Source organism: Leopardus geoffroyi, chromosome B1, assembly GCF_018350155.1.
Source record: "Leopardus geoffroyi isolate Oge1 chromosome B1, O.geoffroyi_Oge1_pat1.0, whole genome shotgun sequence".
Taxonomy (NCBI): Eukaryota; Metazoa; Chordata; class Mammalia; order Carnivora; family Felidae; genus Leopardus; species Leopardus geoffroyi.
Window position 1 is genome coordinate 73,614,476 of NC_059327.1, and position 60,302 is coordinate 73,674,777.

Here is a 60,302-nt window from a genome sequence, read left to right on the forward strand (position 1 = left end):
TTGTATGTAGAAAGTCCTAAGGAATCCACTAAAAAACTATTAGAACTAATAAATGAGTTCAGCAAGACTACAGGATCCAAGCTCAACATACAAAATAAACTATATGTCTATACTCTAGTATTGAACAATTCAAAAATAAAATTAAGAAAACGATTCCAGCGGTGCCTGGAGCGTTGAGTCTCCGACTTCGGCTCAGGTCACGATCTTACAGCTCGTGAGTTCAAGCCCCACATTGGGCTCTGTGCTGACAGCTCAGAGCCTGAAGCCTGCTTCGGATTCTGTGTCTCCCTCTCTCTCTACCCCTCTTCCACTAGCGCTCTGTTTCACTCTCTCTCTCTCTCTCTCAAATATAATAAACATTAAAAAAATTAATAAAAAAAGAAAGAAAACAATTCCATTTACCATAGAATTAAAAACAATAAAGCACTTTGGAATAAATGTAACAAAATGCAAAATTTGTACACTGAAAATTACAAAACATCATTGAAATAAATTAAAGAACTAAATAAAAAGATCCCGTGTTCATGAATTGGAAGACTTAATATTGCTAATACAGCAATATTACCCCCAAATTGGTTTATAGATTCAATACAATCCTTATCAATATTCCAGATGCTTTTTTTTTTTTGCAAAAGTTGACAAGCTGACTCTAAAACTCTTATGAAAATGTAAGGCATCAAAAATAGCTAAGACAGCCTTAGACAACAAAAATAAAATGGGAAGACTTTCAAAACTTAATACAAAGCTACAGTAATCAAGACAGTGTAGTACTAGTACAAGGACAGACAGACACATAGATCAAAGGAACAGAATTGAGAGTCTAGAAATAAACCATTATATTTATGCAAATGATTTATGACAAGTGCGACCAAGGTAATAATTCAAAGGGGAAAGAGTAGTCTTTTCAGCAAATGAAGAAAGGACAACTGGGTATCAGCATGCAAAAGAATGAAGTTGGACCTCTATCTCACACCACATACAAAAATTAACTCAAAATAGATCAAAGATCTCCCAGTAAGAACAAAAACTATAAAACTCTTAGAAAAAAAACACATGGGAATAAATCTCTACTGCCTAAGATTAGGTGATGATTTGTTTCAGACATGATACCAAAAGCAGACATATAAAAGAAAAAATAGATACTTTTAGAACTTTTGTGCTTCCAAGCATGTTTCATAATTAATTGAAAAAATTAATAAAAAGAAAGTAGACAGAATGGGAGGAAATCTTTGCAAATCATACAGCTGGTAAGTTAACTGGTATCCAGAATATACAAATAACTCTTAAAACTCAACAATAAGAAGACTTGTGACCCAATCTTAAAATGGGCAAAGGATCTAGACATTTCTTCAAAGATATACAAATGGCCAATAGTCACATGAAAAAGATGTTCAACGTTATCAGTCATTAGGGAATATAAATCAAAGTCACAGTGAGATACACTCCATACCAACTAGAATGGCTACAATCTATTAGTCAGATAATGACAACTGTTGGTGAAGATATGGAAAACTCAGAACCCTCATACATTGCTGGTGGGTTGTAAATAGTACAGCTGACTTGGAAAACAGCTTGACAGTTCCTCAAAATCTTAAACATAGGGTTACTATATGACCCAGCAACAGCACTCCTAAACATATACTCAAAGAGAACTGAGAACATATATCCACAAAACTACTTTTATATTATATATATATAGTATATATATTATATACAAATATATATAATTTATATATTTATATACATAAATTTATATATAATTTATAAATATAAAATATAATATAATAAATAATATATAATATAATATATTATATATTATATTAATAATAATATATAGACAATATATAGACAAAACATAGTATAACCATCTAAAGGAGTATTATTCAGTCATAATAAGGAATGAAGTACTGATACATACTACAACATAGATCAACCTCAAAAATGTCATGCTAACTGAAAGAAGCCAGACACACAAAGGCCACATATTGTATGATTTCATTTATATGAAGCATCAACAACAGTAAAATCTACACAGACAGATCAGTGGTTGCTAGGGGATGGAGGAAGCGGGAAATGGAGAGTGTCTGCTAATGAATGAGTTTCTTTTGGGGTGATGAAATGTTCTGGAATTAGATAGCAGTGGCAATTGCTTATTTTGTGAATATACTAAAAATCACTGATTCATACACTTTGATTCATGGCAAATTGTATGGTATGTGAATTATATCCCAAGCCTGTTAGCGAAAAATGTCAGATGTCCCAGGGCACCTGGGTGGCTCAGTTGGTCAAGCATCTGACTTTGCCTCAGGTCGTGATCTCACAGTTCATGGGCTTGAGTCCCGTCGGGCTCTGTGCTGACAGCTCAGAGCCTAGAGCCTGCTTTGAATCCTGTGTCTCCCCCTCTCTCTCTGCCCCTCCCCTGCTTGTACTCTGTCTCTGTCTCTCAAAAATGAGTAACCGTCAAAAAAAATTTAAAAAGTCAGATGCCTCAAGGCTTAAAGGTCATACACGAATGAGTTATAGTTGAGTCTTGAAACCAAATTTGTTTGATTATAAATCCTGTTGTCATGTCAACTATACTCCTGGACCTCCTTCTTTTCTCACGATACAGGCTTTCTGGACACCCTTACTCACTCCAGTTCACCACTGTCAAGCACCAAATCTCTCTCTCTATCCCTAATTTTCTTCTCGAGTGAGTTTGTCTCTGTGAACAACTCTGCCTGCATGGCCTAGAGATGCTTCAAAAGCAACCATGTTAAACCAAATTTAACTTCACCTTCCACAAACTTTTCCCCCATTCATGAATATCTCTTACTGGCGGTATTTTTCATGGGCTGGTGTTCCCTCCAGTCATCAGGCCATTTAAAAACCAAAGATGATCAACCTACCCCAAGCCCAGTAAATGATCAGGATTTTCATGCTTCTGTTACCAGCTCCGACTATTCTCTTTGATGATTCTTCACTCAGATGACATATTAGCAAAAGATTTTTCACTCTCATTTCACTATTAATAAAGCCGTAAATGTATACTTTGAATATGAACATAATAGCAACTAAGAGGAGGGGCGCCTGGTTGGCTCAGTCGGTTAAGCGTCCAACTTCAGCTCAGGTCATAATCTCACAGCTCTGGGTTTGAGCCCCGTGTCAGGTTCTGTGCTAACAGCTCAGAGCCTGGAGCCTGCTTTAGATTCTGTGTCTCCCTCTCTCTCTGCCTCTTCCCTACTCATGCTCTGTCTCTGTCTCTCTCTGTATCTCTCTCAAAAATAAATAAACATTAAAGAAAAATTTTTTTAGGGGAGCCTGGGTGGCTCAGTCAGGTAAGCGTCTGACTTCAGCTCAGGTCATGATCTCACAGTCTGTGAGCTCGAGTGCCGCATCGGGCTCTGTGCTGACAGCTCAGAGCCTGGAGCGTGCTTCAGATTTGTGTCTCCCTCTCTCTCTGCCCCTCCCCTGCTCATGCTCTGTCTTGCTCTGTCTCAAAAATAAATAAAAACATTAAAAAAAATTTTTTTTTAATTTTTTTACAATAGTAACTAAGGTGAAAAAATAAAGACCCTCTCTCCAAAAAACTCTAGAGAGCCACTAGTATAGGCAGGACCCAATTCAAGTATTACAGTGCATTGAGACCACACAATGTCCTTCTCCACATTTCTAATAGGGTAAAACTTCCTTTGAGTTGTTCACCTAAAGTTGTGCCCCAAACTATGACCACCTTTATGGATATTTGTAAGATTCAGAAAATCTTAAACTAGTAAAGTCTAACTTCCCTAAATTACCCTCTAACTATTGTATCCAGGATGGCTTCTAAAATTTTCCTTCTTTTGAGACCAGAGCAAAATGTGTTTAGTGTAAAAATTAAACATATACAATCTTATGCCAAAATATTAAATTTCAAAAGGCATTAGACAACATGCCCAGCACGAAATTTCTGTTTATAACCATTTGGTAACTTAGAATAATTGAAATCCTTCCCAAAGAAAAATTGACATCAACAACAAACATCAAAAACACTGATATTCCATTTTTCTGATATTCTAAAATAAAGTAAAAAAAATAAATAGATAGGTGTTTTATTTCCATGCGTGCACTATTTCAGCTATTTATATAGTGTGCCAGGATTACTGCATTTATAGAATACATTAGAAAAGCAACTCATCGCCAACACTCATGGATGCCACATATTTTTAGAGTTACGTGGCTAAACACCAAAATTTATGCTCATTCATTATAAGAAGCAATAACAGGTAGAATGGAACAGACTCAGGCCTTACCCAATACACTGCTTTCCTTCTCCTAACCACATCTCAGCATCTCTAAGAGTTGGTAAAATGTGTCCCCCTTCTGATTAACAACGACACATTATAAAATAAATAGTAGTTGGGGTGCCTGGGTGGATCAGTCAGTTAAGTGTCCAACTCTTGATTTCAGCTCAGGTCATCATCCCATAGTTCATGGGTTCAAGCCCTGTGTTGGGCTCTGTGCTGACAGCTGCAGAGCCTGCCTGGGATTCTCTGTCTCTCTCTGACCCTCCTCTGCTCTCTAAATAAATAAATAAATAAATAAATAAATAAATAAATATTAAAACAAAACAAAAGAAAATATAGTAGTATATGCACTGCATGGAATTATGTTAAGGGCACAATTTAAGCCTCTTTTTGCATTTTAAGTTTGTATCCAAATCAACGTACAGAGATCTCAATGGTCCTGTTATGGGTAGATGGCAAAAGTCTGTGGCCACAGTGACAGCAGCCCCTTCTTCCTGGACCAATGGATGTCTGCAGGTAATGGGCTAACTCCTGTCCTCACTCTCCCTCCATAAGCCAGGAAGAGGCCTGGGGCACAAGCACAATCACTGGAAATGGGAGTGTAAGGCCAGGAGGGTTTATACTCACTGGAAGGCTTTATACTCCAGCAAAACAAATCTGTGTCTACTTGTTATTGCTTCTATAACTGATCTGTTTCAAGCCCCCAAGTAGGACAAATATCTGAAGTCAAGGGAAAAGAGGAACATTAGTATTTTTCTGCTGTGAGAATGTGACTTTTGCAGAACAGAGGTGCAATGTGATCTTGGCAATTAACCTGAGGTGTAGGAATTGGGAAGGCAAGGCCCTGGTCGCACCTGGAGATGACAAATACAGCTTCCACTCTAGAACCAAGTTTTCTGCCCTGCTCCCCTACCCCCCAAGCAGTGGCCTCCCACACAACCCAGGGGTCAGGGAGCCAACGGAGCAGTGGTTGCTGCTATACGTTCTTAGATAAAGCAATTCATTTCTTTAACTTAAATGTCTTCACCTGTAAAATGCGGGCAGTAACACCTGTCACTGGGGCTCATTCTGAGGATTAAATGATATCAGATACATAACATGCTCAGCCCCGTGTCTGGCACACTGTGGGTGTTTGATAAATGTTAACTCCTTTTACAGTTAGGACAGTGGAGACGGGTTTGCCTGGCCCGACTGTCTGGCTTCTAACTTACTAAAGATGAGACTTCTGAAAGCAGGCACCGGGAAAGGAAAACAAGGAGAGGGGAAGGCAAGGAGCCCCATCAAGGATTTAAATGTGGTTTTCCCTCCTACTGAGAGGGCCCCTGAACTCAATAAATGAGAATGACCCTAGCTGAACTTCTGAGCTTGAAAGCCTAGTTGGTTTTTAAAAGGAGTTCTTCTTTTTAAGATCAATTGTTCAACAGAACTAAAAAGCTTGCCTTCAGAAGAGGCTCAGTCCTAAAACCTACAGGGTAAACCACGGAAAAGCAGGAATGTGCCATGCCTCTATAGAGAGCGGGGAGCCCCACACAAGCTGTTGTCTGAACACTGTGACTCTGCTGCCCCCCCTATTCCGAATGAACCAGAAACCTGAGAATCTGAATTAAGCTCCAGCTAACATTACTTAAATGAACTGGCTGTGACAGGAACCTTAAACCACATGTCGTTTGGTTGTGGGGCTGCCCTGGGCCAACAGACATTGGGAACAGGGCTCCCAGCTCACACACGGATTGTGTTCCAAATGTGCATTTGGAAGGCCGTAGTTTGAAAGGCAGAATGCACTTTCCCAAAGAAGCGATGTTATAAATGGTGATGCGGGCCCAAGCCAGCTCACAAAACTCCACATAATCATAATATAGCTAGACTCTGTACATTTCAGCCAAAAAAAAGAATAGTGGTCAATAATATTAGAATACTAATAATTAAAGAATGAGATAAGCAATAATGTTGAGGCTCTTTCATTTATCTTGAGGGGTAGTGTTTAAGCAAAGGAAGATTTAATTAAAGGATGAAAAGGTCTATCCAGGAAGGCCGAGAGGCCAGGGCAACTGGGGCTGTAGTCAGGAACCCTAGCAATTGGGAATCAGACTAGCTTGCAAGATTTCTACCAATTCTAAGAGGCTAGTGTCTGCACCTGAAGGCCAACCTAGCACCCAAGAGGGGTTAGCTGGTGGGGGTGACTGAAAAAGAGTTAGCCGGAGTGTCTCTATGCAGCCATTTCAGCAACCAAGGTAGGACCTAGCTTCAGTGTCCCTCTCCTTTTAGAAACGATTACCCCCATTTATGACCCAGTCTGCCCCGACCCCAGGGATCACAGAAGTGGAGAGTTTTGGTGCCTCTTTCACACTGATTTCTGAGATCAAACTCTCTCAGATACTCCCATCGCCTGGATGGTTTGAATTTGACATCCTACCCCCGGTTAGACTGACTGTAAGACTGCCACCTCCTTCATGGCAGGGAGGCCCCACAGTTGTTCGGACTGTCTCCCTCTACCACCCTACCCCATGTGACCAGTACCACACCTGGTTACAGACATTTGAGATCACTCATTCTAGCTGGGAGGCTAAGGATCAACTATATATTTTTATCTGTAAATATGAAAAAAGACATGAGAAAAGAGGAAAGGAGAAAATCAAAAAAGAAAGTTCCTTGAAAAAGACCCCTTTGTAAGACAATAGAGCAGACTTCTGTAAGATCTAACCATTAGGTGGCACCATCAGCCTAGGGCAGTTCAGTTGTCCAGGGAAGGACAGCAGAAAGGGAAAAAATCAATGAGTGCTGGTCAGAAAGTGGGTAGGAAGGCTGAAGGCAGCCACTTTGCAATAAGTAATTTAAAATATACAAGGCGTTCCTGTGAAGTATGCATTTTAGATTAACTCACATATACATAAATGTAAATATTAATTCCCTTAAAGTTACAAAAACATCTCATAATGTTATTTCTTAAAATTGGTTTGCACTCCTTGCCCACATTCTATTGATTTACACTTTTTAAAAATTAATTTCTAACAGTTCTATCTTTTCCTGAGCACTAATTCTTTGACAGCTAGATATATGCAAATACATTCCCTCAGTCCATGGCTTGCTGCTTTTTAATGTCAACTTTTGATTGTACAGAAATTAAAAAATTTTAACATAGACTAATTGACTAACCTTTTCCTTTATGATTTGTTGTTTCTGAGTTTTGTTTAATATATTTTTACCACCTTGGGGTGACAAAGATATTTTTTTTAATTGTCTTCTTAACTTTTGCTTTTTAAACCACCTGTCTTGGAATAGCAAGCTAATTACTAATTGTCCATCCTTTCCCTGCTGATTTGTCAACTCCTGTCATAAAAGGAGCTTCCTGTAAACGCATGTGTCTATTTGGGGGCTCTCTATTCTGTTCCATGGGTCTATTTCTCTATTCCTGCACCAGACACCATACCTAATTTTCTAACTCTTCTTGAATCCACCTTGTTTTTGAAACACCTTTATGACATCAGCTTATTTTCTTCAGGACATCATTACAATCACCTCAGGGCTCTAGGTCAAGAGATGACAGAAGGATGTGCGAACTACGGCTCATATGCTGAAGAGATTAGCACTAAGCGACAGGAATGCTGTTCGTCTATTCCAGGATTTATGAGAGTCAGTTGCCAAGCATTTGCTTTGGAAAACAGAGTTGCAAAGTAATTAACTTTGGTTAGGTGCACCATTCCAGAAAGCAGTGGTTACCTTTCTGGGAAACAAGATATTGGTCCTATATCTGGAAATGGGTTACTAAAGGAACCAGGCATGATAGAGTGGAGTAGAGTAAGTCCATTACCACCAGTGGAGAAGAAATGAACTTTTTGACTTTTAGTCTCTGATGGCTGTTGAGCTGAAATCAGAAGGAAGAGAATTCCCTTTGTGCTTACCTGTGTCTCCAGCGAAATATGTAGACATTTCTGGTGTCAATCAACCAAGGAAGAGAATCTCATATCAGGGAGCCAAAACTTAGGTAATGATAATGGGCCAGAGTTTATAGGATAGGGAAATTCTATTTCCATCTGGACCTTTTACAGGGGCTTGGGGAGGGCAGATGGCTGACTTAGAGGAATCCAGATGAATTCGAGGACATCCTGGACTGGAGAGAAAAATGGCCTTTGCCACATGAAGACAGGCCAAGAGCTAGGCAGGAAGGCAACATGTCTAAATGAACTCATTATCTTTATACCCAGAAATCTCCTGCTCTTTGAGTATTCCCATTCTCAGCACCCTCTGCCCAAATGCCAGGCAGGATCCTAGAGGATCAGTAAGTCTTATAGATTCTGTTAACTAAATCCCCTGGTTCCATCCACATCTCTCCATCTCCTTTCCATCCCACCCCGACACACACTCACACACACCACCAAGGCCATTGCTGTCTTTCACTGGAACTATAGCAATAGATTTCTGACTGGTCCCCAGGTCCTGAATCATAGTTGAGCCCTCCTATCCACCCTTGAATCCAAAAGGCAAATTCCCACTGTACCTAACCTACTAGTTTTGGAACTTGGGCCAACTTCTGCACCTCTCATGTTTCAATGTTCTCATGTAAAATGGAGATAATAACACCACCCACCTTGTGACCTTGTTGTGAAAACTGAATGCGTTACCACAGAGCACAGTACTTGGAACAGGAAACACAACTAATTGTCCTGCATGTTTGTGTCTACACTCTGCTAGGTGGCAGGGCCACCATGGCAGAGATGTGTCCAGCAGCCTCCACGGGTACCTCCGTGTAGGTGTTTAAAACTATGAGCCATCACAAACTGGAATGGAGTAAGCCATATTTTGTAAGTCAGACTGCCTACTTACCTGTTCCCTTTTTGTCTATTGCCCTCCATTAACACCAATGCATTCCTAAAAGCTTCCCCAAATGTTCCAGCCTTTTCTGGGCCGTAAGTGCAGGCTCAGGCCTACTGCTGAGGTCAAGGAGAACACCCCTGAAGGGGGGGGGGGGGGGGGGGGGGACAAAGGCAAGCTGGGAATGATTTCCCAGGGGGAAGTGCACCCCGGCCTAGAGGCTTCATCTTCTCTCTTCCCGCCCCCCCGCCCCCGCCATCATCTTTGGAGGTGCTAGGTGTGACTTCACCAGGGACCTGTCCTTATTATTAAAACTGCAGCTAAGAGGAAAGAAGGGGCTATGGGCCCTGGGACAGGAACGCCACTGGAGATGCAACAGAGGTTGAGGAGTCTCGGGAACACATAGGGTGTAGCTGGCTCCTGGTCTCCCAGGATTTGGACAGCCACCTGAACTCCCGCCTTCGGATGAAGGCTTCTGAGGAAAGGGGCGGAGGAGAAAACGACCCCTCGCTCCCTCTCTCACCTCCATTTCTCACTCTCCGTACGCCCCACATCTCTTCCTACCTACTTCCGAGCCGGCCTCCAGCCCTGCGTCCTGGTGATAAAACCGCCGGCCCCTATCCAGCCCACAGGGCCGGGCGCAGGATGTTGTACGAGCCGCGATGGCCGACCACTGCTTGTCTGCAGAGGGGAAGATCCCCAAAGGGTCTCCTCAGCGAGGAGGAGGGTGGGACGCGGGCGCAGGGCGGAGGGGAGGCGCACGGCCCGGGGCGGGGCCGCCGCAGGCTCAGATGGCACCCGGCGCTCGCGCCGGAAAGGGCGTCCCCCAGCGGCCTCCCGGAGACCCTCCCCGGCCCGCGGGGCGCTGGAGCCGCCGCTGCGGAGGCATGGCCGCGGGGGCCGCGGGGGCCGCGGGGGCCGCGGTGAGCGAGGCGGCGCCGGGGCCGGAGGCGCCTCCCCAGCACAAGCAGGTACCGGGCGCCGGGCGCAGGCGGGGGGACACGGGGCCAGGGTGCCTAGGCTCACGCGGGGGCTGGGTGGCCGCACGGACTGGTCTCCGAGTCCCCCGCCGCGGCACGGATGACCTTTCTGGAAGGTGCTCGTGGCGTCGCCTCTCCCTACCCCACCCCACGGGAGCCGAACTCCTCTCCATTTCTCTCTCCCTCTCCCGCTCCTCTCCCTTCTCATCCCCTACTCCTCATTTTCCCCTCCCTTACCCCGCCTCCCCCACTCCGTCTCCTCCAGAATGAGCTTTATCCGACTCATCCCTGTCCATTCCCTGCTTTCAGTATTGGTTGCCCCTCTCTCCTTCCAGCTCCCCGACAGAAGCCCCAGGGCCCAGGTGAAGGAAGAGGACAGCCGAAGGGTGCTGGGTGTACGTCAGGCTTGACTGTATGGTTCTCAAACTGCAGCGAGCATCAGAATCACTCTGAAAGCTAGGTAAAAAGCAGATGGTTGGACTCTGCCCCCAGGGTTTTTAATTCTTGACCTCTGGGATAATGCCTCATCATTTTGCAAGTCAGACTATTTCCCAGGAGGTGCTGATGCTCAAGCTTTGAGAATCTGTAGGCTAGCTATCCCCTGTAGGTTTCCCATGGTGATTTCAAACCCCATCATTACTATTTTTCATTTATAGATGATTCTTAGGCCATGATCACATAGCAGGAACTGTGCTCCTCCTGGGATACGGGGGATACAGTTAGAGGTAGACCTTTCCTCTGGGAACTCACATCCCAGTATAACAAGGACAAAATAACTCATAGAGGGTAGGAAGAAATTACTGTCCCCAAAGAAATTACTGTTCAAGTGAAGTTTTGTAGGATTTCTAGGAAGCGAGGAATTGCTTCTGGTAGGGAGGGTGGGCAAGGCTGACTGGGCGGATGGGGGTGGCTGGGCTTTTGAGCTGGGCCTCAGGGGGATGGGTGAGATTCCATGTGGCCATGAGAGGAAATGAGAATTCTCCATGCAGGAAATGGGAATACCAAATTACTTGGAGGTGAAAAAAATTTGGGGGGGGGGGGGTGGGAAATGACCATGGAGAAAGGTGGGGGGTGAGAGTGGATATTCACTATGACCCTGGCAGAAATCCAGGGTTCATGAAGGCTTGTAGGAAGAGAAAGCTGGGTTATGGCAAGTTTTGTATCATGCTATGCATTGGAGATTTATTCTCTAACATGGGGAAGCTATAAGGGAACTCCATGACTTACTTGCTGGTTTCAAACCCAGATCAGATCGTTCACAGAGCGTTATGGATGAAGAAGTCTGCGTGCTGGGAAGGGCAGAAGACTGGCAGTCACTTCTGCGGCTGATGTTTGCTCTCCCTTAAGGGTGTCATAGCTGCCTTGCCCACTGCCCTCAGGAGGTGTGGTCCCCTGTTAACTCTGTCGTGGGAGCAACTCAGAGCTTGTCCCTTAATCCCGCCTTGTTCTGCTTTGCTGGCTACTCTATTTCCAGAACGAAGCACAGAGTCTGGCAAATGGCAGGGCCTCGGGAAATGTTTATTGGACAAATAAGTGAATAAATAATAAACATATAACCTCATGATCTGGGACTCTAGTCTGCCCAGCTCCCTGTGTACCTCTTTGTGCCAAACACCCCCTCCCTATTCCCCATCCTCCTTCTCCCTGTGGCCTAGGAAGCCAGCTACACCCTATTTGCTCCTGAGACTCCTCAAAGTTAGGGTGCAAGAGAGTAGACAGCATGGACTCGGCAGTTCTCTTTTCTGCTTGTCTGAGGCCTGCTTTGCAGGCTTTGATTTCCCCAGAGGACCCATCTCTGCCTCAACACTGTTCTCTACCTTGGAGTAGGCCAGACACAGCCCCTCCCTACCGCTCCATCCATGGAAGTTTTGTCCTTGCCCAGTGATATGGATTCCATATCACTGAACACAGCTCTCCAAGCCTAACATCCTTAGCTCCTGCTCACATACGTCCCAGGGATAGCAGTAGTTTGAGTTTACTGTTCTGGTTTTGCCACTCATTTTAGCGATATTTTTCTAACAGATGGATTTTTGTGAAGAGTTGAAAGTGGGGAAACTAATTTGGAGGCAGCAGCTGGGGTAAGAAATGATGAGGGCTGGCACTAAGAGGGAGGCAGTTTTCAAATACAGTTAGCCCTTTAACAGCACAGGATTGAACTGCACAGATCCACTTACACACAGGTTATTTACAGTGCAGTACTCCAAATGCATTTTTCCTTACGATTTTCTTAATAACATGTTTTTCTCTACCTTACTTTCTTGTGAGAATACAGTATACAATACATATAACATCCAGAATATGTGTTGATCAGCTATTTATGTTATTGCTAAAGCTTCTAGTCAACAGTAGGCTGTTAGTAGTAAAGTCCCAGGGAGTCAAAAGTTTTACACAGATTTTTGACTGTGGGGGGATTGGTGCTCCTAACCCCTGCATTGTTCAAAAGTCAACTGTGTATTGATTGAGTGTGCGATGTTACCAGACAGGGAGTATTCAGTGGTGGAGTAAGACAAGGAATAAATCACCGATGACCATGCCATGGGGTAACAATGTTCAGTGGACAGTGGACCCACTGGAGAGGCCTAACCCAAAAGGCTCTTGGAGGAAGCAGAGTCCAGGGCATCCCCAAAGGGGGTTTGAAAAGCAAAAAAAAAAAAAAAAAAAAAGGTGGAGGAAAAGCATTCAGGGGACAGAAAAGTTCTGCTTGGCTGGAGCAGAGGCTATGCAGGGGCAGTGGAAAGAAAAGAAGCTGGAAAGGGCCACAGGAGCTGTGTTAATGACAAGGGCAGCCACTTGTGTTTTGAGCGGGGGAACAAATGTGATCAGTTTGCTTTTCATTGGATCACCCTCACTGTTTGAAGGGAGAAAAGGAGTGGAGGTAGGAGCCCCCCTGGAAGAAGAGAACCCTCTGCGCACCAGGTTGGATCCGTCCTCAGGCCCAGGGAGGCCTTGCCAACCAGTCTAACGAGTAACAGCCTCTCCCCATGCTGGTTATTCTTTATCACACATTCTGTTTAGCTTCTTCATAGAATTTACCACGTTAGGTCATTGTTTTCTTTACTTGTTTATTGTCCACACTTTCTCTAGAGCACAAGGCCCAATTCATGAGGACAGGAAACTTGTATGTCTTATTCACCTTTATGGTATGGCAGCTCTTACCCCAGTGCCTGGTATCCAGGATGTAATCAATAGATGTTTGTTGAATGAAGGAATAATGGTAGGCGTAGAGGCCATTGAGGTGGAAAGAAGTGGTTCGCCAAGTATTTGGGTAAGGTCTGCAGGAGGGTACTGGGTTGGAAGTGGAGGATTAAGGTCAAGAATGGCATCCCATATTTCTGTTCTGAACAACTGGATAGGTGGGATGTAGGGCTACTGAGTGAGAGGGGGGCACTGGGATGGAACCAGGTTGGAGGGAAATTACTATGCTCAGTTTGGGGCAGCTTGAGCTTGTGTGTCTGAGGGACATCCAAGTGGAGATACGTAGAAGGCATTTGGATACAAGAATCTGAAGCTCAGAAGGGAGTTAAAGGGGAAGAGAGGTAAACAGGAATGTCCTGCAGGGGAAAAAAGACTTGGCAATTGATAGACAAGGAGGGAGGGGAAAGGAGAAGCAGAATCAAAATGACATCTTCAATTCTTTTTTAAGTGACATATATTCAGGGACACATGGGTGGCTCAGTCGTTTAAGCATCCGACTTTGGCTCAGGTCATTATCTCTGGAGTCATGGGTTCAAGACCTGTGTTGGGCTCTATGCTGACAGCTTGGAGCCTGGAGCCTGCTTTGGGTTCTGTGTCTCCCTCCCTCTCTTTGCCACTCCCCTGCTTGTGCTCTCTCTCTCAAAAATAAACATCAAAAAAAAAAAAATTTAAATGACATATGTTCATGCAGAATATATTCAATATGGACAAATATAAAAAAGGAGTAAATATTCCAATACACACCAGCACCCATGGATCATTCCTGTTAGCATTTTGGTGACTGCTCTGGATATCTCTTTCTTCTGGATGTTTCTTTATTCTATGTAACTGTATATTTACATTAATAGGCTTATATTTTATACAACTGTTTTCAAAGCATGCTTTTTCTCTTAAAATATGTCATGGAAATATTTCTATGTCAATAAATATGGATCTACATGATCATTTTAAAGAGCCAATTGATTTCCTTTGTTATAGATATATCATAACTCATTAACCAATCCCCCATGGGTTGACACATAGATTGTTGCCAATTTCTCAATATTATAAATAAAACTATGTAAACACCTGTGTCATCTTTCCCTGTGTATTTGTCTCTTCATTTTGTGAGAGATTATTCTTACACTATTCTACATAGAATAAACAAACACTTTAGATTTTGACATGCCTTGCCAAATTTCTTTCTGGAGAAACTGTTTTAATGTACACAACACACCTGAAGGGCATGAGAAGGCCAGTTTCCTCATCAGCACTAGTTAACATATAGTGCAGTAGTGGTAGAATTTAGTTATTCATCACTTACATATAACACCCAATGGTCATCCCAAGATATGCCCTCCTTAATGCCCATCACCCACTTAAGCCCATCCCCCCACTCACCTCCCCTCCAGCAACCCTGTTCGTTCTCTATATTAAGAGTCTCTTATGGTTTGCCTCTCTGTTTTTATCTTATTTTATTTTTCCTTCCCTTCCCCTATGTTCATCTGTTTTGTTTCTTAAGTCCCACATTTGAGTGAAATCATATGATATTTGTCTTTCTCTGACTAACTTATGTCACTTAGCATCATACACTCTAGTTCATCCACGTGGTTGCAAATGGCAAGGTTTCATTCTTTTTCATCACCAAGGGATATTCCATTGTATACATATACCACATCTTTTTCCATTCATCAGTCAATGGACATTTGGGCTCTTTCCATAATTTGGCAATTGTTAATAGCGCTGCTATAAACATTGGGGTGCATATGCCCCTTCAAATCAGCATTTTTGTATCCTTTGGATAAATAGTAGTACAATTGTTGGGTCATAGGGTAGCTCTATTTTTAACTTTTAGAGGAACCTCCATACTGTTTTCCAGAGTGGTTGCACCAGTTTGCATTTCCACCAACAGTGCCAAAGGGTTCCCCTTTCTCTGCATCTTCACCAACATCTGTTGTTGCCTGAGTTGTTAATTTTAGCCATTCTGACATGTGAGATGTAGTATTTCATTGTGGTTTTTTTTTTTTTTTTTTTGTATTTCCATGATGATGAGTGATGTTGAGCATCTTTTCATGTGTCTATTAGCCAGCTAGATGTTTTCTTTGAAAAAGTGTCTATTCATGTCTTTCCATTTTTTCACTGGATTATTTGTTTTTTGGGTGTTGAGTTTGGTAAGTTCTCTATAGATTTTGGATACTAACCTTTTATCAGATACGTCATTTGCAAATATCTTCTCCCATTCTGTTGGTTGCCTTTTAGTTTTGTTGATTGTTTCCTTCACTGTGCAGAAGCTTTTATCTTGATAAGGTCCCAGTAGTTCATTTTTACTTTTATCTCCCTTGCCTCCAAAGACATGTCTAGTAAGAAGTTGCTGCAACCAAGGTCAAAGAAGTTGCTGCCTGTGTTCTCCTCTAGGATTTTGATGGTTTCCTGTCTTACATTAAGGTCTTTCATCCATTTTGAATTTATTGTATAGTGTAAGAAAAATGAATCTTTTGCATGTTGCTGTCCAGTTTTCCCAGAACCATTTGCTGAAGAGACTGTCTTTTTTCCATTGGATGTTCTTTCCTGCTTTGTCAAAGATTAGTTGGCCATATAGTTGTGGGTCCATTTCTGAGTTCTCTATTCTGTTCCATTGATCTATGTGTTTGTTCTTGTGCCAGTACCATACTATCTTGATGATTACAGCTTTGTAATACAGCTTGAAGTCCGGGATAGTGATTGCTTCCAGCTTTGGTTTTCTTTTTCAACATTACTTTGGCTATTCAAAGTCTTTTCTGGTTCCATACAAATTTCAGAGTACTTTTTTCTACCTCTATAAAGAATGATGGTGTTATTTTGATAGGGATTGCGTTGAATGTGTAGATTGCTTTGGGTGGTATGGACATTTTAACAGTGTTTGTTCTTGGGACACCTACCTGTATGGCTCAGTCAGTTAGGCGTCCGACTCTTGATTTCGGCTCAGGTCATGATCTCACAGTCGTGGGATTGAGCCCTGTGTCTGGCTCTGCGCTGAGCATGGAGCCTGCTTAAGATCCACTCCCTCTCTCTCTCTGTGCCCCTCCCCCCCATAAATAAGTAAATATTAAAAAAAAAAGTTTCTTCCTCCCATCCGTGAGCATGAAATGTTTTTCCATTTTTTTGTGTCTTCTTCAATTTCTTTCATAAGCTTTCTATAGTTTTTAGCATACAGATCGTTTACCTCTTTGGTTAGGTTTATTTCTAGGTATCATATGGTTTTTGGTACAGTTATAAATGGATCAATTCCTCGATTTCTCTTTCTGCTGCTTCATTATTGGTATATATAGAAATGCAACAGATTTCTAGACATTGATTTTATATACTGTGACTTTGCTGAATTCATGGATCAATTCTAGCAATTTTTTGGTGGTCTTTTGGGTTTTCCACATAGAGTATCGTATCATCTCCACTAGGAAAAATCAGCCTGAGAAGCAGAGCAGCAGGTCTCTCCCCCAGAAGACAAGCACAGATCTCTTCCACCCACTTAGTATATGGATCATTTTGTGCTGCAGAGTTTCAGTTCTGTGGGAAACTGGATTGAGCTTCATTTGGGTTTCTTTTTGTTTGTTCATTTGTTTATTCATTTTCTTTGCTTCTGTTTTTGTTTATGTTGGTTTTTTTTATTTTCTTTTTTTTTCTTAAATACAGAAAGAGCAAATTTTTAATTTTATTCTTTTATTTTATTCTATTTAATTATTTAATTTTTTTAATTTTTAATTTCTTTTAATTTTTTTTCTTTTCTCTTTTTTCTCTCTTCTATCAAGCTTCTCTTAACTATCAAACCAAAACATAGTGAGGATCTAGCTTCCTTTATTTAATGTTTGTTTTCTTTTTTATTTTTATTTTATTTCATTATTTTTTCTTCCTCCAAAATTACAAGACAGAGGAATTCACCCCAAAAGAAAGAACAGGAAGAAATGATGGCAAGGGATTTAATCAACACAGATATAATTAAGATGTCTCAACTAGAATTTAAAACCACGATTATATGAATTCTAACTGGGGTTGAAAAAAGCATAGAAGACACCAGAGAGTCCTTTTCTGCAGAGATAAAAGAACTAAAATCTAGTCAGGCTGAAATTAAAAATGCTATAACCAAGATGCAATCTCAAATGGATGCCATGATGGTGAGGATGAATGAAGCAGAGCAGCAAATCAGTGATATAGAAGATAAAATTATGGAAAATAATGAAGCTGAAAAGAAGAGAGAAACAAAGGCAAAAGATCAGGATACAAGATGTAGGGAACTCAGCAACTTAATTAAGAGTAATAACATTTGTATCATCAGAGTTCCTTGTCATACTTTTAAGTGAAAACTATCTTATGGAAATGTTTTCTTTTTTTTTTTTTTTTTTTTAAATTTTTTTTTTGAACGTTTATTTATTTTTGGGACAGAGAGAGACAGAGCATGAACGGGGGAGGGGCAGAGAGAGAGGGAGACACAGAATCGGAAACAGGCTCCAGGCTCTGAGCCATCAGCCCAGAGCCCGACGCGGGGCTCGAACTCACGGACCGCGAGATCGTGACCTGGCTGAAGTCGGACGCTTAACCGACTGCGCCACCCAGGCGCCCCGGAAATGTTTTCTTTTTAATGTTAATTTTTATTAAAGTTCTGTATATCCACAATTTAAAGAGTCAAAGAGTTCTACAAGACTTAAGTGGGACCCCATCACCACTCCATCTTCCCCATTCTTGATTTTCACTCCCCAGAGGCAACAACTTTCAGCTGTTCTCAGAAACCAATGGTGGACTCTCCTGGCAGGTGGTAGGCAGGAGCTCAGCAACGAGCAGTAATGTCCTCATGCTCCTGGAAGATCCCAGTGCTCTGAGGGCCTTATTCTCCCCAACCCCAGGGATACTGCTTCTTGCCCTCAGCCCTGCAATGGGGGGATAGCCAGAAGCAGGAGAGTGCAAGGGCCACCTCCCAACCCACCCCATGTGTCCCAACCCCCAACCCCAGCCCATAGGCACCCAGGGTCCTCTGCCCACAGTAATAAAATGATTGTGCCCCATTGACTCCCTGTTGACCCCAGATGTGGGGTGAAGGGTTGTGGGAGAGGCACAGTAAATGGACACATCCAGAGCTGGAGTGAATGCACAAGCACTGTGCCTTTTCCCCCTCCTGTCTCTGCCTGCCCCAGCCCAGCCCCAAGCCAGATACCTCACTGTGCCTAAGAGAAGATGGGGCTGGGGAAACCCTGGGGTCTAAAGATTCAACTAGCCCTCTCAGTGGAACCTCCTGAGGCTCTCCAGTTGTTTTGACCACCATTTGAATATCAGGGACCACCTGATGGGATCACCCAGAAGCAGGGAACCATAGAGAAGCTGCCAGCATCACCTGCTGCTTCACCCATTTCCTCTTTCCTGGCATTATCCTCCTTCCTGGCATTATCTGTCAAGTCCTGGCATTGTGCAAATACTGCCTAAGCCTCTACTTAGCTGTGTTATTCTCTCTTCTAAGGGAACCCCTCAATCTTATGGCAGAAGCACAGATTTTATTATGAAATCTGTTTACCCCAAGTCGGAGAAATCCTAGATTGAATGGATGGCATTATTTTTTTTATTCCATGTGTCAGATTTGCTGGTGCCATTTGAATAAAACATATAGAAAAAACACCTACTTAATATCAGATTTGTGTAACAAATGTCTTATTTGCATTCCCTTCTTTGCTGTCATTGGGGATTTTAGCTTTTAACATATAGGACTAGGGATTAAGCTGTCTGTGCTCTTCATGAAAGTTATAAGATTATGTCTTTCCAAGGATTGCCTTAAAGGTTTCAAATCACAGGGGCGCCTGGGTGGCGCAGTCGGTTAAGCGTCCGACTTCAGCCAGGTCACGATCTTGCGGTCCGTGGGTTCGAGCCCCGCGTCAGGCTCTGGGCTGATGGCTCGGAGCCTGGAGCCTGTTTCCGATTCTGTGTCTCCCTCTCTCTCTGCCCCTCCCCCGTTCATGCTCTGTCTCTCTCTGTCCCAAAAATAAATAAACGTTGAAAAAAAAAAAAAAATTTATAAAAAAAAAAAAAAAAAAAAAAGGTTTCAAATCACCAAATGTAATAGATTAGTAGTGATCAAGGGAAGGCAGCATGTGCCTACAATCTGTAGGTCATTCGAAAACACTTCCTGGTCTCTGTGTTCTCAAGCTCAGTCTGCAAGGGCAAGGCCAGATTACCCTCTTCCCTGGGGCCAGGCTTTAAATTAAATTAACAGGAGGACACAAAAGATGTCCCAAACAAGTCGAGCCTCTGGTCAGCTCAGTCTCTAAAACCTTGAACTTGGTGATATTTACTCATTGGCATCATTTAAGACACCAGCAACAGGATTTACATCATATCCCAAAAGCCAAGGGGACACTGCTTATTGGGAGGCCACTCTCTACAACCTCGACTGAATTGCCAAATAAACTACAGGAATGGAGGCTCATCTGATTCTCTGACAGGAGCAGAATCAAATATTTATTAACAGTAACTTAATTACTCTTTTGGGGGGTGTGTGTGTGTGTGTGTGTCTTAGTTCCGTAAGCAAATATTCTATTAGGGTTTTCATCCTAAATTATTGTAGTACTAGGAAACATCACTGTTTTTCATGGCTTGAGTTTCCCATGTAATGCTGTAGAATACAAGCTGAAAAAATGAAGAAGTTTTGAGAAGGGCTCTTTTTGTTTTTTTCAGATCTCTCACACAAAGCTTTCTGCGGATGATGAATGGAAGTAAGTGATTAGAATTTTTTTAATTGTTTAAACTTACATTTTAACTAAAAATTACATTTCCACCTTAACAGTTTGAGAAATCAAACAAAGCCATCATTTATTTGTAAATTTCTCGGGGCACAGAAGGTGGGTTAGTTTAGCATGCATGCACAAAGATAGGATAAACCAAACCGCAAGGATTTCATCTGTTTCCTACAGTGTGATTCATGCAGTCCCACAAAGCTGGGTTTATATGTCCTTCAAAATAGGACAGTGTCAAGTTAGTATTTATTTTAGGCACAAGATACATCTGGTTTTCTTTATATGCTATTTCCCCTGTGTTCTGGTACTTACTATGGGGCCAGTAGGGCCCTGTGGGCACCAAAAAAAATGAAAAATGAAAAGTTCCTCCTTTTTTGCATTATGGTAATCAATTATGAATGTATTCCTAATCAAAATAGGAAATACTTATTACATTTGCATACTACTTGATACCTTCAAAGTACATCCACATAGGTTATTTTGAGATGTTTTCATTATCTATAATGAAATAATGAGTGTTTTCATTATATATAATTATATATATAATAGATGAATGTCACAAAGCATATTTTGTTTTATATCCATGCAAGTCTTATTTTAGGCTGATGATAAATTCACTCTGCTATCTACATGGCCTAAGTTGAAAGTCTTTTCATTAAATAGAATATTAAATAGTTATTTTGCTGTTGTGCCTGTAAAAACTATAAGCTCTTGTACCCCTTTATTTTTCTTCACTTCCCATTTCTTCAGAGGAGCAAGTGTGTTTTTCAATGAGCTTCTGGAAATCATTTGTTTCTTAAGTTCGCTTCCAACACAAAGACTATTAACAATGTAATTTTATTCAGGTTGTTTACCTGATAGGGACTTCATCTTCTTCATTTGATGAGTGTAGGGGTTTCAGTACGTCTAATGTACCTTCCAGCATTAACGTTCTAAGATTCCATCTCAAAGAAGCTGACCTCAGGCAAGAAGATTTACTAGGCTCTGCAGGGTCATTTCTACACGTTCTCCAGCAGGGGGCACCCTCAGTGCCCTTTTCTGAGGCACTTAGTACTTCTCTACTCGTTAGAGTAGCTGTAGAAGTTATGGTAAAGGGGCTCCTGGATGGCTCATTCCCATGAGGTTAAGCGTCCAACTCTTGATTTGGGCTCAGGTCATGATCTCATGTTTCGTGTGAGTTCAAGCCCTACATCAGGCTCTCTGCTGGCAGTATAGCCTGCTTGGGATTCTTTCTCTCTCTGCCCCTCCCCTGCTCTCTCTCTCTCTCTCAATATAAATAAATATTAAAAAATTAAAAAAAATAAATTATTAGTAAAGGGGGAAGAACCCAACCCACATACCCAAGGGGTGCCTTTAAAAGGCTACAATCTTATGGCACAGAGTATTACCCTGCAGTGTTTGTGGGGTTTTCTTTAAGTTTATTTATTTATTTTGAGAGAGCATGAGTGGGGGAGGGGGAGAAAGGGAAAGAGAGAGAATCCCAAGCAGGCTCCACACTGTCAGCACAGAGCCTGACTCGGGGTTCCAACTCACAAAACTGTGAGACCACGACCTGAGCCGAAATCAAGAGACGCTTAACGGAGCCACCCAGACACAGCTCTGCAGTGTTTTCTGATGTGCACACTAAATTCACACCATATCTAGTCATAAGTGGAAAGAAACTTCAAGAGATTTTGTGACTCATGGTGCCCCACTGGGGATGAAAGATAATGCTAACCACTAAAGTACTTGATTGGCAACATTCATAATTTTCCCTGTTGCCCTAATCTTGACCCTGGACTGCTCTCTCTTCCTCTAGCCCAGTGGTTCTCAATCTTGGCTGCATCTTAAAATCACATTGGGAACTTGAACTACCATAACAAGTACCACGACCAGGTGGTTTAAACAGAAATTTACTTCCTCACAGTTCTGGGGGCAAGAAGTCCCAGATCAAGGTGTCAGCACATTTGGGTTCTCCTGACACTTCTCCTTGGCTTGCAGATGGCCGCCTTCTCACTGCATCTTCATATGGTTTTCCCTCTGTGTGAGTTTATAACCGGATCTCCTTCTAAGGACACCAGTCAGATTGGATTAGGGCCCACCAGTGACAGCATTTAACCTTATTCCTTAAAGTTCCTATCTCCAAATACAGTCACCTTCTAAGGTAACTGGTGGGGAAGGGGGGGTAGGACTTTAACATATGAATGTGGGGAAGCCCACAGTTCAGCCCATAGCACACAGAAATGGTCATTTAATTGATCTGGCCACAGCTTGGACATTGAGACTTTTAAAACTCGCCAGTGATTTCCAATTTACAGCAACATCAAGATCCACTGCTCTAAGCTTTCTTTGAAGCCACTTCTGCTATAGGAAGTTAAACCAGATGACATACTGTTATAGTGTTTTCTCTACCGTTATGCAAAACCAAGAGTCCAACTAAAAACTGAAACATTCAGCCATCATCTAAATATGCCCACCTAAGATAATACTTAGGCTTCCTCTTTCTCCTTATAATGAAAAAAAAAAAAATTTATACGGCTCACTCAGGAGTTTTCTGGAGGCCTCTGGATAACATTCTCTCCATTAGCACCATCTGCAGGATATCCTTTTACTTCAAAATATTAAAAATTACTTGAAATTACCATATTTTACTATTTTGACTTTCGAAAATGGAAATTTCATATTATTTAATCTAATATAATGATCTATATATTATATGTTATATAATATATTACATAGTTTATTATAATCTAATAATAATTATTATTCCTTATTTAAGAACAAATAAAATAACATGGGGTTTGCAGTTCGAGAACGATCTTGTGAAGTACCGAGGGGCCATTATTTTAAGTTTGCAAGGAGGCAACTGAGCTGCAGAGAGGATGAGTCACTTTCACAAGTCTGTGTGGCGATGGGACTGGTATGCAGGTCTGTCCAGAGCCCATCAGTGATTTTTTCAGCCCCATCCCTTAACTTGAAAGGACAAGGCTGAGGCCAAAACCACACAGGCAAGCTAAGGGCTGAGAGGAATCGGTATCCCTGATGAACTCAGGTTCCTCCTCTCCATTGCCCCCTCCTCAAACCTGGGAGAAAAGGAAAAATTTAAAAAAATTTGTTTTTAATTAAAAAAAAACAACCAGGAAAACTATAATCAAAGCTTAAAACCCCCTACATTTGAAACCTCCAATTGCTTTCTATGAGCCCAAACTTTTTTTTTTTTTTCCTAAATATACTGTGCAAGGGTTGAGGCCTTTTTCAGATGACCTCATTTGCTGGTTCCAGCCTGCAGCAGGAAAGGATGTACAAGATGCACCGGGGCCATGAGTCCATGCACGTGGAGATGATCTTGATCTTCCTCTGCGCACTGGTCATCGCCCAGATAGTGCTGGTACAGTGGAGACAGAGGCATGGCCGGTCCTACAATGTGAGTTGCCCCAGGGGGACTTCTGGAATCCTGTTCTTCCTGCCACATCCCTCCCTTGAAGGAAATGCTTTGGTTTCAGTCAATGGTTCTCAACGAGGTGTAGTTTTGCCCCCAGGCGATACTTGGCAACATCTGGAAACATTTTTGATTGTCACGCCTTAGTGGGAAGGGAGAGGAGGATGGGAATTACTTCTGGCTTGTAGTGGGTAGAGGCCACGGAGGCCACTAAACGTGCACAGGACAGCTCTTTGCGATAAAATGTCAATAGTAACAAGACCAAGAATCCCTGGTTTAAGTAAACCAATTTTCCTTTAGCAATAGCAACTTCTGCCAATGCCCTAGGAAAAGGAGGATTAGGAATAGCAGAAACAGAAGATTGAGGCTAACTTTGAGCAATAAACTCTCTTGGCATTGATAATTTGCATATCTATGGAAATGTGTTGATGCCAACATTGCACTGACCTCATCAGTAGAGTTTGATCCCATTTTCGTACACCAATCCCACTCGAGCAAAGTCCCCTGGAACTTTGCCATCTCATGGGCTCAGAATCGTAGCTCAGGCCATGTTGGACCTGAGACCTTCCTACTGCAATGTTTAAGAGCAGTGGTTCTCAAATTTTAAGGTGCATCAGAATCACATGGAGAGGTGAATCAGTTTGTTAATCAGATTTCCTGGTCCCACCCACAAAGTCCTGGATTGAATAGGGGCCCAAGACTTTGCATGTCTAACAAGTTCCCCGGTGGTACTGATGCTACTGGTCTGAGACCACATTTGAGAACCAGTCATTTAGATTTGAGTATGTTGCACAGGAAGAAAGTCCTCAATTAACACTACATGGTTCTGGGTCTTGGACTTGTCATTGTATAAGAAGACTTATCTGTGACGTATGAAATGCTGGCTTAGACCAGTATTTTATTGTATTTCATTTTTAACCATCACAAAAATTATTCCCTTTTGAATTCTGCATACTGTTTAAGTTTAGACAATTTGAACATTTTATTTAGAAAGGGACATCCTGGGGCGCCTGGGTGGCTCAGTCGGTTAAGCGTCCGACTTCAGCTCAGGTCACCATCTCGCGGTCCGTGAGTTCGAGCCCCGCGTCAGGCTCTGGGCTGATGGCTCAGAGCCTGGAGCCTGCTTCCGATTCTGTGTCTCCCTCTCTCTCTGCCCCTCCCCAATTCATGCTCTGTCTCTCTCTGTCCCAAAAATAAATAAACATTAAAAAAAAAAATTAAAAAAAAAAAAAAAAGAAAGGGACATCCTTTTTTTTTTTTTTTTAAGCAAACACATTTGCTGCCATGCCAGTGCTGTCTTGTCAATTAAAATAAACATCCCTGGGGCGCCTGGGTGTTTCAGTCGGTTAAATGTCCGACTTTGGCTCAGGTCATGATCTAGAGGTTCAGGAGTTCAAGCCCCTCCTCAGGCTCTCTGCTGTCAGCGCAGAGCCCGCTTCAGATCCTCTGTCCCCGCTCTCTCTGTCCCTCCCCCACTCATTCATTCTCTCTCTTTCTCTCCCCTCTCTCTCTCAAAAATAAACGTTTAAAAAAAAATTTAATAAACATCCTCTATATTGCACTTGAACAAATTGTTTTTAAAAGAAAAAGACTAGAATAAAATTTCATTAGTTATTCACTTATACAAAAGAAAATCTCCATAATATATGTTAACCATGGTTTTCTTATCTGCAAAATGGAAATAACCTAATATACAGAATCTCTGGAGTCCTTAAGTAAGAAGAAACCTGAATTCTTAAGGAAACCATTCATAGCCCTGTTCCATAATTCCTTTATAACTGATAATTATCTCTGGATTAGATATTTTAAAACATGCCCAGTTTCCATGGCAACATAAGTACAGATTTTGCATAGAAAACCCCCTGCCCTTGAAAGGAAATGCCTTATGAGCCACCTGACCTGCATTATACCCCACTACTCCAACACCATTTTTATTTGATGACTTTCGAGGCGGCTTATCCCAAAAAAGACTATGTCCTTGTCTTGTATTTGAAGAAATTGCCCCTTTGTCAACTCTCTGAAGATGTGTATCACCACATCAGTCAATGTGGAGCTCACACAATGGCTCTACCTAGCCACAGATAGACCTGCCCATGGATCAGAGGCCACTTGAAGGACTTGTTGCCATTGGAGGTTCTAACCCTTAATGAATCAGGCTACACTGGTCCCAGGCAGACATCCTTGAGCTCAACAACTGTTGGTTAGCTGGAGGGTTCTTCCCAAATTGTTTCTTATTGCTCACTACATAAGCTGTGCTGCCTGGAATAACTTCCAGGCTTGTTACTTTCTTTTTTTTTTTTTTTTTTTTAACGTTTTATTTATTTTTGAGACAGAGAGAGACAGAGCATGAACAGGGGAGGGTGAGAGAGAGAGGGAGACACAGAATCTGAAACAGGCTCCAGGCTCTGAGCTGTCAGCACAGAGCCCGAAGCGGGGCTCAAACTCACAGACCGCGAGATCGTGACCTGGCTGAAGTCGGACGCCTAACCGACTGAGCCACCCAGGCGCCCCCAGGCTTGTTACTTTCACTTGCACCCCATCCTTCACCAACAACTGGACTCCCTTAGTCACCCCACTTCTCCCCAAAGTTGCTGCTTCTGTGTTCTTCTATCACACAGGTCCTCTATTTTATGGCTACCAAGAAGGGTTCTGTGGTCCTAAGGATCCCCTTGGAGGTGACCAGATGACTGTGATAGTGGCCTCTCTTTTTTTAATTTTTTTTTTTTAACATTCATATTTTAAGAGACAGAGAGAGACAGAGTGTGAGTGGGAGAGGGGCAGAGAGAGAGGGAGACACAGAATCCGAAGCAGGCTCCAGGCTCTGAGCTGTCAGCACAGAGCCCAACACAGGGATCAAACTCATGAACTGTGAGATCATGACATGAGCCCAAGTCAGATGCCTAACCAACTAAGCCACTCAGGCACCCCAGTGGCTTCTGTTAGAGTGATCCTGCCTGGCACTTTAACAAAGCCGGGAACCCAAATGAAGATAGCCCACAGTGGTCAAGGACAGATTTTGGTCTCATAGTAGCTCTATTGGGACTCTGCTAGATTAGCTCATAATCACGGTTACCCTCTAGAATATTTCCTACTTCTTTGCCCACTGGTCAATCTATATTATGCATTGTCCCAAAGGAATGGGTGGAGTAGCCCCTTTTCCTGCATGTCTCTGTTGACAATCTTTGGCTCAAGTTGAGAGCCAGCATGTGAGGCTGATCTTTCCCATACTGCTGCCTCAAATTTGCCCCATACTTTGCATTTCTTCTAAAGAGTTCACTGCCAGAGCCAGTCATCAGAACACAGCCATTTCAGGAACTCGTGGTGAAATCTGTAACCACTGAATTTGGAAATGGTTTCCAGAGCAATAATAGGTGATTCCAGCACTAGTTTCCAGCTTTCTTATTGTACTCTGCATGAACTGTATCAAAAAAAACCCTGCACCTGACATACTCTTCAATTTAACATCTTTTGTTTTGAAAGTTTATTTTTATTTATTTTGACAGAGACAGAGAGAATGGGGGAGGGGCAGAGAGAAAGAGGGAGAGTCCCAGGCAGGCCTCTGAGCTGCCAGTGCAGAGCCCGATGTGGGGCTCCAACTCACGAAACTATGAGATCATGACGTGAGCTGAAATCAAGAAGAGTTGGACACTCAACCGACTGAGTCATCCAGGCACCCCTCAATTTAACATCTTTGGGATGGAATTTGATAAGGACATGTTTCCACAAATGTTGAATTGAACAGCCTTATCATCCAGGGAAAACCTAACTTTTACATTGTTTCTCTTGGCATCTAAGATCATGTGACATCTAGCAGAACTACAGAGAGTTTTGAACATGTTTATAAGATTCATGAAGTTCTTGCCTCTTTTCTACAAGGGGCCATATAATACAGTTTATTTCTATTATTCAGTTTTATAATCTCTCTCAGTTTATTAGTAACATTATTATTTATAAAATTTTAATTATAATTCCTATAGTAACAGATTTGTATATAAATTACTATATATAAATATTTACATATAAATTAGTTATTAAGTTGTGATAAGTGTTTTTTTATACATTATCTAAATTACTCCAGAAGATAATTATTTTTTATCCCCTTTGTTAAATACAGTTCAGAGGGATTAAAAAACTCAGTCAGGGTTATATAACTAACTAGTTGCAGAGTGGAGACTAGAATCCAACCTCACTAGTTTTTTGGGGTTTTTTTTCATGTCAAGGATAAGCTCCTTAAATATTCTCTGTACCATGCTTTCCTAATCTGCAAAATGGAAACACTGAAGGTGGGAACCTATCTCCAAAGTTACTAGAATTCAAAAACATTTCCCTGTGAGAACTTCTAGCACGGTGACTGATACGTAGTGAATGTTCAGTACCATGAGTTGAACTCTGAATGCATTCAAATGATATTGATATAATACATAATAGTTTAAAATTTTCAATCACACACAGTGAAAGCAGTTTATTAATAAAAGAATCCTTTTCTGAACCCTTTTGTAAACCTAAAGCCAATACTCAGCTGTTAATGTGCACTCTCTTTTACAAGATCTCAATGTATTGTTTTTTTTCTCAAAGCAGTGCACCTGCTTCTCCTGCCACACCCTCTGCTCTGCCATATGCTTTGCCCACACACTGTTCCCCAGGCTGATTTTGTGAGATGTGTTAATAGCAACCAGAGGCAGGATGGTAAAGGGAAGAGTACCTGCTTAGGAGTTAGTTACAAGAATTCAGCCACGCATTTAACCACAGTGAGCCTCCATTTCCTGATATTTCAAGTGATGGAATTTTTAAAAATAGGAATGAGTTTTGGTTGTAGCTCTGACAGGTAAAAAGCTTGAAAGTCATCACCCCCATCTTACCACAAGAAAAACCTAGACAGACTGAACGTCAATAAGTTTTCTCGGATCTATCAGAGAATTAAGGTTAGTGGGAAAACCACCAGCCAAAATCTGGAAAGACAGGGGAATGCAGGGAATCACAGCGGAGATCTCCTGACTGGCAGCAGAAGCTGCAAGAGCCGCACAATGGTTACAAAAACGTAAGGAGTAACTTCAAAGAATTGCTGGAAGTGGAGTTTAGACTAACTAGTGTGAGAGGGAAACTGTTGGCGGCCACAGTCTTAGGGGCTTCCTCATATTATTTTAGGTTTCCAGCTCCAGGAACGCCACCAGATTCCCATGGTGTAGAGCCAAGGGGAAAAAAAAACAAAAACAAAAACAACAAAACAAAAAAACCTTTGTGCTTCTGGCAGAGGGAGGGGAAAAGTAATCGTTCTGAACTACACCTAGAGTGTTCTCCATCACAGAGACACGGCAATGGAAATCAGAGCCTTCTCCAATGTGGGGGAAGAGAAATTACCCACTCCAGTCCCCTCTAGCCTTCCTGTCTCATCCAAAGGGAAAACTAAAAGTTTAAAGATCTTTACACTTGTAAAGATCATGGCACAGAGACAGAGGCCCACAAAAGGACTGAGACTTAATCACAGAATAGAATACCTGCACTGTCCGCCTGCCTTACCACCACATCGCAGGTGTCCAGTATAACAGTGGATTATAGCTGAAAGAGCTGCAAGCCTCAGAGGCTATACAAGAAGGAGTTTTGATGGAAGCTCAAAGACAGAGAGAGAGATAGAAACAAGTATACTAGTGGAAATCGAAGCCTCTGATACCTACAGCAAACATTAATCACAGCCCAACCCCCAGGCAAATTAACACAAAAGATTTATTTATCTCAGTTCTTTTACCCCACACATTATGTTTGCCTTTCAACCAAAATTTAAAAGTCATGCTAAAAGGAGAATAAAACAGTCTGAAGAGACAAAGCAAGCATCAGAACCGGACCTGGACATTGCAGTGATTTGGGAATCATCACACTAGGAATTTAAAGTAACTATGGTTAAGATGCTAAGAGCGCTAATGGAAAAAGTAGATAACATGCAAGAACAGATAAGTGATGCAAGCAAAGAGGTGGAAAGTCCATGAAAAAAATAAATTCTTAAAGTAAAAAGAAAACTGAAACAGAAATGAAAAATGCCTTTAGTAGGCTTATCAATAAAGTACATGTGGTTGAGAAAAGAATCAGTGAGCTTGAAGATAATATTATTGAATATAATAATAATATTCAATAATTCAATATTCAGTAAATTCAATAATATTGTTGAAATGCAAAGAGAAAAAAGGAATTTTAAAAAACAAGAATATTCAAGAACCGTAGAACAATTTCAAAAAACATAATATACACATGTTGGAATACCAAAATGAAGAAAGAAATAAAGCTGCTGAAGAAATATTTGAAGTGTTAATGGTCAAGAATTTTTGTTTAATTAATGACAGACACCAAACCACAAACCTAAGACACTCAGAGAAGAAGCAGAACAAATACCAAGAAATCTATACCTGGACATATCAAATTCATACTGCAGAAAGACAAAGGGAAAATTCAAAAACAGCCAGAGGGAGAAAAACACCCTACCTACTGAGGAACAAGAATTTCATCAGATTCTTCTTCTTAAACCACATATGCAAGAAAAAAATAGAGTGAAATATTTAAAGCATTCAAAGAAAAATCCGCCAATCTAGAATTCTAAATCCAGAGAAATTATCCTTCAAAAGTGAAAGTGAAATACTTTCTCTCTCAAACAAAAAGATTAGGGAATTCATCACCAGGAGACATGACCTACAAGAAATGTTAAAAGAAGTTCTTCAGAAAGAAGGAAAATTGTATAGGTCAGAAACTCAAGTCTACATAGATAATGGAAGAGTGTCAGAGAAGGAGTAAATGAAGATAAAATAAATCCTTTTCTTTCTGATTCTTAACCTAATAGATAACTCTTCATTCAAAGCAGTAATAGTAACAATCTACAGTTGACCCTTGAACAACAGGAGGGTTAGGGATGCTGCCCACCCCCACCCCCACCCCCCCCCACACACACACACAGTTGAAAACCTGCATATAACTTTTGACTTTCCAAGACCCTAACTACTAATAGCCTACTATTGACCAGAAGCCTTACCAAAAACATAAAAAAATGAAAAAATATATAATTAATATACTAATAGAGTAGAGAAAATAGAATCATAAAATTCTCACTTAAAGCCAAAGAGTCTAAAAAAGGAAGAAGGCAGAGAGGAAAAGAAACAAACACTATGCAACAAACAGAGAAGTTACAAATATGGTAGATATTAATCCAACTATATCAGTAATCAAATGTGAATGGTCTAAATACACCAATTAAAAGACAGAGATTGTCACCATGAATAAAAAACAAAACAAAACAAAAAACAAGACGCAATTATATGTTGTTGACAAAAAACTCACTTATAAGAATAAAGATGTAATTATCAGGGAGAAAAAGAGGCATTACATAATGATCAAAGATTCAGTTATTTAAATTTTTTTTTTGATGTTTATTTTTGAGAGAGAGGAAGAGAGCGCAAGTGGAAGAGGGGCAGAGAGAGGGGGACAGAATCTTAAGCAGGCTCTAGGCTCTGAGCTGTGAGCACAGAGCCCAACATGGAGCTCGAACTCACAAACAATGACATCATGACCTGAGTCGAAGTCAGAGGCTCAACCAACTGAGCCACCCATGCGCCCCAAGATTCAGTTATTTAAAAGGACATAACAACTCTTTTTTTTTTTTTCAAGAGAGAGAGAGTATAAGTAGGGGAGGGGCAGAGAGAGAACCTTAAGGAGGCTTCACACCCATAGTGGAGCCTGAATTGGGGCTCAATGTGGGGCTCAATCTCACAAGCATGAGTTCATGACCATGAGATCGTGCCCTGAGCTAAAACTGGGACTCTGATGCTAACTGACTGAGCCACCAAGACCCCCCTAAAAGGACATAACGATTCTTAACATGTATATGCCTAACAAGAAGCATCAACATATACAAGGCAAAAATTGATTGAACACAAGGAGAAATGGACAAATCCATTGTTTAGTTAGAGATTTCAACACCCTCCTTCAGTAGTTGATAGATCAAGAAAGCAGAATATTAGTAAGGATAGAGTTGACCTGAACAGCACCATTCATCAACCTGCACTAATTGATGTTTATAGAATACATCTAACAACAGAAGAGTGCACATTCTTCTTAGGCTCACATAGAACATTCACCAAGATAGACCACATTCAGGGCCTAAAACACACCAAAATTTTTTTTAAAAAATTGAAATTATACAAAGTATGCTCCCAGACCACAAAAATTAAATTAGAAATCCGTAACAGAAAGATAGTTGAACAAAATCCCAAAATATTTAGAGATTAAATAGCACACGAGTCAAAGAGAAGTACTTAAGAGAAACTAAAAAATTAGTTGAACTAAGTGAAAATGAAAATACAACATATCAAACTTTGTGGGATGCAGGAAAGGCAATGCTTAGAGGGAAATTTATAGCATTGAATGCATATATTAGAAAAGAAGAAAGATCTAAAATGAGTAAATTAAGCACCTACTTTAGGAAACCAGGGAACGGAGTAATTTAAACTTACAGCAATCAGAGGAAAAGTAATTTTAAAAATTAGGGCAAAAAGCAATTAAATTAAAAAACAGTAAATCAATAGAGAAACTCAGTGAAACCAAAAACTGAGAAACTTTTTTGAAAAAGATCAGTAAAGTTTATAAAGCTCTAGCCAGCTAACCAAAAAAATAAGAGGACACAAATTACTATATCAGAAAAGAAAGAGGGGACATCATTATTGATCCTATGGACATAAAAAGAAAATAATGGAATATTATGTCCACAAATCTGGATAACCATAATGAAATAGACTAATTCTTTGAAAGACACAAACTATATCAAAACTCAAAATAGGAGAAATAAATAACCTGAATAGGCCTATTTCTATTTTTTTATTCAGATATAATTGATATATAACACTGCATTAATTTTAGGTGTACAATATAATGATTTGATTTATGCATATGATGTGAAATTATTACCACAGTGAGTTTAGTTAACATCCATCATCACCACACATGGTTATAATTTTGCGTGTGTGATGAGAACTTTCAAGATTTTCTGTCTTAGCAACTTTCAAATATACAACACATTATTGTTAACTATAGTCACCATAATGTATATTACATCCCCAAGACTTCTTTATCTTATAACTAGAAGTTTGGAAGTTTGTACCCTTTGACTAGCTTTACCCATTTAAGTCACCCCATATATCCTGCCTCTGGCCTATGTCTATTTTTTAATTCAGCCAATAATTAACATCTTTCTACCAAAGAAAGCTCCAAGCCCAGATGGTTTCACTGATGAAATCAGCATCTGAAGAATCAGATGCTACGTACCTTTGGAAATCAGAGGAATCTGTAAGATTAAGGCAATAGACACTGTAAATGAGCACTGTACCTAGTTGGTAAAACTGTCTTATGGGAGTGCAGGTTAACAATTCTGATATTGCTCTGTACGTTACTGGGATGGAACAATTAAGTACATAGATGGCAGAAGGTGGGAGCCAGTTTACTTATATATTTACACCCTGAGGGTATTATATATTATATGTAAAATGGCATTATTTTCACATTATTTCATTTTTTTAAGTTTTTATTTATTTTTGAGAGGGTGAAAGAGAGAGAGAGAGAGCACAGGGGAGGGGCAGAGAGAAAGGGAGACAGAGAGCATCACAAGCAGGGTCCATACTGTCAGTGCAGAACCCGATGTGGGGCTCAACCCCCCATGAACCTTGAGATCATGGCCTGAGCCGAAGTCGGATGCTTAACCAGCTGAGCCACCCAGGCGCCCCTATTTTCACATTATTGCATGCATAATTTGGATCATGTGCTTCAGAGGTGAGGGCACTAATCCAAAAGCTCAAGATATTTTCAGAGTACAGCTTTTAACAAATATGTCTATATTCTGAAGTGATCATTTAATCTTAGATTCTGTTCCGTGGTCTGTAGGAGCTGTGGACATCAGAGCGGCTTACTATAAATACCTAAAGCAAAGGAGCCATGTTATTTAGAAAACAAAGTCTGAAAATATAACATCACCTGCTCCAAGGTGATGTCAAAAAGTGAAGAGAGAAAATAGACAGAAAGTGGAAAATTCTTATTTTGTTCGGACTACTACTAAATACCTGGGTGTTCCCAAATAGTCATATGGTTAGTAAAATATAGACAGAGCATCTGGATATTTGAATTTTTCTCTTTTCAACTGATGCTGTTGATATGTTGTAGACATGGCAGAGCTTCAAAACGAAATTATTTCCAAACGCTTTTAACAGCATTTTTAAACAGAATTTAATTAAAAAAATAAAATTTCATTCAACACCAGCCTCTCCACCTTCTTTGATATATCCCTATTTCTCATATCTGAAGGAAATAGGGGGAAGGTGCCAAAAAAGATTCCTTTTACCTCCCTTCAAATCAAGAGAAGGCCTGATGACTACATACAAAGAATTTGGGTTTCAGGCACACTGTTAACTTGCCTCAACACACAGGCAAATAATTTGCTACAGATTGAAACATTGCTCTATTTAAATCAACTTCCTGCCTATTAATAGCCGTGAAACACTAGAACATATTACTGTACCAGTAAAGCCTTAGGCCCGCTCAAATCTTTTTAAAGTGAGGCAACACACAAATACATGCATAGTCACATACATACCTAACACTGCATGGCACAATCTCCTTTAAGAATTCAAAGAGCAAAATCAACAGTCTGAATTGATTTGGAACTAGAAATAAGGACCAAGTGAATTTCTAATAGCCCTCCACATGCCAAAGTTCCCAACGTTTACTTGTTTATATCCATACTTCCCTTCACTGCCTGTGTGCTAGTCATAGCAACAGTACTTCCTGGAGTCCTTTATTTACATGGGAATTTCCTGCTGACCTCTGGCATCTCCCTGCTCCTGCTCCACCTCCACCTATACAAACACACACAGACACATGTACAAATGGCTGCAAACACTTTGGGATTTGCAGTGCAAAGGAAATGAGCATCACATAACTTCCTCCCTCCCTCCCACCTCCTTCTCCCTCTCTCGCTCCCTCTCTCTCTCCCTCTCTCATGTTGTGTGATCCATTCATCATTCTGTATAATTAGGCAAATAAAAAGATACCTTTGTTTTGACTTGATTTGCTGTTCTTTTCAGGTTCCTTAGGTGCATAGATACAAGAAAAAAACATGGTACCTTTGGGCAGCATGTGATTCGTCAGGAAATTCCTTCTGCCACGATGTGTGGGTGGGGAGAACGTTTGGTGATGTGATACAGATGCACAGGCTGCCCTTCGCCAGCAATGCAGATGTGTTTTATATGCACATGCCCAGATGGTGACCCCTCTGGCATTATTAATGTGTCCCAGCTGCCAGGCCTCCTCTCGCATGCATACACCTCGATTTCACATATTTCGTGTGTTTATTTATGAGGCACCAAATTCCTACATTTCATATGTGGCAGTTGCTATTAAAAATGAGAAGTTTTAACTGCTCTGGAAATTGATAACCTTTTAAATTGATATGAAATGTGGCCCTCATTTCAAAATGACTCCTCATAGAATTAATTGAATTCATAATGCAAATTTCTGACCTTTCCCCTTACATGTTGAGAAAATATGGCATTAGGTATACACTTAGTTAAGAAATCAAATATTTTCATACCTGATATGTTATAATGTTCTTTTGCTTTCTCTTTGTTTCTGACCTCTAAGGCCTATTTTTAAGAAGTGGGATGTCTGTACATTTGACATTGCTATGCACTGCTAATTAAACCCAGGCATCAAGTAAGAGAAATTTGGGATCATCTAGAAATGGGTTGTACTTTTATAGATCCACAATGAGACCTAGTATTATAAAAATATAATCCAATCATTGCTCCAAAATATTATAGATTGTAATAACTCCATGGATTTGAGGAAATGGATTAGTCTTGTCAATTTTAGCTTATGATCTAAAGTATAAAAATAGGAGCATGGCAGTTTCGCTGAATTACAATGAACTGACTCTTACTATTACAAAAAATTTCAGTATTTTTTTTTTTTTTTAAATTTTTTTTTTCAACGTTTATTTATTTTTGGGACAGAGAGAGACAGAGCATGAACGGGGGAGGGGCAGAGAGAGAGGGAGACACAGAATCAGAAACAGGCTCCAGGCTCTGAGCCATCAGCCCAGAGCCTGACGCGGGGCTCGAACTCACGGACCGCGAGATCGTGACCTGGCTGAAGTCGGACGCTTAACCGACTGCGCCACCCAGGCGCCCCAAAATTTCAGTATTTTTATGGGGAAATGTAAAGATGAATCAAATTGTTCAAACAGAAAGATGAAAAATGCAAAAGATCGATGATCAGGTTTTGCAAGATGAAGTTCATGTCTGTTTCCTTTTTTTTTTTTCTTGTTTATTTATTTACTTTGAGAGAAAGCATGTGTGTGCAAAAGCAGGGAAGGGGCAGAGAGAGAGAGAGGGAAAGAGAGGATCTGAAGCAGGCCCAATGATGTCAACACAAAGCCTGACGTGGGGCTTGATCCCACGAACTGTGAGATCATGACCTGAGCCCATTTGAAGAGTCAGGCGCTCAACCGACTGAGCCACCCAGGTGCCCTTTTTGTTTCCTTTTTTAATATCAGAGATAATGAACTAAAAAAGTCAGAAAACATATCACTTATCATAGATTGCTATCTCCAAAATCAGCTATGGGAAATAAATGACCAAAATTCTGGTGTGATTTTCTTTTAAGGGGCTGTACACCTTTATTAGCAATAGCAGAGGGTCAGAGTTGCTAATGTTGAGTGCTAAAGTAGACATACATGGAGTCTTACCTACCTACTATGTGGTCTCTGGTCCTCAGGAACAGTATTCTACTTCCTTAGGTAAAGCTGTTTGCCCTGTTTGGATATATATTTATCTTGATTTCATAAATAAAGGTGCTAACTCACATATTAGCTATAACCACACTCACAAGGTAGGATGGAAAATTAAAGCAATTAAAAGCATACCCTTAAGATAATGTGGGTTCAGTTCTAGACCACCACAATAAAGCAAGTATCACAATAAAGAAAGTCAAATGAACTTTTTGGTTTTCCAGTGCAAATCACAGTTACATTCACAGTATACAGTAGTCTATTAAGTGTGTAATCACCTCATGTCTAAAAAACAATGTACTTACCTTAATTAGAAAATATTGCTAAAAAAAATACTAATCATCACCTGAGCTTTCAGTGAATTGCAATCACGGATCACAGATCACTGTAGCAAATACAATAATAATGAAAAGGCTTGAAATATTGCCAGGATTACCAAAATATGACACAGAGACACAAAGTGAGCAAATGCTGTTGGAAAAATGGCGTGATGGATGCGCTGGACACAGGATTGCCACAGACGTTCAATTTGTAAAAACATGGTATCTGCGAAGCTCAATGAATCAAGGCACGTTTGTATCTGACTAATTTAGGCAAGAGTAAAGAATACTCTTCCCTGACTCTGTGCTGACAGCATGGAGCTTGCCTGGGATTCTCTCTCCCTATCTCTCTGCCCCTCCCCCACTGCGCACCCACACACTCTCTTTCTCAAAATTAAATAAACTTAAAAAAAAAAAAATACTATTCCCTGAAAGTACTGCCAGGAATTTGAAAACAAAAAAGGGAGGTTATAGGGTATTTTTCCTCCCACACTCTCCAGATAATCACCTTAGATTGGCTCCATGTGTATTTTTGTTCAAATGCATGTTTTATAACAACTCTAGTGTTCTCCCAAAGATTTAGAGCAACTGTCAGAAGACTTCATATCAGTTCATTTATGGGGATGAAGCAATAAAAAAAAATGAAAAACCTTGGAAATGTCTTCTTATTTGATGTGGAAAGAGGAACGGCTATGGCCTTGTCTTTTTCATGCACATCTTGAAGTCTTATCAAATAATTTTGGTTATGACCTTAAGGCTATTATGACCAAGACCTTATTAAAGGACCCAAAATTATATCCATAGGCTTTTGTTCCTCAGCTGCCTCCTTTTATCACAAAGATGAAGTAGAAAGAAGGAAGGAAGGAAGGAAGGAAGGAAGGAAGGAAGGAAGGAAGGAAGGAGAAGGAAAGAAAGAAAGAAAGAAAGAAAGAAAAGAAAGAAAGAAAGGAAGAAAGAAGAGAAAGAAAAGAGAAAGAAAGAAAGAAAGATAAGGAAGGAAGGAAGGAAGGAAGGAAGGAAGGAAGGAAGGAAGGAAGGAAAAGAAAGAAAGAAAAGGAAAGAAGAAAGAAAGAAAAAGAAAGAAAAAGATAAATCAATAACATCAGTCTTTGTTATACTCAGATGAAAAATACATGAAATACATGCCCTAACAACTGCTTCCACACCACTGGCAGACATAACTAAGCAATCATGATGCTCTTTCCACTACCCCAGGACCCAGGCTAAGAATCCTCCTCAACAGAGCATTGCCAGGGGCCACTGCCAATTCAAGTCCACACCTGAGACAAAACCTCTTTGCCATCCCTCTCTTACTTTGGTGCTGAGCAAGTAATAGGGGGTTAGTCTGCATGTGCTAAAACATAAGACCAGAGGTTATTGCTGGCTGTTTTTTCACAAGAGAGGTAATAGCTGGCATTAAGCCTGGTCTAAAGAATGGGAGCATCACTATGGTAACCATATCAAGTTGTTGACTCACAACCCATCAGCTCAGTCTACCCTGCTTCCTGCCACATGAGAGTAGGGCCAGCCAACTTAAAGAACCCTCTGAAGGTGACTTGGACTCAGGTCAGTGGTACAGGCCACGAAGGAGTTACACACAGATGAATAGGGAAGAGTTTGATCCCCACCTTGGCTTGCCTGGAAAAGGCAAAACAAAAGCAAAGGAAAGACAAGAAGCAAAAGGTGGGCTGCAAATCCAATAGTCAAGGGTGAGGGGGCCCCACAGTTGGGACTCCAAGGTTCACCCTGCAGAGTGCACTGGGAAGCAGGCAGAAGAGGTCCCAGAAGCTGCTGTGATGCCACTTCCTCCCTTTGATGTCACCATGTATTTGCACACGTGTACATGATAGGAACAACAGCCCCTTGGCTCCATATATTACAGTACTGTTTCCAGAGCACTTTCCCATCCGTGGTCTCGTTTGATCCCCACCTCAGCACAGGCAAGAAGGGCAGGCATTGTTATCCCTAATTTTACAACAAAAGTGAGGCTCACTTGTCCAAAACCACACAGCTTTTGAAGCCCAAAGTTGCTTTCATCTGAACTATCCCGGAGAAAAGAGGCAAAAGAAAAAGGAATGTTTTGGATGACTTCCCATTTGAATTTTCAGACCACCATACTAATTCCTTCCAAAACTTGGCATGTATAGAAGAGCTTACAGCTGGATGGTGACCCAGTTGCATGTTATAGACGAGACGGTGACAGTGGTTTCTCCCAGAGTAGCTTCTGAATCATTTAATAGTGGACATGACATTCTGGGCCCTCAATCATTGAAAGAGACTTTCTGTTCATTTTTTCTGACAGCTGGTGACACTGTTGCAGATGTGGGTTGTCCCTCTGTATTTCACGATAAAACTTTACTGGTGGCGGTTTCTGTCTATGTGGGGAATGTTCTCAGTTATTACCAGTTACATCCTCTTCAGAGCTACCCGAAAACCCCTCTCAGGGAGAACACCAAGGTATGTATCCCATTCGTTCCTTCCCTGACACCCTCTTTATTATAAACATTAAGAAGTATACTTTAATTCCATTTTCCCGGATGGGGGAGGGGGCATCACATTTTTTTTGCCCTTCAGTAGCAAAACTATTTGGAGATTAGCTATACCACTGTTTATGCTCATTGTTTAATGGTGATTTGGACATACCTGTAAAATCTATTACTTCAGATACTAATGACAGCCAGAAGAAAGAGAAGTCAAACTTTGTTTTAAACTTTCTAGAACAAAGGGGTGCCTGGGTGGCTCCATCCGTTAAGCATCCAACTTAAGCGTCCAACTTCGGTGCAGGTCATGATCTGTCAGTCTGTGAGTTCAAACCCCGTGTGGGGCTCTGTGCTGATAGTTCAGAGCCTGGAGCCTGCTTCGGATTCTGTGTCTCCCCCTCTCTCTGCCCCTTCCCCTCTCACACTCTGTCTCTCTTTCTCTTCCTCAAAACTAAATAAACATTAAAAAATTTTTTTAACTTTCTAGAACACTATTTGCATATTTATTTTTAGCTCAGCATTTTGTATGATTCCATCATAAGTTGTGTCACACACATTTTATAATAGAGCAAGAGTTAGATGTTTGTATTTCTAACAACTATATATGTATTTTATTTCGGGTAAATCATAAGTAATGGCCAACTTACTCCTCTCATAACAAATGAGGCTTTAATATTCCAATGCTTATCTTAACTACCATTGCCAACCTCTTGACATTTCTATAATTCCATTATGTTGTCCACAAATCATTCCAAAATGCTTATAATCTCATAATGTGCCCACAAATTTGCTTTCACTCTCCTTGTTCTGCAGATAAGATCTGAATCTAAATTTAGATAAAACTGAAATAGGATAGAGAGAAAATGTGTAAGGCATTACATGGCAATAAGACAATGTCACATTTTGATCTTGGTTGGAGAACAAATCATAAGCTCCTGTGAAATGTTTTTAGGATTATTTAGCTATTCAGATGTTTGTTTTTAATCCTCAAAAAAAGTGGGAGAGACGGATATCAACTTTTCCTACTCTGGAGAAGAAAAAATATTCAGTGAGAAAAGTCAGATAAATCGATGTAATGATAAAGATTGATATTCAAGGGGAGCCTGGCTGGCTCAGTTGGAAGAGCATGCAATTAGTGATCTCAGGGCCATGAGTTCAAGCCCCATATTGGGTGTAGAGTTTACTATAAATAAGTAAATAAATGAATAAATAAATAAAATTTAAAAATTTATATTCAAATACATGAATTCTGGTTAATATTTTAATTTAATCCCATTTGGGAAGAGCTCTGAGGTGATGGTAGGAGACCTCCTGAACTGGCCGATTTGGGGCTTTAGACAGCCTTTGTATGGCCTGGTTTACCCATCTGTACATGGATATATGGTACCTTTTCTCCTTCTTAAAAAATATTGGAAGTTATTTAAAACTTGTGAAAGTGATCCAAATTTTGGATGAGCCAAAATGCACTTGCTTTCATTCCCTGGATATAATCTATATTGTATTTCAGAGAGAACAGTTCACTTCTCCACTGTAGAATGAATTACCCCAGTTAAACGCAGCATTTCTGTGCACATGAGCGCATTCAATGCAGAGGAGCTTCATGACAAGAAATAGCCAAACGCTCCCTCATTACTCTCCATGGCTCATGTGTCTCAGATGGCGGGGCCCCTGTCCTCTGTTCCTCATGCCCACAGGGCATACAGTTCAGCTTCTCCTGCCTGCACAGCCCTGACCCCAGCATAGCCTGACAGACAACACGTTCCACTAACATTTAAAAAAAGACCTACAGCCACCATTTGAAGAGACAACAATAGGAGAGGCTGATTAGGACCCCATTTCTTCTAGCAAAGCAGTCTGGATAAAGAAGCTCCTGTTGATGAGTGGTAGAAGGCCCTAACGATCCTTGTGGATCTTTGATCATATCATAGGTAAGTCACTTCTTAGCTATTTTCCATTAGGAAACAGGATTTCATTACAGGCTAGGAAAGCTGGTCGGATCTAACCGGCATGGTGCAAAAGCAAACCCAAGAGGAGTGGTCTCTCACACCAATGCAGTTTTTTTTTTTTTAATTTTTTTTAACGTTTATTTATTTTTTGAGACAGAGAGAGACAGAGCATGAATGGGGGAGGGTCAGAGAGAGAGGGAGACACAGAATCGGAAACAGGCTCCAGGCTCTGAGCTGTCAGCACAGAGCCTGACTCAGGGCTCGAACTCACAGACTGGGAGATCACGACCTGAGCTGAATTTGGACACTCAACCTTGGACTGAGCCACCCAGGCACCTCTATCAATGCAGTTTAAAAACCAGCTGTTCCTCCCGCAGAGTATACCAAGCCCTTGCTGTGGGGCAGAGTAACAGAGAAGGGGGGAGTAACAGAAGGGGGCAGAGTAACAGAGAACTCTCTATGGCAGTAGGGTTCATGCTGAAAAACCCTGAAAGAGTTCAGGCTCAAAAACCGCCACAAAGAGCTGGGCTTGGTCACATCAATTCCAGGCCAAGCTTTCCTTTCGGAGGCTGCTCTGAAGCACAAACACAATTCCTAACCTGGTTTCTCTGCCTTCCAATGTAATCTAAGAAACGAGGGAGTTCTGGACTCCAGTGCTCTAGAAACTTGTACTCCCCGTAAGCAGGAGGATTTGGGGGGGGGGGGGGGGCGGGATTTGGAAAATCTAACATACCTGTAATAATTATATGCATATTGAGCATTAAATGTGTCAGATCTTTTGAACATTAATACATGATCTCACATAATCTTCAGAACTACCTTAGGAGCTAGTGCTATCCCCCCACTCTATGAGTGAGGCAATCATAGGAGGAAGTCCTAAGTAGGGTGGCCAGAGTCCCACAGGCAGTAACAGGAAGGGGGAGCCCAGAATCATACCAATACCACACAGGGTGTGAACCCCCCCCCCCCCCCCCCCCCCCCCCCCGCCTAGCTCCCAACAGCAGGTTTTGCCTTAATGACACACAGAAGGCCTGCAGTTAAAAAGTTGAAACACCTGTGATGCTGGCACAACCTTGCGAGGGGACCCTGTAGGGGCAGAGCAGGTACGGGAAGTCCAGGACGTGTGGAGTTCCCGAACCCGACTCTGGTGCTGGCGGGTGCTGTGGGGGAGAAGGGGAGGCCCTCTCGGACCTGGCCCCCCTCCCATGCTCACCTCTTGGAGCAACGTAAACTTCCGCCTCCATCTGGCTGCATTGAGCAGTGATCCGAACTGCCTTCCCAGAAACTGGCAACCTAGAAGAACCGGCAGTCTCGCGAGTCACTGTGGCAAAGAGATCCCCAAAGCCCCGCCTGCCCTCCTTTAGAGGTGACTTAGGCTCAGAGCGACCTGACCCACCTCGTGCAGTCCGTGCGGAGTTTCTGGACCCTCCGAACTCCCCACTGCCGATCCCTCCCCCATGGGGCGGGACTACACCTGCAGGAGTAGGCGTGGCCCACAAAACCCTGGTACCAAGTGCCCTGAAGTGGGGAAGCTTTTCACCATAAAACGATGTAATGACAACTCATTTCTCAAGCCAGCCCACAAACCCCATTCACAGCATCATGTTTCAGAAGGTTCCCCCCCCCCCTTTTTTTTTTCTCTTTTCTTTTTCTTTATGCCCAGCACGGAGCTCAAGCCAGCTCGAATTCAAGACCCTGGGATTAAGACCTGAGCTGAGATCAAGAGTCCAGTCGATGTTTAACGGACTGAGCCCCACCCAGGCACCCCTCAGCAGGCCCCTTCTGACTGGAATTCAATGAAGCAGGGCATCTTTTAAAATAACATTGAAACATTAAATCAGTAAAAACAGAAAATAAGCATTTGGTGCAATAAAGGCGGGAACCTGGCTCCCGAAAAGTGTGGAAGGAGAGCTGAGAGGCCGGCCTGCCTCTTGCCCTCCAGCTCCCTTGGAAGCAACAGTCCAGCCACCGCCTTCTTTTCTCTGGGCACAAGGACAGTCCCCCAGCTGCTCCTTCTCCTCCCATCACTTCTCGTTCCACCGGCCAGAACCTTGTCCTGTGGCACCACGAATGCATCTTCCCACATCGTCCCAGATATGAAGCAGTGGCCCTTTCTGTAGGTTTTCAAAGGGCTTTTACTGCCAGGGATAAGGGAAACAAGCAGGGTAAGGAGGTCCCTTCTAAATCATCTACACCTGTGCCCTCAATCCCCATCTCCCATTTCTCTACTCTGACCCTGTGGGAAGAAGGAAAGGTGCTAAGAGTGGTCACTGTATGTGCTGGGATACACAAAGAACCCATCCGCATAGCAGGAGAAAACCAGCCCGTGGCACGCTTGTGATTCCATCCCAGGGCTAGGGGAGGGGCTCTGTGAGTGGAGAGGAGTTGGGGTGAGGCTGAGCCTGATAATGAGGACCTCTGTCCTTGGGCTGGGGGGTGGAGAGGCAGCGGTAGCAGGCAACACTCCTGGGGGAGGAGGTTCCCCCCTGCCCCACAGGCTTGACGTCTCTGCTCATCTTTTGCTTACTCCAAGCTACTCCTGCCAAAACCACTCTAAGCTAACCCTAGGGCAGGGGAGGAAGGTTAGGGGAGGCAGGGTTCCAGGTGGAGAAACCATCTCTGAACGCCACTCTAACGTGAGGAACATAGACAAACTGCAATGAATATATATATGCACGTGCATACTATTTATATAGTTTGTTGGTATTATATTAAAACTATAGATTATTATTGACTTTAGCTGATATAATCTACTTATGTTCTTTATATTACATAATAAGTAGAATTCTAGAAATTAAAAACCGACTTATAACAATGTTTGAAAAAGATAAAATATCATGTTCTGTATTTCTCCCCATTTTACATCCACAGATTGGTCTACAAATGGTTTCTTCTAATCTACAAACTCAGCTACGCATTTGGTGTTGTGGGTTATTTGGCCATCATGTTTACAATGTGTGGATTCAATTTATTTTTCAAGTAAGTATCTCCAATTAAGACATTAATATCTCCAAGCACTTGCTTGCAATATTCACCTGGTCAAGTTCTCTGTATCAGGAATCATTTGGCCCTACAATGTTCCATACACACATTGTTTAGAGTAGATGTCATTGGTGGAAACCACTAGAAAAGTATAAGAGGAAACGCTACAGAATAAAAAGTTTTCAAAAAATTATAAGCTTTAAAGAAAATCTGTACTTGAGGGGCGCCTGGGTGGCTCAGTTGGCTAAGTGTCTGCCTTTGATTCAGGTCATGATCTCGAGGCTCTTGGGTTTGAGCCCCACGTCAGGGTCTCTGTTGTCAGTGCAAAGCCAGCTTCGGTTCCTGTCTCCCTCTGTCTGCCCCTCCCCAGCTCATGCTTTCTCTGTGTCTCAAAAATAATAAATAAAAACATCAAAAAACTTAAAAAAAAATCTGTACTTGATAGGCAAATTTTGAACATCACCATTAAAAGCAGGCCTACATTTGCGGTAGAGTAATTCTTACAGAACTACAAATTTCCCCTCCATAAAATTCTGAAGTGTCATTTCCTTGTATATATCTTCTTCCTTCAAAACCTCTGGAACTATGCTGTCCAGTGCAGTATACGATAGGTCATGTCACTATGAGCATCTAAACTATGAAATAAAATGTTCTAGAACTATAAGATACAAACTGGATTTCAAAGTTTGAAAAATACTGTTAAAAAAATAAAAAGAGAAAATAATTTTTATATTGACCACATGTTGAAATACAGTGTTTGGGATGTATTGGTGAAATTATTTCATGGGTTTTTTTTAATGTGACTACTAGGAAATTTTCAATCTGTATTTCTATATTGCCAGGGACAGCACTGCTCTAGAATTTTGTTTCTGGTACCTATGAAGTCCCTTTTGCTGGGGACAGTCAGAAAAGGACAAAACTAAGTGCTTAGAACTTGAATGAGAGGTAAGGAAATAACAGAACAAGAAAGTCTTGTGAGAAATCAAGGAAATCAGGATAATTATAACTCAGAACTGAGCTCCTTGAAAAAATGGTTGCTGAGATGTGCTGTGGACGAGGTTCTCATGGGCAGAGCCAAGGCTGTGTAATCAACCTGTGGCCTGGAAAGGAAATTTAAGACATACCACAAGGCTGTGGAAAGCAGCTCAAATAAAAATTCCCCAGAATATCTCTCACATTGAAGTTCCTCTGGGACCTTACCAGAAATCAAAAGGCAAACATTGGCAACTCATAAAATAGGTCAGGCAATTGGATGGAGTGTCAGCTCTGAAAGGAAGGACTCTTCCTCCGGCAACGTAGCAATCTGATTTTATAAGCATTTCATGAACCTTTCACAGCAGGAGCTCTTACCATTTTCTAGCAGGAAAGGGATAGAAAGTAACTGTACAGATCTATGATTAATATATTATTCTGTATATAGAAAGACACTGATTTCTTTTGTTTTTCAGCATATTGTCCATATAACTTTATTTTAGTGAATGTAAAAATATTCATAAGGAATTTTATGAAATCACTGAGCCTACAGTTGTCCCAAGACTACTTTCCATAAGATATAAGTTCCTTAACCATGACCTCTCCTACAACGAGCCATAGCAAGAACTTAACCCTTCAGGCTGGGAAGGAACTAGTCCTCCCCTGGACATGGGGAGAAGATCATCTTCATTCTTCCCCACTATCCCAATTCTCAAATATACCCAGGCAAATCGTGAAAGGATAAAGCCACCATTTGTGTTGGAATTCCCAGTTCCCATCACAAAAAGAGCTGTACCCTCTAAGTCTACAAACTCTCTGCCTTTACCATTTCCTCCTCAAATTCACAGAGCACAAAACAACTAGAAAAAGTTTCCAGCTCCCCTCCACTCCTCCCTCCCTTTCTGACTCAGTCAGATCTACCCAGGCCCAGGGCTAATATTTGAAGCTGTTGAGAGATATAACAAACCATATGTGCAATGATTAAGACTCAGAAATTAAATTAGGGGCTAATTACTTTTTAAAGAAGTGTTTCTCTTTAAAATGGGATGCGGGGGAATCCTATAATATTTGAAATATGATGCAACTTGCAAAATATTTTTTTTCTGATTGACATGTAGTCACTATGGCATAGTAGCAAAGGGCCTCAAAATTGAAGTGTGATCCCTGGTTTTGTTTTGTACCAATCGTCATGTTAAGCAAATCATTTTTTCTAAATCTCCATTTTTTCAAATGCAAATGAGGTAGCTAATCATATCTACCTCAAATATTTGTTAGGCAAGTGAAGTATTTGAAAGTATTCTGTAAAATCTAAGCTTGATAGCAGGGATTCTCAACCTGAGAAGTTTCTAAAAAGCACTGCTGTGCAGACCCCACGCCAGGCCACGTACATCACAGCTCCAGAGCAGCAGAGTCTTAAATCTCCCCAGGTGATTCTAATCTATATTTAAGGCTGAGAAACACTACTCCATTAAAGAAGTTCTTAATGCTAGCTGCCCACTGGAATCACCTGGAGTCTGGAGAGCTTCCAAAAATATTGCTGCACAGGCCCCACCCCGAGAGTCTGATGTAATTGGCCTGGGGTGCAGGGGGGAGATGAGGAGTTTTACAAGCTGCGCAGGCCTTTCTTTGAACAGCCCAGCTTCAAAACCACCAGTTAAAAGACCCTCTCAAGAATTACTTCGCCCACTTACCATGGAGTGGTAACATTTGAAGAGAATTTAGAGACTTTAAGAGGCTTTAAAAAATCAATTAAAGTCTAAAAAATCAGTGAAAAAAAAGTACTCCCAACTTTCTGTTAGAGACTGTGGCAGGAAATTTCTTCTAAGCTGCAACCCTTCTCGAGCCCCTCATATACCACGTTCTTATTTCCTTACCCTGTCATTTTCAATAGAATCAAGGCTAGAGATTCCATGGATTTTGGCATTGTATCCTTGTTCTATGGCCTCTACTATGGCGTAATGGGGAGAGATTTTGCAGAGATCTGTTCGGATTACATGGCTTCTACTATAGGGGTAAGTGTTGCTTTCATTCTCTGAAACTACTTATGGTGCATGGAGAAATGGTCTCATCTTACACATTTGCATCCATTTTTGGAAACAGAGAAGTCTTTTTTTGGTTCTCCCAAACCAACTGCTCCCTAATTCTCCTTGCATCAAAAATTATCTTTGCTAGTTGATTAGAAAATATACTTCCTATTTATAGAAATTTGTTGGGAAATAAGGCTTTATTTATTTATTTACTTACTTTCAAGTAATCTCTAGCCCAATGTGGGGGCTCAAACTCACAACCCTGAGATCAAGAGTCGCATGCTCTACTGACAACCAGCCAGGTGCCCCCAGAGGCATCTTTTTAAATAAAATAATTATTTGGGGGGCACCTGTGTGGCTCGGTCGGTTAAGCAACTGACTGTTGATATGGGCTCAAGTCATGATCTCTAGATCATGAGATCAAGCCCCACATCCAGCTCTGCACTGAGCGTGGAACTTGCTTGGAATTCTCCCTCTCTCTCTGCCCCTCTCCCACTCATGCACGCATTCTCTCTCTAAATAAATAAAGAAATAGACATTAAAAAAATAATTATTTGGAAGTAACCATCTCTAGCATACTCCAATTGCCCACATTGAAAGATTAGTAAAAATTAAATAACGACAAAAAATTTTATATTTTATATTTTATACTAAATTTTATATTCTGTGCCTAACACAGAAAGTCATATTTCATGCACATAAAGCACTTGAGAATCAATCATTACTCCTCATAATGATCAGTTATCATTAGATAGCATTAGAAGAAGTCGGAGATACAAAAAGTGTGCTAAATATATTCTGACTGTATATTGGTCTCTGGGACTTAGAAAGTATCCCTAATAGCTTTTTCTTAAACTCTCTTAAGATTGAAACTCCAAGTGGACATGCTTACTGGTTAGATGGATTTCATATTCAGATATTAGGAGCACTCATCTATGTCTGACACATGCACATCTCGTAAAAACTCACAAACCAGGGGCTTTGGGATGACCTAGTGGTTTCAGGAATTCTATGTCTCTGTCCTCTGCTGGCCTCTTGGTACACAGCAGATACGAAATGGAAAAGCTACTGTGGATGGCAAGGGAGGAGTGCAATTCCAGACTGTTCTTCTCTCTCTCCATTTATGGGGCAGGACTAAGTAGACATGACCTTGACTTCATCCCTGTCCAGTCTGCCCTTCTCCATCTCCGTAGGCTCTATCTTACTCTTTTCCTATAGCCTGGAATCCGACTTCTGTGGTGAAATGCCGGAACAAGATACCTTTTGGAAGTCCCCTGCCATGTGTCATCTATGGGACAACTGCCTTTTTTATAATGTTTAAGGTGAGCAAAGGAGAGAGCATTTCCACTCCTAGTTCCCCCAGCAAAAGCCAGAAGTCATACTTCTTAAAAATTTCCCAAAGCCTCTTGTACTTATTTATGGACAGGAGAGGGAGAGAAGAGTTGTGTGTCCTCTGTTCTCCAGTGGACCAGGAAGAAGAGATTCAACCTCACAAGACAAGTTTTTAAGCGCCAACTTTCTGGAGACTTCTCATCTGATCCCACCCCACCAGGCTTCAACTTCTTGTCATCCTCTGTCAACTTAACTTCATCTACCAAATATATAAAACCCACTGCTTCAAGCCATTGGCACAGCCACGAGTGACTTGAACTGATGGAGTGTGTGTGTGTGTGTGTGTGTGTGTGTGTGTGTGTGACAGAGGTAAGGAGGAAGCAAAGGAGGAGCAATTTCCATTCTCACACCACTGCCTAAGCCCCACACCAGACTAATTAAGTCAGAATCTCTGGGAGTGGAGCCAGTGCATCTGCTTTGTTTTAAAAGCTCCTCAGGAAAAGGAATGAGCTATTAAGCCATGCAAAAACATGGATGAACTGTAAATACATGTTGCTAACTGAAAGAAGGCAGTCAGAAAAGGGTACATGTTATATGATTCCATTTATATGACATTTTGGAAAGGGCACAACTATGGGGATGGTAAACAGATCAGTGGTTGCCAGGGGTTTAGGGAGTGAGCAGGATGAATAGATGAAGTACAGGGAATTTTTTAGGGCAGTGAAATTATTCTGTATGACACTGTAATCGTAAATACATGACACTATGCATTTGTCAAAATCAATAGTACTTTGTAGCAGAAGGAGTGAAACAATGTATACAAATCCGAAAAATCATTTAGGATGTGAGAGAATGCCAGGACAGAATGTAGACTGTGACAGAAGAATCTAACTGTATTACAAATGCATGAAATAACCACACTGAAGGCAGGAGAAGAAATGAATAGAGATCTAAGATTAAAAGCAAAGGAACTGAACATAAGTACTGTACTCTAGTTTGTAAAGTGTTTTCCCTCGGGGCTATGGGTTCACAATTCTGCTACTGCTATCCATGTATTCCGCAACTGAATAACTCAGTAAATGGATGATCCATAGTAGGAGCTATGTTTCTCACCCTCAGAAGGTTATTAACACTCAAGGAGAGAAGGCTAGAATGATCCATATAGTAAAGGATAAGAGTTAAAGACATCAGTCTGAGATCGTGTTTAGCATAATATAGATTACATGTGTCTTGATATAGATGGATACATATAGGAACATCTATCGCTATGATATACACATGGGTTAGTATATACAGCTCTATTTCCTTCCTCTATCAGCTAAGAAGCCCAGAAGCAATGACACCCCAGTAGCAGTGAGCACACCTAGTGCCCATATCTTTTCTAATGCCATTCTACAATAAAAGGAACCAAGGTTCCTTGGAGAAATGGTTGATTCTAGGTCTTGGCAGGGAATATACAAATGAGCCTGGAGTACCTTGTACTGCCAGAAGTTAAGGAAGTGCTCAAAACAAGCAAACAAAAAGCCCCACCACAATTATGAGGATAAGTCAGAGACACAGAAGCCAACTGAAAAAGCTGCCAATGGTAAACGCTAGAATAATCTGTGCAACCAAATAGTAGTAATAATAGTAGTAGTCGTAGTTGTAGTCGTAGTAGTAGTAACAGTAGTAGTAGTAATGGTGGTGGTAGTAGTAGTAGTAGTAGCAATAGTAGTCGTCGTAGTAGTAGTAGTGACAGTAGTAGTAACAGTAGTAGTAATAGTAGTAGTGGTAATAGTAATAATAGTAGTAGTAGTAATGGTAGTAGTAGTAGTAGCAGCAATAGTAGCAGCAGCAGAGTTGGGTTATAACCCAAAGTATAAAATAAATATCATGAGGGGCGCCTGGGTGGCTCAGTCGGTTGAGCGTCCGACTTCGGCTTGGGTCATGATCTCACAGTTCGTGAGTTCGAGCCCCGTGTTGGGCTCTGTGCTGATAGCTCAGAGTCTGGAGCCTGTTTCAGATTCTGTGTCTCCCTCTCTCTGCCCCTCCCCTGATCATGCTCTGTCTCTCTCTGTCTCAAAAATAAATAAACATTGAAAAAAAATTTTAAGTTGATGCTTTAGGGGCAGTTGGTTAAGCATCCAACTTCGGCTCAGGTCACGATCTCATGGTCCGTGAGTTCAAGCCCCGCGTCAGGCTCTGTGTGCTGACAGCTCGGAGCCTGGAGCCTGCTTCCGATTCTGTGTTTCCCTCTCTCTCTGACCCTCCCCTGTTCATGCTCTATCTCTGTCTCAAAAATGAATAAGTGTTTAAAATAAATATCATGAGTCTATGTTGATATAAATGAATGAATGAATGGAGGAGAATAGACAAATCTCTCATGCAGAAGTCCACGTAATTTATGTAGATACTCCAACCTTAAGAAGGTTATTGGTTACGTTTTTGAGGGTCAGCTTGGGTAGGCTGTGGTGCTTGATTGTTTGATCAAACACCCATCTAGATACACATACACACCCTATCAGTTCCTTTTCTCTGGAGAAGACTCACTGATATTGAGGTAGAGTTTAACTTCCCCCTCCTTATGAATGGGCTGTTCTTCGTGATTTCCTTCCAAAGAGTACAAAATAGAAAGGAATAAAAAAAAAAAAAAAAAAGTAGCTTTATAGTAGAGAAACCTGACAGACACTGCATCACACCAGGTGATCAAGGTGAAAATCAACAGTGATAAGACTGATAGCACGTACCCTTGCTATGGTGTGATAAGAATGTTATCTTCTGGGGCGCCTGGGTGGCGCAGTCGGTTAAGCGTCCGACTTCAGCCAGGTCACGATCTCGCGGTCCGTGAGTTCGAGCCCCGCGTCGGGCTCTGGGCTGATGGCTCAGAGCCTGGAGGCTGTTTCCGATTCTGTGTCTCCCTCTCTCTCTGCCCCTCCCCCGTTCATGCTCTGTCTCTCTCTGTCCCCAAAATAAATAAACGTTGGAAAAAAAAAAAAAAAAAAAGAATGTTATCTTCGTTCCTAAAACTCATAACCTCACTGTAATCAAGAGAAAAACATCAGCTAAATTCCCATTGAGGGATATTCCGCAAAATACTCCCCCAAATTGTCAAAGTCATAGAAAAAAAGTGAAGTCTGAGAAACCACCACAGCCAACAGGAGCTCAAGGAAACGTAACAACTAAGTGGTATCCTGAATCGGATTCTGGAACAGAATGAGGACATTCGTTTTTTTTTTTTTTAATCTAATCCAAATAGGGGCACCTGGGTGGCTCAGTGGGTTAAGTGTCCAACTTTGGCTCAGGTCATGATCTCACTGCTCATGAGTTCGAGCCCCACGTCAGGCTCTGTGCTGACAGCTCAGAGCCTGGAGTCTGCTTCGGATTCTGTGTCTCCCTCTCTCTCTGCCCCTCCCCCTCTTGTGCACTCTCTTACTCTCACTCTCTCTCTCTCTCAAATATGCAATAAAACATAAGAAAATTTTAAAAATCTAATCTGGATAAAGTGTGTACTTTATTTCATAATAAGTGTCAATGTTGGTTCATTGATTGTGACAAAGATACCTACTAATGTAAGATGGTAATAATAGGGGAAATAGGGTATATGGTATATGGGAACTGGTACTATCTTCATATCTTTCCTTTACGTATAAAACAATATTTAAATAAATATTTATTTTGTAAAAAACAGCTTCTTAGGGATTCTAATGTACTGCCAATATTGGAACCACTCTTCATCCACAGCATTGGAAAGATGCAGGTATCCCAGGTTAGAATTCTAAAAACATTGCTTTCCAATGGGATTAGTCTATATGCTCCCTCTCATCACATGGGAAGTAAAAATGATAGAGATGCCTGAGCTTACTCCGGATCTGTGAATCAGAGAAAGGGTTAGGCTATAGGTAAGCTTAAAAAGCTTCCTGGGTGACTCGGAACTACAGCCCTGGATAAAAACCTTTCCTCTTGAAGGATTCCTCAATGGGGAGGTTAAATTGGAGGTTATAATTAGCTGGGTCCATTTGGAGTTCAGTGGGTTTTTGCCTGGAGACCCTAACTACACTGAAGCATTCCTAGGAGGAAACGTGTTTCAAGTTCTAAACCAATGAAGAAGCAGTGAAAACTCTATGTCCCAAAGCCTGGAAGTGGTGTTCCTGTGTTCAGAGAATGAATGGTATGTGCTCTCCTTTCTAACAGTGCTCTGTGCGTTTCCCCCAAACAGTTCTACAGCGTCAGTGGGATGCCCACAAGGAGCTTGTCAGACAATGTCTGCGCCGTCTGTGGGCAGAAGATCATTGTGGAGCTCAATGAAGAAGGGCTCATTGAAAACACCTACCAGCTCTCATGCAATCATATGTATCCTTTTCACGGGAAACCATATGGGCTTCATCAAGCCGATGATAGGAGGCAATTTTCAAATAATCTGTGTTGGTCATGGCAAGTCAGGGAGCACTGTCTCATACCTTCCTCCCCTCCTCCTAGCCCCATCTCCTCTGCCTTGCTTAGCTCCCATCCCCAAACCCCAGGTCCTTGTCCTCCACCTTCTCTCTTGCTGAGACTTTCTGATAATCTCTGCTAACTAATGAACCGCTAACTGAGGTGAACCTCTTTGGCCAGTGATTTCCTTTGTAAAAATGAATCTTCATGCTACCCAGAGAGAAAGGCTGTATGTAGCATCTGCCCAAGACACTGGCTGGGAAAGTTGGCAAAGCCGTACGTGAACAGATAGCCAAGAAGAACCTGGGAGAGAGAGGTGTGGGGGTGAGAAAAAGTGGAGTTTCAGGTTCAGAGAGGAACTCAGAACTGTCCAGGTGGAGCCTCTGAATCTCACAGGACTGAAAACAACAAAGTATGCTTTGCCTAGAAATAATCCTAGGAACTTGTGTCAACAGTGATAGCGGGGTCAACCAGCTATCAGCTCTGGTCTTGGAAAGAAGATAACGCCACAGGCAGCAGGACACCTCGGACTACAAAAGGAGGGACCAAAACTTGAGCATCTAGTTTTTGAACCATGTGGCTCCTCTGTCTGCGAGGTCTGCCCTGAATGGCTGATAGATCTTTAGGTGTTAGGATGCAGACAAGCCTGGGCCTGGAAACCAGCATTCTCTGGGAATTCCAATAACCGTTGAGGAAGACCTCAACATATGGAAAGATCTAGGATCAAGAGTCCTGAATATGTAACCCTGGATACCAAAGTTGTGTTTGAATTGGCCGACAATCAGTATTTTAATTCTCTCCTAAATATAGGGGAAAAGAAGGTATCATTTATCTTTATTTTATCGTACAATACCAACTTTATAATATTGCTCTGCACTCAGTTCAACCCTCTGGCATTATGAGGTGGTTAAACCATCTGTCTTTTGCCTCTGAAGCCCACCTAACTCAGTAATACTCTAGATGTGCAGTGCCTATGACTCGGTTCTGTTTAATCTGGACAGATTCCATTTATTCAATCCTGAGAGTTAAAAAATGGAGTAAATGCATCTGAAATGCAATAGGAGACCTTACTCCTGACGTTTAAGCCTTACCATTTTAAGTTAAGAAACACAAAAATATCCCATATGGAGTTCTATGGTGGTTTTCCAGTGTGATACCTTTCCCAAAAAACTATCCTTCCAAGTCTGGCCCTAGTTTTAAATACGATTTACTTTTCAAGTGTTGGAACAGAGCCCCTTATGCCATTTGCAAGTGGAAATATTTTCTCTCTCCACCTTTAAAACCCCTTAGGGATTGTTGTGCATGTGGGCATATGTAATCTAAAATGTAGTCACTTTTAAATTTGCTTTGCAGGGAGTACTGTTAATGGCCCATTTTAGCATGAATCATATTAGCAAGGAGTGGGTGAACGTGAGTCATATTAACAAGGTGGGGCAGGGGAAGGAATCTGAGTATTGCTCTGCAGTAACTCTGCCAGCTTGGAGACTTTTCAGGATCGAGATTTAAAGATGAGACAGGATATTAAGAGGACGTGGACATTTCAATGCTGGCTCTATGACTCCTGAACTCTATACCTATCTGGAAGATGAGGCCATACTCCAGCCCTTTTGAATAAAGGGCTGCAAGGGTTTGGGTTTAAAATCTTTGTTATAACATTGCACCTGGGTGGCTCAGTCAGTTAAGCTTCCGACTTTGGCTCAGGTCATGGTCTTGTGTTTCATAGGTTCAAGCCCTGCGTCAGGCTCTGTGCTGACAGCTTGAAGCCTGGAGCCTGCTATGGATTCTGTGTCTCCCTCTCTCTGCCCCTCTCCCACTCATTCTTTGTCTCTTTCTCTCTTTCTCATGCTGTCTCTCTCTCTTTCTCATGCTGTCTCTCTCTCTCAAAAGTAAACATTAAAAAAAATTTTTTTATTAAAATCTTTGCTATAATACACCACTTTATGTTAATCCAAGCCTTTTGCAAAAATGACCCAATTCCAAAAACGTACGATAGTGGAAACTCTTAGTTACATACATATCTAATATTGAGGAATTATACACATGGTCTTGACTGCTCTACACTCCCACTTATTAGGGAGGAGACTGCTACATCATTGCTGTTCACATGGACATGTAGCAGGCTAGTCAGAAAATCGTTTGATTTTGATTCAGAAAGCTACACTGGGATCAACAATTGTAAAAATAAATAAATAAATAGGATGGATCTCATTACTGTTACTCATTTTGCCCAAATCTACAATGTTGTGGAACCTGAGAAAATATATCTGCGAAAGTAGTTGGTTTTGCGTGATTCACTCAAATATTTATTTAATAAATAGGCACTTAGGCACTGCATCAGGTGCTAAGGACAGGGAAGAATGAGACCTGGTCCCACAGGTTTCATGTGGTCCAGGAGAGACATGGATATACATGGAATGTCATGCTACAGTGTGATAGGAGCTCTAATGGGAGCAATTGTGGGAAAAGACAGGGTTTGCTCTCAACTTTGGGGGCAACGGGCCAAACTCTCCAGACAGGGAAATATATACAAATGAATTTATAAATGCCTAGTGTTTCAGAATTTTATTAGGTTTATATTCTATTAAAAATAAATGCCTTCTTATCAGTAACAAAAAAAAAAACTTAAGACTCATAAAGCTAATAGAAATCTCCATAAACGTATGGTTTATGACTACAAGTAACTTAAGCTTGTCTAGGTGCCTAAGACAAGTGTGATTACGTAGTAGGTAATGAGTAAGGCACAAAACATAGAACAGGGAAACACTATGGTAAATCTATGAGAAACGCACAATTAGCGAGGCAAGGAGATGTATTAATACAGTGCGATGTTAAATATTGCTGTAAAAAAGCACTTTCATATTCTTTATCTAATTTAATTCTTGGGAGAATCTAGTGCAGCAAGAAGAACAGGTAAGGCCAAGAAGCTATGTAAACCTCGCAAGTTCCTAAAGCTGTTACAGCTCTGACTGCAAGCTCACAGTCCTGGGGTTCCATTGGCCTACAGAATCTTCCTGAGAGTGATGTGCACACTCAAGTCATGACTCACCTCCATTCTCACCCTCTACTTCATCCTGCAGATGGGATCATTTCCATTATGCCATCATGAAGCAGACCTTGCCTCTTACTATCTAGAAACTTCCCTAACGAGATGCTTAAGCTTTCACGAATTCTGCATCCGAGGTTGGTGTATAGTTGGTAAAAAGCAGACTTGCCCTTACTGCAAAGAGAAGGTTGATTTGAAGAGGATGATCAGTAACCCGTATCCTTTAAAAAAAAAAAAAAAAAAAAGTTGTGAGATATTATGTAAATGTTCTGGTAATGCATTCTTAAATCTAAATATTCATTATCTTCATTACAGTTTTAGCTGAAAGCTTTGTTTTCCCGTATCTATTTCAAAATGACTTACTAGACTCTTTTCTCCCCTGTGCCTATGTTACTACTCTGGCTAGGAATTTAAATGCCAAAAAAGATACATTATACTCTTTACAGTCCATGTATTCTACTATAAGGGCTTTAGTGGGAATGTGATGGGATATTGCAAGAGATGGGTAAATATATGGAAGGATTAGATAGACAGATGATAGCTATATAAATAGATGATGGATGGATGGGTGGGTGGGTGGGTGGGTGGATGGATGGATAGGTAGGCAGATAGTTGGATGACAGGTAATGGGTGGATGGGATGAGTGGGTGGGTATATAAATATATAGACTGGAAATGAAATTTTAAAATCCCCAAATGTGAACTAGTATATAGAAAAGTATTTTTAAGATATACTATAGTTTATTATTTCCAGAACGAGTAAGGTTATTTTCCCCCTGGATTTGGTCTTTTAAATTCCTTTCCTTGCCATGCCTCATCGTGTCTTAGGCTAAACCCTAGTGATAATAATATTGAAAGAAAATGAGGAACTACAGACAGCTTATGGCAGCAGCTAGGATTTTTATAGACACCAAGGTTCTCCAACTGAGGCCACAGGAAGCCTCAGTGGCCCCATCCAGAGCTGACCACAAAGACTTAGTCCTCAACCCCACTGGCTCAAGACCATAATACGGTAAAAACCTTAGTTTGCAAGCATAATTCATTCTGGAAACATGCTTGTAATCCAAACCACTTGTATATCGAAGTGAATTTCAAGAACCATTGGCTCAGTTGTGATCATGTCACGTTCAGTGTCACATACTACTTGTATTGCAAGACAATGCTCGTTTATCAAGCTAAAACTTATTAGAAATGTTTGCTCATCTTGCAGAACACTCACAGAACAAGTTACTCACAGTCCAAGGTTTTACTGTATATCTCTTCCAGAGGGTAAGTGGGATTGAAACATAGCCCCACCTTCAGCAGCAAACATTGAGAGGTTGGCATCAACCTGCCAAGTACTGTCTCTCCTCATAAGAGACAGCCTTTCCAGACTTTCTGTGTACCAGTCACCTAAATTTTACAGTGCTGAAGGAGACACCTCCCTTGTTCCCTCTCCCCCTACTCTTTACCAACCCTGAATGTACAATGGCTGCCAGGGGCAATGCCCACACCTCTCTGATGACTGCAAATCAAGGAAAGATTTGCAATTAGGGCAGCAGAGGAGGGAGCATCTTTTTGTCTCAGGGCCATGCCACAGCAAGAGAGCACCTCTGTGGCCACCAGCTCCCTCTGGTGTGTGATGCTCCCCCCTCCTTCCAGTGCATCCGCTCTCTCTGAAGTTCCCTTCTGATAGGAGGAAACCAAGTCCCGAACTACTTTTGGTTAACAACTTATAAAACTAAAATATATGCAGCTTTGTTATAATGTTGGTGATAATATGATCATAAATGTCACCTTAAATGCTCATTTAAATAACAAAGGACCATCGGTTACTCCATACAGTCTTGAGAGAATAAGCTTTTGAATATTACATGTACTCCTTTTATTGAGAGTCAGTAAAAAGAAAAGCTTCTTGGGGAATATTTGCCTTTATGTATGTAACATTGCTATTAGAGATATTATGTGTTAATTACATCCCCTTAGCACAATTTATCAAAGAAACCGGAAAAAGCATATCTTATCTGTGATGGTTTTCTTTTCAATACAGTGCCGAAGGCTGTTTTGGCTCACTTAAGGAAGTTTCCATGATCCTTGGTTTCCAGTGTCTTCATCTCCCTCTTCCTTTCTCTGTTAGTATATGACCCTTGCCTTTTGTTGTTTTATAGTTTGAGATTTTATTGTAATCTGTTTTATTGTTGGAAATTTGGTGTAATGTAAATAACAATGATAATCAAATGCTATAAAAATCACATAAGGGGCTTTTAAATGAGCATACAGAATTAAGAGGAAAGGAAATACTCACTGCATTGCTGATTATATTTGCAAATGATATTCACGAATATTTGTGCTACTTGGCTGTATATAGAGCAACCTCCTTAACTGAGATTTAGCTGGGAGCGCACACACTTTTTATATGGACAAATCCTGGATTGGCTTCGTTATTTGGTGGCCTGGCAACCTGTGGTGATTGGAATAGTTCAAGGCATTAATTATTCACTAGGGCTGGAATAGTACAGCAGACTTACTCCAGAAGCAATGTGTTGCATGTTGAAATATTTTTAAATCCTTGATCTTACACTTAATATCGATATTCTTTTTTTTAATTTCAGAGGTGATCCCAAGAGTTTAGAGAACTGAGCCTTACCTAAGCAGTCTGTCTATGTGGAAAGAATTTAGAGAGAAGCTGAATGTCAAAAGTTCAGAAAAAAAAACAAAAGTAAAACCAATGAATCTGTGAAGTAGCAATTAGTAAAAATTTATTGTGCACACACCTAAAAGATAGTTTGCAAACCGGGAGCACTCAGACCAAAATACAGAATGAGGCTCAGAGCTATATGTTATAAAGCAGCTTATATAGTGTGGAGGCAGTGACTGTTTATTTTTCATGGTGATTGGTTACAATATGGGAATTTTCTTAAATGAAAGGGAATTGGTTAGTGATCACCTCATCTCAATTTGGGGAGAACAATTTAAGTTTTGCTTATGATTTTCAGAGGTGTAAGCAAGAAGTGATCTCGGTCAAGTTAGCTTTGCTTGTCCTGCAAAGTAAGCTAAATTAAGCTTTGCTTGTATGACTAACCTGGTTTTGTCCACTGAAGGAGTTTTCAAGTCTGGCCTCTGTTTGTGTTTGGTTTTAACATGAACAACAGAATAAACAAATAGAGCACACTTTGCATCTTTCCCCTTGTGATCATTTTCTAATTGATGCATGCAGCCCATTTGTTAGCACCTGCCATGAACATCCTACCTCTAATTTGGCTGATAATGTACTTCTTACATACAACATTTAGTTACAACTGGTATCTTCTAACCAGTTCAACATCTTCAAGGACGTAGGCAGAGTTGTTAAGTAATCTACAGTTCAAGGAGATTACTGCAGCTTTGGCACCATAAAGGCCGCTGTGTAGAGGGCATTATTCCCAAAATGTCTAGCACTAGGTGCCACAGCCCAGCCCATTCAAAGGGCCTGAGCTGCACTGCGTTTCCCGGGCCTGCCAAGTGCACTTGACCCATCCAAGGGTTGCATTAAAGTGGAGGAAAACCACTCTCTTCTTTTGTGCCACTCTGTTCACATGCACGCATGCACACACACACGCACACACCATCACTGTTGCTGTACTCTGCTTTTATTTTCTTCATAGCACTTATCAACACCTGAAATCATACCATACATTTGTTTGTTATTGTTTGTCTCCCCTTCCAGGAAGGCAGAGAATTTTATCTATTTAGTTCCCTATTGTATCTCCAGCACTTGGAGCACTGGCTGGATATAATAGGCACTCAGTAATTATTTGCTGAAAGAATGAATTAATCCAGCAGGAGGAGGTAAAATTAATGGAATAGGAAAGAACTGTCCAAAAGAATTAACTCAAGAACGATACACTAGACTCCCCAAATTAATTTGCTTTAAATTGCTGGTGAGTTGTTGAACAGCGACCACCACACACACACATATCAGACATCTACTCTGCACACTTGAAGACATTACACTTGTATAAAGTAGAAAGGAAACACACCTACTGTCAAAAACATAGGCCATGTTCTTAACTTAATGCTATTCAAAGTTCTATCACAGCCATAATGAAAAAACTCACACTCAGATTTTTTCTACCTGTTGGTAATTTTCCTTCTTGAAACTTCCCAATGCTTCAGTATTATGACTGGCTCACCATCCATATTATTAGATTGAACTCTGACTTATTTCTCTATTCAGCAAATATTTCATTAATTCAATACTTATTCCATACCAGGCATGTACAAGGATTAAGGAGAGAAAACAAGATTCGTGAGCTTATAGTCTATTGACAAATAAAAACATGTCACTGTTGGATAAAGCACTACCTTAAAGTGTTTTCTTCTATAGAAGGAGCCCTTAAATTGACCTCTGATGCATTTCCCATTTATCTTTTATGAACAGCTGCAGGAGGATAGCCTTTAGAACCCTTTGCGACTCAGGGAGAGTAAACCGTATGTGTCTGCATAGAATTCTAAATGACCCTCAGAGTTCAGAAATGTTGGATAATCACTAAACAATCTCACACAAAACAATAAAGATGCCATTCCCTTCATAGTTTAGGCATTGAAAACCTCATCCCAATTTTTTGAA

The 60,302-nt window shown here is 41.2% G+C and overlaps 1 protein-coding gene across 4 annotated transcripts; it reads left to right on the forward strand.

Annotated features, from left to right (window-relative positions):
* The first annotated feature begins 9,721 nt into the window (after positions 1 to 9,721).
* Positions 9,722 to 58,864, forward strand: RNF175 (ring finger protein 175). Of its 4 annotated transcripts, XM_045465252.1 has the most exons (10): positions 9,978 to 10,045; positions 10,390 to 10,514; positions 19,919 to 19,956; positions 23,239 to 23,380; positions 38,826 to 38,980; positions 43,821 to 43,928; positions 46,795 to 46,915; positions 52,458 to 52,591; positions 55,830 to 55,931; positions 58,087 to 58,864. In XM_045465252.1, exons 4-10 carry the CDS (start codon positions 23,255 to 23,257, stop codon positions 58,205 to 58,207), a joined length of 867 nt encoding a protein of 288 aa, XP_045321208.1. In that variant the 5' UTR covers positions 9,978 to 10,045; positions 10,390 to 10,514; positions 19,919 to 19,956; positions 23,239 to 23,254; the 3' UTR covers positions 58,208 to 58,864. The 4 variants fall into 4 exon arrangements, with proteins under 4 accessions (XP_045321181.1, XP_045321188.1, XP_045321208.1 ...); XM_045465225.1 differs by lacking the exon at positions 10,390 to 10,514 and having other exon boundaries at positions 9,722 to 10,045; XM_045465241.1 differs by lacking the exon at positions 10,390 to 10,514 and having other exon boundaries at positions 10,028 to 10,045; positions 23,198 to 23,380.
* Positions 58,865 to 60,302: the final 1,438 nt, after the last annotated feature.

Coding starts and splice junctions, on each gene's coding strand:
- RNF175 (XM_045465225.1), top strand. CDS start 9,737: ATGGCCGACCACTGCTTGTCTGCAGAGGGGAAGATCCCCAAAGGGTCT. Junction 38,981..43,820: donor CTCTCAGGGAGAACACCAAG/GTATGTATCCCA, acceptor TTACATCCACAG/ATTGGTCTACAAATGGTTTC. Junction 55,932..58,086: donor AAGAGGATGATCAGTAACCC/GTATCCTTTAAA, acceptor ACTGAGATTTAG/CTGGGAGCGCACACACTTTT.